Source organism: Lissotriton vulgaris, chromosome 8, assembly GCF_964263255.1.
Source record: "Lissotriton vulgaris chromosome 8, aLisVul1.2, whole genome shotgun sequence".
NCBI classification, from domain to species: Eukaryota; Metazoa; Chordata; class Amphibia; order Caudata; family Salamandridae; genus Lissotriton; species Lissotriton vulgaris.
Genome location: NC_141696.1, coordinates 1,541,245,841 through 1,541,317,929, shown reverse-complemented (window position 1 = coordinate 1,541,317,929; position 72,089 = coordinate 1,541,245,841).

The window sequence follows — 72,089 nt, the reverse complement described above, 5'->3', positions numbered from 1 at the left end:
TCCTCCAGCTTAGGACAGTGGTCAGTGAACACTGCATGTCACTTGGTCCGGTACTCCCACTCGGTGTGGGATTCGGTCACGCAGGTGCTTCCACAGAGCCCAGGGAAATCCCAGGCCATGCTCTCCCATGCAGTTGCCGAAGGGAGAAACGCAGCGAAGTTCACCATAAGATGTGGGCTGGACACCGCCGATTCACTAGGCAGCACGATTTCAACGTCATTAGCATCGAGACGCTAAACCTGGTTGAAGTCCACTGGCTTTTCGGGTGATGTCCAAGCTACACTTTTCGACATGTCCCTTGATGGCTGTCGCTTGTTTGGCGAAAAGGCAGACAACGTGCTCAAGCGCTTTAAGGACTGCCACCTCCCGCCCAGCGCAGTCTGCTTTTCGCCCCTTTCCTGCTAATGGAAGGGGTGCCCGCCATGTTACACCCAGAGCACTGGCCTGCGCAAGCTGTCCAGCCTCTGCGCGGCCGGGGATGTGGATCCCACCATCGTGGGTCTGGGGGCCAGCGAGCGGGCCAGTCCACCAGCGCCCCCTCTGCAGTAGTCTCCAAGCCTTCCTAGTCTGGCCATTCAGGGCCACCAGACGCCAGTGGGTGGCAGGATTCGCCATCACCTCCCCCACTGGCAAAACATCACGTTGGACAGGTGGGTTTTGCAGATAGTCCGAAGGGTCTACTCCCATTTAAGACTACCCCTCTATCCAGAGAGATGGTTTCTTTGACCGTTCTGGTGTGAATTAACTTAGTACGCAGACCCACCTCTGGGGTTGGTATTGCTGGATTATCTATTCTAAGGTAAGGAATCTATAACTAATTGTCTCTTTCAGATGAACAAGTTACTTACTTTGGGTAACGATATATCTGTAAGACACATATATTAGTTATAGATTCCTTACCGCCCCGCCCATCCTCCCAGTTCTGCGAACTGACTTCTAAGTTTAAGGACTTCCTTTCGGGCCCTAGTTTTGTGCACCTGTGGTCAGTAGATATGCTAACGTTATCCCGACCGACGCCACCTATCGACGTGCAGGGGTACTGCTATGAAATAAATTATCCGGATCCAATCTGACGCCTGGGGTAATTCTGAGGTAAGGAATCTATAACTAATATGTCTCTTACTGATATATTGTTACCGAGGGTAAATAACTTGTTCGTCTAGGGTCGACCTAAAAACGGATACTTTCTTTCACATGTCCTACCTTTTACTACACAGCACCATGTCCTAAGGCCTACCTTGGGCCTACCTTAGGGGTGACATGTGTAATAAAAGGGGTGATTAAGGCTTGGCAAAGGGTTTTAAATGCCTAGTCAACGCTGCAGTGAAATTGCAAACACAGGATTAGAACTGGCAAGCCTGAGAGAGGTTTGCCAGACTACTTGTGTGGGAGGCACAATCAGTGCTGCAGGCCTACTAGTGTTTTAAAAAACTATGGTTCTGGTGTGGCCAAAACGGTCTAAAGAAGATAGTATCCCATGTAGGGACACTGTGCTCAAATTCTAAAAGACAACTAATATCTTAGGGAGTGGTAAGTAATATGCACAGGGACATTCAGATGAAAATAACATTGGTTATTTATTTTATGAAAAATACTCAAGTGCTCACATAGGTAAGTGACAACAAGCGTGACGTGAAAAGTGAGTGTGACTTTAAAACGTAGACATCGCATTGACAACATATATTGGAACTCCTCAAAACCCTTTACAGATTGTAAGGAGTTCCTGTTGTAGGGCGTCAATGACATTTCGATCTCAGTTATTCAAGATCATCTTCAGAACATAACAATTGGGAGCAAGTTGAAACTAAAAAAGATATTTAAAAATGTTATAGTAAAGTACCTGGTTACTTATATATACAGAGTATTACTTAATTTCGTGAATATAAAGCTCCCAGTGATCCATTATGCGTGGTGGAATCTATTATAAAAATGCAGACATGAAGTATATAACAGTACTGTAGCAATCAATTAACAAACTCATTATATGAACTAACACAGGGTGGATTTAAACCAAGAGATGCGCGTAGGTATACAAAAGGCAGATAGCGGCGCACCAAAGGATTGGAAAAGAAATTAAAGGTATGGTGAATATCATGAGACACTAATGCGCGAGCAACAAGAGTGGACAGCTAGGAGCTCAACAAGGAGTAATTAGAATTTACAGGGACCGCACAGAGCCGGTGAAAGTGCTGTATGATGGAGCAATTAAGAAGAATGTGCAGATTGAATCTCTGAAGGTAGGAGCATGGAACTCGGGCCTAGTCCGTTTATGTCAGCCCTAGCAGTGCTGTTAATGAAGGAGCAGTGCATAGAGCTGCAAGTAATGTGCGAGAATTGAGACACTTAAGGGGTGCCTAATCGGCCCAGTAATGAGGACGGGCTGCATAATTGATAATCTCAGAGTGAATACTTTGTTGCAGCTTAGTCAAGGCTTCCACGTGAGGAAAGAAGTTCGCTGGCGGTTAACTAAAGAAAAGGATTGAGGCAAATGAATAACTCAAAGTGAGGGCTCTAGAGTTATACAGAGGCATAAAGGGGTGGTGGTACTTGCCCCAGTATTGGACTTTCATAGATTCCCATGCTTTGTATCATTCACCCGTCGTCGGAATGGGAGCCTCTGTAAACAGAAAATACCATAGCAGTAGTTACAAAAGAGAAAGAAAGGCCTAGGCCTCATCTCATCTTGTAGCATATCACCCTCTTTTTGTAAAAGAGACCAAACAACTGCAACAAACAATCAGATCAGCTTCACCCCATAGAACCCTCCTGAGAGAGCCTCAGAGCCTCAGATTTTCTACCGCACGTTGTGCTAAGGAAGTCTCCACTGAGCTCTTCCCAGATTTCTCTACAGATTTGGATTTTTCTCTTCTTTTTTCTACTCTACAATGTCTGATAAGGAAAAGAAGGCTTTGTTTAAAGCCTGTGCTACTTGCTAAGAAAAGGCTGTACATTGAGGACAAGCATAAAGACTGTATATATTGCTTGTACCCTGATCGTAAAGCCACGGATTGTAAGATCTGCAGGACCTTCTCCACCAAGACCTTGAGAGACAGAGAAGGCCGTTTGTTAACCTGGTTACAGAAGATGAAGTCTCGTAAGGAGGTTCTGTCATCTGACAGTGAGGATTCTTCCTCAGCTGCGTCCTCCAGAAGATCCAGGAAAAGGGGTAGGTCTTCCCCATCAACTTCATCTGAACCCCCTGTTAAGGCCTCACAAAAGACCTCTGATAGGTCTGAAAGGCCCAGTCCCAACAAATCTCCTCACCGAGGTGTAAAGGAGAGGCTGGGACAAGTTGCTGAGGTACAACCATCAAAGAAGGTACAGCAAACTCCTTCTATTGCTTCTCCACCAGCTGAAAAGGAGAAGATATTCAAGAAACCAGCTTCTGTCCCTCAGGAAGGAAAATCAGATAAAAAGAACCATCCGTCGACGACGAAAACTTCAGGTACGTCAACGACGACATCGCTTGGACGACATCAAGGCTTGGTGGCTTCGTGACAAAAGAGCGCCTGATAGCTGTCCCGCGGTATCGCAGCGCCTTCCAGCTGAATCCACAGCGCGACCTCTCCCCCGCATTACTGCCGCTGCCTGCATTGCTCGTTTTTGACATATCGTTTTGGAATTTGTGCATTGTGCGCTTTTAACATCTCTGTATTGTGCTGTTAAGGCTGCGCATTGTTGTTAGAAGAGTACTAGAATTTTTAGCCCGATTGTGCCTCTGTTTACCCCCAGGCTCGCCCAGTTTCGTTTTCCCCTACTTGCAGCCATTTTGTTGTTTGTTGTGCTTCCTAGGCTGTAGCTCCGCCCCGCGCCCGCCTCCCAGCTGACCCTGCCTCGTCCCTCCCCCTAACACCTACATATGACAGATGCCTCCGCGTGCAGCGTTCACGCGCAGCGGTCGCGCCCCATGCGCGCCGAAGGTGCGCCAAAGGTAAGCCCGTCTACGCCTGGACCACGCCCAGCGCCAGACCCCCTGGTCCCCACAAACCGTACTCCTCCTGCATAACGTATGACGCCGCCACCCTCCTAGCCCTTAACCCCGGCCGCACACTTCAATGCTACCAAGCTGCCCCGGGACGTACCCACGGTCCCTTCGCCTGCCACTCCTGCAAATTTACCAGCATCAAGACCCATACCACATCCACTAACCCCAAACACAGCTCCGACTCTAATCACCTGAAGTGCATCCTACTGAACACCCGCTCGGTCCACAGACACGCCACCGAACTCTGGGATTTACTCGACACTACATCACCGGACGTCGCCTTCCTTACTGAAACATGGATGAACGCATCATCAACACCCGACATCGCCATCGCCATCCCGGACAATTACAAGATCTTCCGAAAAGACCGCACCGTCCAAACAGGAGGAGGCATCGCCATCGTCCATAAGAACACCATCAAAATCACGACCAGCTCCGACGATAACCTTACAACCGCCGAACACCTCCACTTCCAGATCCACACCGACCCTAGGACCACACTCAGAGGCACCCTCCTCTACAGGCCTCCAGGAACCCGTAAACAATTCAGCGAAGACATCACTGACTTCATCAGTCCACATGCCCTCGCCTCCGAGAACTACATTCTATTAGGAGACCTCAACTTCCACCTGGAAAAGAAAAACGACAGCAACACCACCACCCTTCTTGACAACCTGGCCAATCTCGGCCTCAAACAACTTGTTGACACCCCCACCCATGTAGCCGGACATACGCTCATCCCAATCTTCACCTCCAGCAAACACATCTCCTTCGATCGCACCACAGCTCTCCACTGGACGGACCCCAGTTATGTTCACTTCAGCTAAAAAACCACCTCGACCCACAACCCCCCACAACCTATCCCCCGAAGAAAATGGAACAAAATCACCACCGACCAACTCCTCACATTGCTCAACCAAAACCCACCCGCCCTCTCATCGGACCCAAACCAAGCTGCTATCAAATTCAAACAATGGATCACCTTCAGCGCTGACAAATTAGCACCCTTGAAAAACCATCACACCAAACATGACAACAAAAAGGCCCCCTGGTTCAACGATGACCTTAAGAAATCCAAAAAGCTGTGCCGTACTCTCGAGAAAACATGGAGAAAAAACCCAACCACCGACAACATGTCCACCTTCAAGGCAGCCACCCGCAAACACCACCAGCTGATTCGATCCACCAAGAAATTAGCATTCAAGAATCGACTCGACAACAACGCCCATAACAGCAAGGAACTATTCAACATTGTCAAAGAATTCACCAACCCCACCGCAGCCTCAAACGACATCACTCCCTCCCAAGACCTCTGCGATTCGTTATCCTCCTTCTTCTACAACAAAATTGCCGACATACACAACAGCTTCAAAAACAGTTCCAACGAACAATCCTCTCCACTCCCCTCAGAACCTAAACCGTCCTCTAACAACCTTAGCGCCTGGAACCCAATCACCACTGAAGACACCATTCGCCTAATGAATTCCATTTACTCTGGCTCGCCAACCGAACCGTGTCCCCACCACATCTTTAACAAAGCAGACTCCATCATCGCACCCCATCTCCGTGATGTCATCAACTGCTCCTTCGTCTCTTCTTCCTTCCCAGAAAGCTGGAAACATGCCGAAGTCAGCGCCCTCCTGAAGAAACCCACAGCAGACCCCTCTGAACTTAAAAACTACCGCCCCATATCCCTCCTCCCATTCCCGGCCAAAGTCATTGAAAAAGCCGTCAATAGCCAACTCGCCGCCTTCCTCGAATCCAACAACTCCCTCGATCCCTCACAGTCCGGCTTTCGAGCCAAACACAGCACCGAAACCGCCCTCATCGCAGCAACAGACGACATCCAAAGACTACTGGACAATGGAGAAACAGTGGCCCTCATTCTACTCGACCTCTACGCCGCCTTCGACACTGTCTGTCACAGCACACTCATACAACGCCTCAGCAACATCGGCATAAAAGGAAAAGCCTTGGACTGGATCATCTCGTTCCTTGCCGGGAGAACTCAGAGAGTCCGACTTCCCCCATTCAAATCAGAGGCCACCGAAGTCATTTGCGGTGTACCACAAGGATCATCACTAAGTCCCACCCTCTTCAACGTTTACATGAGTCCACTCGCTTCCATCGCGCGTCAACACAACCTCACCATCATCTCATATGCTGACGACACCCAGCTGATCCTCTCCCTCACCAAAGACCCTACCACCGCCAAAACCAATCTTCACGAAGGCATGAAAGAAGTAGCCGTATGGATGAAAAACAGCCGCCTTAAACTTAACTCAGACAAAACGGAAGTGCTCATCCTAGGTTCATCCCCCTCTGCCTGGGACGACTCATGGTGGCCTTCGGATCTGGGCCCAGCACCCATACCCACAGACCACGCACGTAACCTTGGCTTCATCCTAGACTCCTCACTCTCGATGACCAAACAAGTCAACGCAGTCTCCTCCTCCTGCTTCAACGTACTTCGCATGCTCAAAAAAATCTTCCATTGGATCCCCGCCGAGACAAGAAAGACTGTCACCCACGCACTGGTTACGAGTCGACTAGACTACGGAAACACCCTCTACGCTGGAATTACAGCCAAATTACAGAAAAAACTCCAACGCATCCAAAACGCATCAGCAAGACTCATTTTGGACATCCCTCGCCAAGATCACATTACCGGCCACCTGAAAGACCTCCACTGGCTTCCCGTCAACAAGAGAATAGCATTCCGTCTCCTCACCCACGCACACAAGGCCCTCTACAAACTAGGGCCCGAATGCCTCAACACTCGACTATCCTTCTACACACCCACCCGCCAACTAAGATCCTCCAATCAAGGCCTCGCTGCAGTTCCGCGTATCCAAAGATCCACCATGGGAGGTAGATCCTTCTCCTACTTGGCGGCCAAGACCTGGAACTCACTCCCCACTCACCTCCGCCTTACACAGAACCACATCTCCTTCAGAAAAGAACTTAAAACCTGGCTATTCGATAAATAATGAACCCCTTCCCCAAGCGCCTTGAGACCCTCTGGGTGAGTAGTGCGCTATATAAATTCTTGAACTTGAACTTGAACTTGAACCTGGTTTCAGTTACAGCTCCGTCGACGGGAGCTTCGTCGACGGCGGCTGCGATGTTATCTTCATCGACGTTTCAGGTACCTGTCCCGTTGTCGTCGACGATGATGATGACATCTTCAATGTCGTCGACGATGACGCTGACGATAGTGTCGACGGCTACGACGTCGACGACGACGACGGTAATAGTCACAACGAGCTCGTCAACGATACCATCGATGACCAGTCCATCGTCGATGACAGCCCTTTTCCGTCGACGGTCTCGTCGACGACGAGCTCATCGACGACGTCGTTGACGATTCAAAGAGTCCAGATATCGATAAGAAGGCAGCAGATCACTCCTGAGATGACATCTCCATGCAGAGTGACACCCTTGCCTCCAACTTTACTCTTTGAGGAAGAACTTTCAGAGGAGGAGGATAGTCCTTATGTGGATGCTTATAGCCCATCCCAACTTCAGGTGAAATATCAGGATTCAGATTCTGACGATTACTATACTGAAGTTCGCCATTATGATCAACAAGAGACACCTCGACATCAGTCTCATCAGGATATGGTGGCAATGCCTTCCTCTCTTATAACGGACTTACAAATGATGCTACAAGACTACAAGAAAAGGTTTCAGTCTCAAACTCCTGAGCAGCAAACGCAGCCACCTCCTCCATCAATTCCTGCCACTTCTTCAATTACAGTGACTCCTCAGGTGTCTCGACCTTCAGAGCAGGAGCCAAGAGAGAGCCACTAGGAAATTATAGCTATTCATGATGATGATGACTCATCTGATGAGGAGCATGATGTACATCAGGTCCCGGACTCGGATAGGGAATAGGACGATTATGTCATTCCAGATCCGGCCTCGCCATCGCCGGATCCCGTTGACTCTCCTCCAGCAGACATTGGAGGCTTCCATAACCTTATGGACAGGGCGTCCAAGAGGTGTGGCCTCCGTATCACGACCGTACAGTCAGATTGCTTCCTTTATGATTTTAAGGAACCTTACAGGAAGTACATCCTTTCAATCCCAATTGTTGAGCATGTGTGGTCTGAAGGGATTAAGGTGATGCAAAATCCGGCTACAGTCATCCCTGTTCTTCCGCGGCTGGAGAAAAAATATAAAGCTCCAGAAAACAGTCCTGCTTGTCTGACTGGTCAACCGAAGCCTGACTCAGTCATCACCACCCCCTTTTCTGAATCAGTTATTTCCCAGGCAGCTCAAAGAAAGACAAAAAATCCATCAGCACCCCTTACAACACCACCAGATAAGGAGGGTAGACACCTGGACAATGTGGGTAAACGATTCTCCTCAATGTCTAGTCTTCTAGTTCGAGCTGCAAATGCTCTTGCAATCCTGGGTAGATATGATCGCCAAATGTGGAACGATTTGTCCCTGTTTGTTGATCAACTTCCGGATGGTGCCAAAGTAGACGCCAAGAAGATCCTTGAGGAAGGAGAACGGTCTTCTTCAGAAGTTATAGATTGTGCTATGGATATAGCTACCACCGCTTTTCGAGCTTTGGCAGGATCAGCAGTTTTAAGACGTCAGGGCTGGCTTCGAGCTACCTGGTTTTGCCAGGAAGTTCAAAATAAGATCCTGGACTTACCCTATGATGGAGAAATGCCATTTGGGAAGCATATAGACGATGCCCTTCAAGACATCAATAAGGACACAGACACTGCAATGTCCTTGGGGACATTGCAATACCGCAAAGTGCCTTTCAGGGGTGCGAAAGGAAGAGGTTTTTCGTCGTATAGAGGTGGTAACCAACAACGTTACTCCTCTTATTTGCAATCTTCTCAGTCGTACAAGCCCCAATACTCGCAACGCCAAGGTCAATCGGCGTCTTTCTCTCGTCAACCATCAAGAGGACGACAGGGTCGTCAGGGGAGAGATGCTTCTAAACTACAGTAGTGGTTTCCTGGCTCTGTCTACTGTTCCTCCCCCTCCAGCTACATCGGTAGGGGGGCAGGATATCAGAATACCTCCACAACAGGCAGATTATTACATCGGATCGGTGGGTCCTCAACATCATACAATTTGGCCACACTCTAGAGTTTCAAGATTTTCCACCATCCAGAGCCCCTCGCGCCACAGAATCAAAACATCTGAATCTTCTGCATCTCGAAGCTCAGCAGCTGCTCATTGAGGGAGAGATAGAATCGGTTCCCCAGTCCCAACGAGGGAAAGGGTTCTATTCCAGGTTTTTCCTGGTTCGCAAAACAGAAGGAAAGTGGCGCCCAATTCTAGACCTGAGGGAGTTCAACACCTATCTCATAAGGCTCTCTTTTAGGATGGTTTCTCTCCAGGATATATTGCGTCTCCTAAATCCTGGCTATTATATGGCATCTCTAGATCTCGAGGATGCGTACTTTCATGTTCTCATTCATCCGGCCCACAGGAGGTATCTTCGCTTCACAGTAGCCAAGAGCCACTTTCAGTTCAGGGTCCTACCTTTCGGACTAAGATCTGCGCCGCGGATATTTACAAAGGTATTGGCCCCAGTAGCAGCATTTCTCAGAAGGCAGTCGCTGCAAGTGTTTCCCTACCTGGACGACTGGCTGATAAAGGCTCCATCCTCTCAAACAGCCACAAGGGCATTCGAAGATTGCATTCAACTTTTCAGTCTCTTGGGTCTAGGTCTGAACAGAAGCAAGTCTGTCCTTCTTCCATCCAGGTCGGCAAGGTTTCTGGGTGCCATTCTGGATACAACTCATTGCAAAGCTTTCCCTTCAGAGGAGAGACAGAACAGACTGATTCTTTCTGCCAACCGATTACAAAGGAAACAAACTCTTTCAGTCTGTCAATACAAATCCCTTCTAGGATCGATGTCATCTTGCATTGCCTTAATTCCGCACTGCAGGCTTTGCATGCACCCCCTGCAAGAGCAACTAGACTTGCAATGGCATCAGGCGGAGGGATCATTTGACGATAGGATAAAGATCACTCCTATCAAGAAGAAGGCACTCATGTGTTGGATTTCAAAAGGCAATATCGCGAAAGGTCTGTCTTTCAAGGTTCCTCCTTCATCATTAGTTCTGACCACAGACACCTCTCTATAGGGCTGGGGGGCGGTATTACAGGATCTTCATGTAAGCGACCACTGGTCTCCAGAGATTCGCACCTCCCATATCAACCTTCTGGAGCTACGAGCGATTCGTTTAGCTTTACAAGCCTTCCTTCCAAAAATTTGGAATTCCACAGTCCTGGTCCGTACGGACAACACCACGGCCATGCATTATGTAAACAAGCAGGGCGGAACAAGATCCAAACTACTTTCAATGGAGGCACAGGAGATCTGGTAATGGGCGATTCGTCATCAGATATCTCCCTCAGCGGAACATCTGCCAGGTTCCCTCAATACGGAGGCGGATTCATTGAGCCGTCTAAGGTCGGTCTCTCATGAATGGGAATTGGATCGGAGAACTCTCGAAAAAATATTGTCTCGTTGGGGCACTCCTCTTATAGACCTGTTCGCGACTCCAGAAAACAAGAAATGCCAATTTTACGCAAGCAGTTATCACCATCAAGGATCGTTGGGGAATGCTCTTTCGATAGCCTTGTCAGGAGCATTTGTTTATGCCTTTTCACCAATTCCCCTGATTCCGAAAATACTAAGGAAACTCAAGCCGGAACCCTGCACAATGATTTTAATAGCTCTAGCTTTGCCCCGCCAATTTTGGTTCACAGAGCTCCTCCTTCTGTCTCAGGATCAACAAATTCACCTGCGTTCCATTCCAACCCTGTTGACGATGTCCCAGGGCCAAGTAATGCATCCGGACCCGAGTTCTCTGCAATTGACAGCTTTGCTCCTGAGCCCCAGGAGTTCAGAACTTTAGATATCCCTCAAGATTGCAAAGAAATTTTAGCTCAAGCTCGGGCCCCAAGTACAAACAGAACTCATCGAGCAAAATGTAAGTGTTTTTGTGCATGGTGCCACAAGGAAAATCTTCATCCATTCACTTCAGCTCCTCATAAGATCTTACCGTACATTTTGTCTTTGGCCAGATCAGGTCTTCAACACTCTTCCATCAAGGTGCATCTGGCAGCGATCTCTAGGTTCAGACGAACAGCCTCTGGCCCTTCTCTCTGGTCCGCAAGAGTGATCAAACAATTCCTGAAAGGTCTATTCAGGGCTTTCCCTCCAGTTAGACCTCCTCCTCCAATATGGCAACTCAACCTGGTCCTTGCCCATCTCATGAGGGCTCCTTTTGAACCTATACATAAAGCGGACATAACATTTTTTTCATGGAAGATTGCTTTTCTTCTGGCTATAACATCAACCAGGAGGGTTGGAGAACTTCAAGCTCTCACAATTGTTGAGCCTTTCTTACAGTTCAAGAATGACTCTTTGATTTTGAGGACAAATCCGAAATTTATTCCAAAAGTTCCTTCGGATTTTCACCTGAATGAACCTATAGTACTAAGGTCTTTCTTTCCTCGGCCTTCAACTCTGGCTGAAAGATCTCTCCACACTTTGGATGTCCAAAGATGCCTAAAGTTTTATCTCCAACGCACAAAAGATTTCAGAAATACTTCACAACTTTTTGTTGCTTTTAGCGCTCCAAGGAAAGGCATGCCCCTATCAAAGCAGGGGATATCACGTTGGATTGCCAGCACAATCCACTTCTGTCATCAAGCGGCAGGTAAGCCGCTCAAAGGACGAATCAAAGCTCATTCTACGAGATCAGTTTCATCTTCTTCGGCTCTGTTCTCTGGTGTTCCTATCAAGGACATTTGTAAGGCGGCTACATGGAGTAGTGCCTATTCATTCACGAAGCACTACTGTTTGGGCTCTTACACAAGAAGTGAGGCAGCAGGTGGACAGGCAGTCCTGAGGAACCTCTTCCATTAAGCGGTGAGCTTTCCCTTCTATCCCTCCTTCCTATATTTCACATTTTGTATCTCACAATGTTTTCTATATATTGTTGCAATGAGTATCTGCTATCTATGGTAATTCGTATACTATATTATGCTAATATACATGTAACAAAATGTGCATTTATTGCTTACTGCTAGCTACTCTGATACACAGCATGGGAATCTATGAAAGTCCATTACTGGGGCAAGAAAACAAGTTACTTACCTGTAACTTTGGTTTCACAGTATTGGTAACGTTCATAGATTCCCATGCGCCCACCCTCCTCCCCTGGGAAAGCTCATCCTTCAGCAGAAGTGGTTACTGTTACACAACGGCTAGGGAAATCTGAGGCTCTGAGGCTCTCTCAGGAGGGTTCTATGGGGTGAGCTGATCTGATTGGTTGTTGCAGTTCTTTGGTCTCTTTTACAAAAAGAGGGTGATATGCTACAAAATGAGATGAGGCCTAAACCTTTCTTTCTCTTTTGTAACTACTGCTATGGTATTTTTTGTTTACCAAGGCTCCCATTCCGACGAAGGGGTAATGATACAAAGCATGGGAATCTATGAAAGTTACCAATACTGGGTAACCAAAGTTACAGATAAGTAACTTGTTTTCTTACTCACTAATCAGGACTATGTAACTTGACCTGAAGACGAAGAGCTGAGCTGCGTGGTCTGCTCCCACGACTGCGCGATGTGCCGATTATCTATTTAATTAAAGGAGAAGAGGAATTGACATTCATGAAGACAGGGCACACTCAATCAAAAGGAGGAGCGGGTGTCGCTGACACTTACTTAATTTATCCAAGACTGCAGCAAGGAAAGGCTGTGGCACGTCGCAGCCCGGCAGAGTTAATCCTATCTGTGCTAGATCGGGGACAATGCTAGGTAGGTCTGAATTAAAAAGCCTGCTGCTGCTAAAAAAGTATTGCAGTTTGAGAAAAACTAGTTAGCACGTCCATGATACATTTCAAAAGGATCGCAGCCCGGCTGAGTTAAACCTATCTGTGCAAGAGAAAGGACAGTGCAAGCCAGGTCTGAATTAATGAGCATGCAGCAGCTAAGGTTGCCTCGCAGTGTGTGAAGAACTAAATGGTTGGCAACTTAGTGATACATATCAGAAAAGATCAGGGGAAAAGATATTAAGCACAGCGGAGCATAGAAAAGATACATAATTGCCCAACCCAAATTATTCTATTTTAGAAAATATCTGAATGTTAAAACGACATTTGTTGTAAAACTGGCCCAATGAGTGAACAAAAATGTATAATTAAATGTATTGGGGCCTGTGCAAAACCTCATTGGAACACATTGCAGAATATGTGCCGGTAGGAGTAAGAATAACCAGTATTTGTATAAAGGCATTCCATTCGTCCATTGAATGTAGTCCATGTTCAATAGAACGGCACTTGCATTCCAGTCTGTTGAGAATCAGTTGTTGGTTACCGCCTCTGTAACTAGGATGTAGGCTTTTAATCACCTGCCATGTAAACTCTGTTTCAAATGTTCTTTTTGAAGAAAATGTTCCACCAATGGAGCTGTTGTAATCTTACTCGTGTGTTGTGAGATTCTGGCCTTGATCTTTCGGGCGGGTTGACCGATGTACAACAGTTTACATGGACGTCAATACAATAAATCAAATTTTGTGAATTACAGTTAGAGAAGGATTTTACAGTTTGTTTAGCTTCTCCATGTTCAAACACTTTGATGTTTACAGTTGATCACATGCCATGAAGTTATTACATTTGTAGTGACCATGTAGAGGCGGGAGTTTGAGATAGGAATGGAGGGAGTGGTCCTTATGTGTGGGTTTGTGAACCCTGACTAAGTGATCTTTAATGTTGCGGCCTCTTTTGAAAGAGAACAGTGGGGCTCCTGTCGCTAAATCTAAGGGTGCTAGTACTGACCAATGTTTTTTGATCTTTTTGGTGAGTTTGTTACTCACAGGCTGGTATGTAGTAACCCAAGTGATTTTAGAAAGTGGTGTTTTTCTTTAGGTTGTAGCAGGTATTCACAGTGTGAATACAAAGCCCGTTTCATTGATCGTTTTACTAGACGTCTGGGGTATCCTCTGTCAGTTAGTTTTTTACAGAGTATCTCTGCTTCTTGGACAAAGTCTTCTTTAAATTTACAATTCCTCCGAATTCTGAGGAATTGTCCTTATAGTAAGCCATCTCTAAGGGCCCTTGGGTGCGAGCTGTTGTACTGGAGAAGGGTGTTGTGTTCAGTGGCTTTCCTGAATAGTGTGGTTTATATTTCTCCATTAGGTCTGGCTGAGCATTGTTTAGCCATGAACAAAAATCTTGCAGTTCATAACAAGTGCCCACCCAAATCAAGAAGACATCTTTTATATATCTCTGCAAAACACAAATTTTTGGGATATATGGGTTGATCATGTTGAGAATGAGGTTAATCTCAATGTTCTGTAGTAGGGGATCTCTGTGTGTAGTCATAATCATGGGAATAGTCCCGCCCATGTGCGTGGACCCCGGAGCACTTCAATAGATATATGGGCCAGATGTAGGTAAATCGATTTTACCGATTCTAACATACCAAATTTTACCGAATCGGTATTTTAGAATCGGAAAATGGTATGTAGGTAAAAAATCGGTAAAAAATACCGATTCTGTAAAATTCTGTATCGGACAATCGGAACTTACCGAATCTGTATTTTACTGATTCTGTATTTACTGAATCGGTATTTACTGAATCGGTATTCCCCATTAATTCCTATGGGCCTTGTGGCCTATAGGAATGAATGGGAAATACCGAATCGGTAAATACCGATTCGGTAAATACAAAATCGGAAAGCAAACAAAAGTGAAACTCAAGTAGGCAGCCAATCAGGAGCTACCACCCTCCCCCTCCCTAGCAGGAAGTGGCTACACAAGCAGCTGCAACTAATTAGAAGCTTCTGGAAAGGCAGTTGGAGCTGAGCCGAGTGCAGGAGCAGCAGAAAGGGTTTTGACCACTTTTAAAAGTGAAAAATGTCAAGCAGCCAAGAAAAAGAGCAGCCTGAGAGGAGGAGAAAACTGAAATTCAGCAGCATGGAGCTGCAGGTCCTTGTGGAGGAGGTGGTGAAGGTGCACCACAAATTGTTTGGCAGGCAGTCCCTGACTGTGGCTGAATCAGCCAAAAGAAAAATCTGGCTGGACATTATGGAGAAAGTCAATGCAGTTGGGGTGACCACCAGGGACACAGAGGACCTTAAAAAACGATTTTATGACCTGAGGAGCCAAACCAAAAAGAAAATGGCAGAACATCACAAGCAGGCATCACAAACTGGTAGAGGCAAGAAACTAGCACCCTCCTAACTGACCTGGAGGAGATGGTGGCCTCAACCATTGAACCAGACAGCGTCTGCGGACTGGGAGAAGTAGACAGCTCAGCCAGAGCTGCAAGGAAAAAAGGTAAGACAAATGCACTGCATTTCCCCCAATACCAACACCCTTACCTGTACCCTTAGTGGGCAAGTGAACCCAAGTCCAGTACTGCTAGCACTATACAGGGCCAATGCATGATGCGATATGTAGACAGGAAATGTAAGGACATGTCATACAGCACACCAACCAAGTAGAAAATGAAATTACTGCATACAGAACATGGCCAATGTGATAACTATTTAATTGTAGTGACTGTGAGACAGTAGCGCTTAGCTAATGTACGCTCATATGTCCACAGGTGAAACGTCTCGAAGGCGTTCGCAGGAGGCTGAAGGCACACCACCAGAGAGGGAGGAGAGTCAGGATGCAGGACAAAATACCTCCAACGTACCACAGGACAAAGCTGCAGCAAGTAGCCATCCACCAGCCCAAGACACAGGAATGGCCCAAGAGTTGCTGGCGTCCCCTAGCAGATCTCAGTCCCCTCTCCTGCTGTCATCACCAGAAATGCCATCATCACAGCATGATGTGATACCTCCATCACAACCAGGCAGGAGGCATGACGTGGCTCCACTCCCCAAATTGGAGTCCGTAGCAGCTGACACGGAGGGTGACGGACCACACAACTTGCCAGAAGAAGTTGGCTCTGGTCCAACACACTCCAGTGCAGGGATGGGCCATAGTGCTGCAAGACGCCGCAGAGTTCAGGAAAGGCCAGCAGATGCACCAGCTGAGGGTCCAAGTGTGTTCCTTGGTCTGAAGGGCAGCATAGTGAGGATACAAAGGATGCAGAGAAAAGCCATCCAGGCATGCCACCGACAGATGAGGTCCCTGAATAATAACATTGGAGAAATTGGAAAGGGCATCAGTGAGCTGGTACAGGTCAACAATGAGATGGCAGCAGGGATGCGCGGAATTAACAACTCGGTGCAGCTTCTATGCACCAAACTAGACAATGATTTTGCTGCAAGGCACAAGGATAGGCAGCGTGCACATGTCCAGAGTAAAGCCATCAACCGCCTGGCCACCGCCACATCCCTGTCATGCAGGAGGAGCATCAACATGCAGGAGGCCATGACCCAAAATACCAATGAGGTCACTAGGGGCATGGGCAGGATGACCAGTGCTCTTGAGGCGCTGTTGAATGCACAAACTGCAGACAGAGCTGCACTAGATGTGCCTGTAAGTGAGGAGAGCACAAGCAGGAGCAGCATAGGAAGCACCCTTGTCCCTGAAATTAGGAGGAGCAGGCGCCATGCTGAGGCCACAGGCCAGCAGGACAGTGAGCAAGTTGAGCAACCTACCAGTGTTACTGGGAAGCGAGCAAGGAAATAACTTGCACAGTTCATGGGGTAGTTAACCAGGACTGACATCATTGCAGTTAAATACTATTTTGTTGCACATTTGTGCTTTAAAAAACCTACGTCATTACAAAATTAAACTGGTTTTGTTGCATTCTACGCCTGTCTCTGTTTCCTTACTTACTTAAAAGTAGTTGCGTGTGACCTCTTCCCGTCTGTGTCTGCCATCATTGGATGTTGCAACTCCTGAAGTGTGTGGTTCAGGCACTGCTTCATCGTCGTCATGGTCCTCATAATCTGAGATTTCCACTTCTGTCCCCTTCTTGACTGCCAGGTTGCTTAGCATTGCACAGGCTGCAATCATTTTGCAGCAGGTGATTGGTGTGTACTGGCGGGCACCTCCACTTTTATGGAGGCAGTGAAACCTGCTCTTCCACATGCCAAAGGTGCGCTCCACAATGTTTCTAGTTGTTTTGTGTGCCCTGTTGTATCTCCTCTGAGTTGCTGTAGTTGGGTTGAGGTAGGGTGTGAGGATGAAGGACCGGAGGGCATATGCACTGTCCCCTAATAGTGTGAAGAAATAAACATTTATCACATGCACACACACACACATACACCTGCAATACATATCATGTGAATTTCACACAGTGTGTCACTTAGCAAGTATCCTTCGCCGAATTCCCCCGCAGTCAGGCGTGCATAGATCCCACTGTTTTGGAAGATGTAGGAGACGTGGGTACTCCCTGGGAATTTGGCTACTATGTCAGTGATCACGTACTTTGCATCACAGATCACCTGTACATTTATGGTGTGGGTGGATTTACGGTTCCGATAAATGTACTCTGTGGCAGCAGGTGGGCATATTGGTATGTGGGTACCATCAATACAGCCAATGATGTTAGGGAACTGCGCCATCTGATAGAAGTCTGTCTTTGTCCTTAGCAGTTCTGCATGTGTTGCAGGGAAGCTAATGTAGTGATGCATTCTCTGCAACATGGCATCAAGGAATGTTTTGAAGAAACGCGACAGACAGCTCTGGGACACAACACCTACAGCAGCAACCACACTCTGGTAGCTACCAGAAGCAAGCAGGTGTAGGCTGCACAGCACCTGCACATGGGGTGGGATGGCGTGCGCCCTTGGGGTAGGATGGTCCAAAAGTGGGTGGAGGTCCCTGATGAGGTCCAGGATTGTTTGTGGGGCAAGCCTGTACCTCTGTAAGATCTCAGGATCAGTTAGCTGGAATAGTGTGATCCTCTGCCTATACACCTGCTCTTCCCTCCTCCAGACCCTCTCTCCTTTTGCCTGGAGCCATAGCCGCCTCGCAATGACATAGAATGCCGCCATTCTAGTGAAAGTGGTGCATTTTGGGGCCTTTTTTATGGCCTGCACCTGGTTACCACCTGATATCAATCCATGGTAAATACCGACTCTTAAATACCGATTTTCATGCAAATTCAGTATTTTTAAGGAGACCTACATCTCGAAAATCATTTTTACCATTTCTTCGGTAAATTTACCGATTCGGTAAATATACTGAATCAGTGAAGTTTCCGATTCGGTAACTTTACCGATTCAGTAAATTTACCGATTCAGTAAATTTACCAATTAGGAAACTTTACCGATTCGGAAACTTTACCCATTCAGTATATTTACAGAATCGTCTACATTTTGGTCCCCTACATCCCGAATGACCAATTCCGGTCGGTAATGGCCGAAATTACCGAATTTCGGCCGTTACCGACCGGTATTGGGCCACCTACATCTGGCCCCAGGTCTCTTAAGTTGTCCTTTTCTGCAATCCTGCATAGACACTTAAGAGATAATAAGAGACAATAATGCAGCCTGAAACCAACTCGGCTACACTGGCCAGCACTTCATCCTGAAGTGAAAAGAATAGCCAGATAACAATTACATTTAATAATTTTACTAAGTTTCACACATATAGAAACCCCCTTCACAAAGACCCTTTTTTCATGATAGAGATGAAGGGTTGTGTCTGTAAATGGATACCGTGCCTTTAAGAATCCTTCCAGACTATATCTATTGAAGTGCTCCATGGTCCACGCACATGGGCGGGACTATTCACATGATTATGACTATCACATATATACCCCTACTACAGAACTGGAGTTACATGTAAGAAACTACTCCTTATCAACGAACAGAATCACAAAATTAGGGGGAAAACAGCCCCCATAGATATGCCTTTGCACTGTCAATAACATTTGTCTTGGAATAAGAAATAGTTTCTAGTTAAGTCTTTCTCAAGTAGTGAGATGATAAAGTCAGTGGAGACTTGGTGTGGAGCCTGTCGGAGGTTCAGGTGATTTTTGCTAACCTTTACACCCTTGTCTTGGGGAATGTTCATGTATAATGACTCAAAGTCTAGAGTGACGAGGAGTTCAGTTTGGGGATTGAAATGTTGTGATTCAATCAAATTAATCAGATGGGTGGTATCCTTTACATATGTGATGGTATCCTGTACCAGGTCCTTGATAAAGAAATCAATATATCTACCCAAAGGCTCTAGGATTGAGCAACATCTGGATAAGATCGATCTGCCTGGTGGTATTTCCAATTTTTTATGTATTTTGGGTGGTGTATACAGGACGGGGTGCGCAGGGTTTTGTTGTTAGGATATAGGAATTCATTCTACTGATGAAACCCTTTTCTAGGCCCTTTTTGGTGACAGTAAGGATGAGGTCACTAATTTCTTGTAGAGGACTGCTCATTAAGTGCTCGTAGTGTGAGGTATTACTGAGCTGGAGGAAGATCTCATTGTCATTGGCGGTCTTATCCTGTATGGCTATACCTTCCCCCTTATCACAGGGTGTTATGACAATTTCATTAGAGTCTTTAAGTCTATTGAGACTGTGTTTCACCTCCAAACTTACATTGTAGGGAGTAAATGTATATTCTCGTTGTATTTTATCCAAGTCTTTGAGGACTAGGTGCTCAAATGTGAGAATTTCCGGCGGCAAAGCAACCACTCGGAGGTTTGAATGTGGACTTGGGACGTAGTCCGGTAACGTCTGTCCTAGCAAGTAGGTCCTTATTTTGAAAAAAAACATTCAGTCTCACTTTTCTAAAAAACTAGAAAATTTCAGTTTGTACAGTGAACCAGTTGGGTTTCTCTGTTATTACATAGGAAAGTCCTCTGCTCAGTAGAGAAATATCTGTGGAGGCCAATTGGTGCTTCGACAGATTGAATATAGGTATTTGGTCCATGTTTTGTGTGGGTGTATGCGGTACAATGTCTAGTATTGGTACCCCCACTGGTGAAACTTGCCTATCGTCTGGAATTCCCTGGAGGGAAGTTGTACCTGGTTTTCCGTCTGCTCCTGGGTCTCTCCCCTCCAAAGGGTTGGCCTCACCCTAAAAAATTGGGTTTGTACTAGGGCCTGTGCCAGGATCAGAGTTATCAGAGTTTGCTGAGGAGTCTGAGAAAGTCACTGGTTGTCTATTTCTAAATCTCCCCTTGGTCCCTGCAGGGTAACTCTGTTGTTCTTGAGTGGTTGTAGTGAAAAAATCTTCCTAGAGGTAGGGTACGTTCTCTCCTTGTTATAGGGCCATATGTATCAAGCAAAATTGTAATTTTGCTTAGTGGTATGTATTAAGGCAAAACTGCGTGCAAAATAGGGAATCGAAAAATGAGCGATTCCTTATTTTGCAAATCCATTTAAGGAATCGCAAATTTTGCGATTCCTTAAATGTAATGTAAGAAGCACCAAAAAAGGGCAATTTGGCCTTAAGGAATCGCTAATTACCACCAACTTCAAGTTGGTGGAAAAGTGCAATTTCTTTGAAAAAATTACTTTTTTGCATTTTTCAAAGTGCAATGTGAAGCACATACAAGCTCTCAGGGCATGTATGTGTGCCACATGTGCACCCATGCTTATTTCAGGCGTGCAACAGGGTGTCCTGTTAACACCCTTGCACCCTTGAAATTGCATTCTCAATTTGCGATTCTCTAATTGCTAATCGCAAATTGAGAATGTCTTCCTATTCATTCTAGAAGTGAGTACCAAACTGGTATGGTTTCAACTTCTTTAGTGCCCAGGCCATAGCACAAGCTTTTCTTTCTGTAACACTCCACCTTTGTTCACTGTGGAGTAACCTCTTGGCAATAAAGGCTACAGGTTGGTCTAGGCCTTATTCATTAATTTGTGTACTACCCCTATGCCATGTTCTGAGGAATCTGTTTAAACAATAAACTCCTAGGAGACGTCAGGGGCCTTGAGCACAGACCTTGAGCACAGCTGTGGAAAATGCAGTTGGCATACCTCTGACCAAATCACATGTCTGTGTTGCTACTTAGAAGTCAGCTCTGTCTGATAGACATATAGCTGCAGATTCCTTATCATTAAATTCCCCCAGCCGTCCGACTGGATCTGAAAGATTTCAGCGTTATTAGTACCCCTGTGCGCCAGAAGGTGGCATCGGTCGGCTCTGCGCGGTAGCGTCATCTACACCAGAAAATTACATCTGTCACCTATATAGGTGCCACCTCAGTGCGCTGATGTCAGTTCTTTTCTTTCCTTGACAGTTAGCACTGATCCAAAGAAAGAGCTACCCCTTTATCGGTTTTTGACAGAATTTATTTGATGTTTTGTTGAGTTTGTTTTTGAAGAATTTTTTCTCCTTGTATGTCGAGGTGACGTCTTTGAGGAAAACATAACCGTGTGCCACCTGTCATTGAGCCTTGATGGTTACAGATCCACACCTTGTCTTTCTGTGGTGTTTTGAGCGCGACAACGACTTCAAGTTGTGCTCGGACTGCGAGGCCATGGCGCTGAAGGCTTTGAGGGAGTGGCTCCCGAAGCTGCTAACTGCCCAGCAGGCAACACTGCATCACGTAACTCCTAGGAGGTCTTGATCCTGATCGAGAGGAAGGTGGCAGGACCACTCCATGAGCCCCAAGTCTTCTTCCTCCCGCTCCAAGTCATCAGGGCACTCAGAGAAGAAGCATAAGAACCAAAGGTATTCGAAGCATTCTTTGACTTCTCCTCATCTGTTGTCTGACGGCGAAGGAACATCAGCTCTCCAGACACGGTTCTGTGTAGTCATTGCCAGGGCCGACTCAGAGCCTCCCACCCTATACGGGAGCGACACCTGCTCAGGTAAGAGAGTTCTACAAGGCCATGCACCGTGGATTTGAGGGACCGACCCCTTTGGCACACCTTCAGGCCCAGCAGGGTTGGAGGGGGGACCCTTAGAGTTCTGCGCTAATGACTCTACCCTCGGCTTTGACGGGCACTGTGGATCCGGTCATGGCTCTGGACTGGAGGTGTGGGTAGGGTAGCCAGAGGTCTGCCATAACCACCAACCCCCTGCAACCGCAGCCTCCAAACCCCCCTAATCTTGCTCTAAAAGATCATGGGCATCCAGTTGTTGGCAGAATAAGCCATCATCTCCACCTCGGGCAGTCCATAACATTGGACAGATGGGTTCTGAAAATCGTCCTAAGGGACTACTCCCTCCCCTCCGAGACTACCCTTCCCTCCATGCCTCCATCTTACGACTTTCTAAGGGAGGATCATCTGTCTCTGCTCCAGGAGACGTGGCTCTCTTGGCCAAGGGATTCATAGAGAGGGGTCTGGTACCAGAAGTAGGCTGAGGTTGCTATTGCCGCTGCTTTCTAATTCCGACAAGAAAAAAGGTAAACCTGCATTCGCTGGTGTTGACTATTTTTTTTATTTAGTGTATCTTATATAGCGCACAGCTACCCCAACAGGGTGTCCCGGCGCTTGCATTGGGAACCCGTCCTGGCTTTTCCCTGTGAGATACCCCGTACTGGGCATCCCCAAGGTGAAAGCCAGGCATCCCGCCGCGCGGGGCCGTAGTGGAGATTAAGCAAGCTGATGCCCAGAGCTGCAGAGTGTGAACCCGTGATTCGAGTAGGCACCGAAGTGAGAATTATCGAGTCCGTGGACACTTGGGCTCAGACCCTGCCGCGTCGGGACTTGAACCCTGGTCCCGGGTCTGACCTCAGCTTCCGGGTATGCCTCCTCGAACCACACTTCTCCACTATTAACGTGCTAAAGTCACACCTGACTCCCTCTCAGGTGTTCCCTTTCATCTGAGCTGTTCTGGACACTGTACAGTTTCTGGCATATCCTCCAGAATGGCAAGTCCTGGATATTCAGGCTATGATACCGATGTTTCTGTCTCTCTCCTGGATTTTGATGAGACTGACTCTGAGGCTGCTGGGGCTCCTGGTTTCCTGCATCCTACTAGTGACATACGCCAGATGGCATATGTGGGCTATACACTGGGAACTGAGGTTGCAGTGGGTGCAGCATCAGGGTAATCTGACATGCTCCAGATCTGCAGTGGTGGTTAACATCCGCAATTGGGTCAGAGGCAGACCTCTCTCCCTTCCCCAACCATATCTAAAAGTAGTGACAGACACGTCCCTACTGGGACGGGGCGGCCATAGGGGAGAGGTGGAGATCAGAAGATTTTGATCTCCGGCCGAAACCAAACTTCATATCAACTTCTTGGAGCTCTGAGCAATTCGATTGGCATTGAAAGGCTTTCTACCATCCATCGAAGGAAGACTGGTACAAGTGTTCACAGACAACACCCCCACCATGTGGTACTGCAACAAACAGAGCTGGGTGGGGTCATGGACCCTTTGTCAAGTGGCCCTGTTTCACTGAACATGGCTGGAACAGCAGGTCATTTCCCTGGTGGTTCAACACCTAACAGTTTCCTTGAACTCCTGGGCAAAAAAAACTCAGCAGCCGATGCCTAGCGGATCACAAATGACGTCTCCATCCTAAGGTTATGCAAGTTCTCTTTCAACAAGGAGTAGAGCCTTGGTTAGATCTGTTCAGCTCTGTCGAGAACGAGCAATGTTATCAGATTTGCACCCTGGAGTTTCCAAGGCGGCTTTCGCTTGGAGACTCTTTTCATCTTGAGTGGAGCTCAGGCCTTCTGAACACCTTTCCACCCATATCACTCCTTCCCAGAGTTCTCAAGGAGATCAGGATCAACCAGGTACAAGTCATTTTTGTGACTCCAGACTGGGTTTGGAAAGTCTGGTATTCCAAGCTTCTCAAAATGAGCATTGATCCTCCGATCAGGCTGCCCATTCGGAAGAATCTTCTGTCGCAGCAGCAGGGGAGGGTTCTCCCCCGAATCTGTCAACTCTCTGTCTTCTTGCGTGGATATTGAGTAGCGGCAGTTGATAGCTTTCGACCTTCCTCCAGAAGTCGGTAATGTTATTCTGGCAGCCAGGTATCCTCCACCAAGACAGTATACACCTGATGATGGAAAAAGTGTGTAACATATTGTACAGAAAAGTCTATTGACTCTCTTTCTGCCTCCCTTTCTGCCATTTTACATTTTATTTTGACCCTTGCCCAGCAGGGCTTTGCTCGGGGCACTCTGAAAGGGTATCTGTCTGCCTTCTTGTGGCTTCCTGACCAACACTTCTTATTGAAATCACCCATTAAAAATAGATTCCTAAATGGTCTTGTACATATATTCCCACCTGCCTCCTTCAATATGCCGCAGTGGGACCTTAATCTGGTTCTCACATTCCTCATGTCCTTTCAAGCTTGTTCATAAATATACCCTCTGGCTGCTTACCATCAAAACAGCCCCTTTATTGTGGAAATTACACCTGCGCAGAAGGTGAGTGAGCTGCAGGCTTTATCATCCTGGCCTCCTTTCCTATCTGTTTTCCCAGATAAACTGGTGCTTCGCACTTGGGCCTCTTTCTTACCGAAAGTGGTAACACCATTCCATGTGGGCCAATCAGTCACCTTGCCCACTTTCTAAGCTCCTGCACATCCATCTAAGAGGAGCAACTCCACGTCTGGACCCAAAAAGAGCATTGTAGTTCTACCTTGAACATACACAAGAGTTTCAGGTGGATGACCAAGCCTTCATGGGGTATGTTGGAACGAAGAAGGGTCAGGCAGTGCAGAAGCGAACCATTTCGCGATGGGCTGTTCACTACATCAGAATCTAAGCAGTGTCCAAGAAGCAGACCCCTGAGGGCTTAAGGGCTCATTCCACCAGGGCTAAAGCTGTGACCACTGGGTTGGCACGTGGAGTCCCAGTCTTGGACATCTGCCAGGCAGAAATGTCGGTGTCTCTGCACACGTTCACCAAACACTACTGCCTGGAGAGTCAGGACTTTCTAGTTTAGAATTTTTCCGTAGCCCACCAACGGGGATGGTATTGCTTGTGTAACTATTCAGAGGTAAGGAACCTGCGGCTAGATGTCTCTATCAGATGAACAAGTTAATTACCTTCAGTAATGCATTATTTGGTCGAGGCAATATCTAGCCGCAGATTCCTTACCGACGCACCCATCCTACCCACTAACCGGAAAGATTTAGCATGTTAGGGATAATCCCTCTGAGGGCCATAGTTTGGACACATCAGTGCACTTAATGGATCTGAGTTTCTGGCGTGGAAAGTTGTGAAAAGTAACTGACGTCTCCGCGCCGAAGTGGCACCTATATAGGTGACGCGGACGTCACTTCCGGCACAGCCGACGCCACACAGAGCCAACCGACGCCACCTACTGATGCACAGGGGTACTGCTCAAGCAAAAGACTCTCGGATACTGTCTTTGCCTGAGGAAATTCAAAGGTAAGGAATATGCAGCTAGATATTGTCTTTACTAGATAATGTGTTACTGAAGATAAGTAACTCGTTTGTCAAGAGGGCAACAATGGTGCCATACCCCTTGACTGTTTCAGAAGAGTAAAACAAAATGTCATTCAATTATTGACTGTGTCTAGCCACTGTATTTTTTGTCTTTGTTTGGAGAGTTTTCATATCGTTTCAGCATCATGTGCATAGCTGAGACTATTAGGTATTTATGAATTTAGTCAATATACCCATGATAAAAAACTAGTGCTACAGATATGTAACTTTTCCTTCTTAAAATGTGCGTATATATGACATATAATTAGGGCTTCCTGTTTTCCATTTTTACTGATTTATTTTTGTGTCTGTATTTATCTTTGACTTCGGATACAAACGGAAAATGGGTTGTTTTTCTGTCTGCAATGGCTGCCAATCCAATAGATGTGTGGATTGATAGGAAAGAGGGTTAAAAAAGAAAGGGATTTTAGTGAAGAGGCATCTGAAAGAGACAATTAGTTATAGATTCCATACCTTAGACTTACCCCCAGGCGTCAGACTGAATCTGGAGAGATTTTTTCTTAGCAGTACGCCTGTGCGTCGGGAGCTGGTGTCGGTCGACTTCGCATTCAAGGTCGCTGGGATGACATAGCTGTATCTACGTAGACGCCGCTCCTTCGCTCTGACGTCAGTTCTTTCTTTTCCCGCCCCAGCCAGCGCAAATCCGGAGAGAAGTTTGCCCCTTTTCTCACTTTTTGACAAAACTTTTTCGACTTTTGTCTACCTCTTGTCGAGTCTTTTATCGACTCCTGGTGCACGAGGGATGTCCCATTGTGTGACCTTCAAGCTTTGTGACTCCTGACACAAGTTGATGTCTGTTAGCGATCCGCACCCCGTGTGCCTCTGGTGCCTGGAGTGCGACCATGACCCGAAGTCGTGCTCTGACTGCTGGGCCATGGCCCCGAAGTCTTTGCGGGAGCGATCCGAAAGCTTCTGGAGGCTTGGCAGTCTGCTCCGTGCCGCTCGAAGTCCCAGTTAGGAGGAAGGTTGCGGGACCGGCCAAGGAGCCACCACCACTTGTCATCAATGTCTTCGCACTCCTCTGGTAAGTCAAAGCACAAGAAGAAGGAGAAGAAGCACTGTCGCTCTTCTCCTTCTCACCACCCGTCAGCCGATGCATCTCGGGATGCGGAGGGTCATCGCTCTCCGGTTCCGGCTGCGGAGCCTGCTGCGTCAACTCCGCGATTCCCTCTCCCTTTTCGGGAGCCTGAGCGACCCCTGCCCAGCTTCGTCAGGTTTACGAATTGATGCATGCCATCTCTGGGCAACCGGACTCTGCCGGCGCGCCTTAGAGCTCCCTGGACTCGGTTGGGGGGCTTAGGACTTTGACGCTGGCGGCTTCGGCCCGACGCCGCAGGTTACCCTTGGATGCAGGCCTGGATTCAGATCAGCACTGGTTGATCTCACTGGTCCTTACCAGATGCCAATTCGACAGTTGATGCCGGTTGTGTCCCCAGCTGGCGTCGACCCCGACCTCCCTCTCAACTCGAATGCCGGTGCCGGAGGATACTTTTGTGCCCACGTTCTTCCCTGGCGTTCCCTTTCATCCTGACTGGCAGCCAGTAGATGATAATGAGGAGGACTGGGAAGGGTCTTGCGGCCTTCTAACAGACCAGCTGGAGGAGACGGACTGGAGAGAGTAACTGGGTGATGCCAGTGGTCTGGATACCTCCCCAGACCTTGGCATGCTTTCTCCCCTTACCATGGCTACGGAATAGGGAGCGTCATACACAGTGGTGTTGTGCAGGGCGGCTGAGACCTTGGGCCTTGAGCTTCCTACGGTGGCAGTCAGGACTAACCTCCTGACTGATGTGCTTTAGCCAGCGGCATCCTCTTTGTAGCTCTTGCTGCCATTCAGCAAAGCCCTCACTGATGTCCTTTTGGGTTCCTGGTCCAAGCCCAACACAGGGGCTCCTGTGGACAGGAATATCGCCCGACGCCACCGCCTGCTCCGGGTGACCCACTTTTCCTCTCTCAACACCTAGCCCCGAGAGTTTGGGAGTTCAAGCCTCGTCTTCCAAAGGTAACGCGTTCCCTACTGCTCCACAAGATAGGGAACCCAAGAAGCTGGACCATCTTGGAAAGAAAATGTTTCCTTCCTCCAGCTTAGGACTGCGGTCGTTGAACACCATGTCTCTTGGGCTGGTACCAGCACTCTGTGTGGGACATGGTTGCGCATGTGCTGTCACAATGCCCGTGCCGTTGCAGAGGGTCAAGATGCAGCTAAATTTACCATCAGGCGTGGACTGAACACTCCCGACTCACTAGGCAGGACAGTTTCAACATCAGTAGCACTCAGACGCAGACACTCACTTGAGCATTTTAAGGACTCACAGGCTACGGCCAAGTATTTAGGCCTTGCAGTGTCCTCTCATCCTTAACAGTCTGCTTTTCGTCCCTTTCGTGGCTATGGAAGGGGTGCCCCACCACGTTCTAACCTGAGCCACAGGCCGGCGCAAACTAACCAGCCTCTGCGTGGCCAGGTTCGTGGGGCCGAGCGACGTGGGTCGGAGGCCATTGGGTATGCCAGTCCAACTCTGCCCCCTCTGCCGCAGCTTCCAAACCTTCCTAACCCGACCCTTTGGGGCCACCGAAGACCAAAGGACGGCAGGTTTTGCCATCACTTCACTTTTGCAAATAGTCCGAAGGGGCTACTCCCTCCCCTTCGAGCCTTCCCCTCCATCCATGCCACCAACATTGAGACGCATGTCGGAGGATAAATTGGCCCTTCTCCATCAGGAAGTTACATCTCTTTTAGCCAAAGGAGCCATCAAACGACTCCCTCTGCGAAAAGTAGGTTGTGGCTGTTACTCCCACTACTTTCTGGTGTCGAAGAAGGACCTCAGGGATGTCAATCGCTTCCTCCGGAAGGAGAAGTTCAAGATGTTGACTCTGGTTCAGGTCCTGTCTGCTCTCAACCCTGGAGACTGGAAGGTAGCATTGGATTTGCAGGACGCCTATTTCCACATCCCCATTCTGTCTGCCCACCGTCACTGAGCATTTACAGTTTACTTTGCTCCCCTTTGGCCTTATCAGTGCCCCTCCCTTGGGTGTTCATGAAAGTGATGGTGGTGGTCACAGCTCATCTGCGCATATCAGGGGTTTCAGTTTTCCTCTATCTGGACGACTGGCTGTTGAAGGCAAGTTCGCCCCAGGCTATCGTCGCCCACCTTCAGACTACGGTAGACCACCTGCTTTTGCTGGAGTTCACTATCAACGTGCCAAAGTCACACTTAATTCCCTCTCAGAAGCTCCTTTTCATCGGAGTGGTACTGGTCACAGTGCAGTTTCAGGCCTATCCTCCCGAGCAGCGAGTCCTGAATGTTCGGGCTATGATACCGATGTTTCACCTGTTGTCCTAGGTTTCGGTGAGACTAACTCTGAGGCTGCTGGGCTTCATGGCCTCCTGCATCCTGCTGGTGGATCATGCCAGGTGGCATATGCAGGCTCTGCAGTGAGACCTTAAGTTCCAGTGGGTGCAGCATCAGGGCAATCTTTCTAATTGCGTCCAGATCTTGGAGAGCACTGCACGCCAACAGCGGTGTTGGCTTTCGAACCAGGATTGGGTCGCCGGCAGATCACTCTCCCTCCCACAACCAGTGTTCATAGTAGTTACAGATACGTCAGTTCTGGGATGGGGCGGCCACATGGGATAGGTGGCGATCCGAGGCCTCGGGTCTCCGGCGTACTCCCAGCTCCATATCAACTTATGGAGCTATGGGTGATCTGTCTCACACTGAAGGCATTCCTTCCTTCTGTCCGAAGAAGAGTAGTGCAGGTTTTCACGAACAACACCACTGCCATGTGGTACTGCAACAAACAGGGTGAGGTGGGGTCGTGGACCCTATGTCAAGGGGCTCTCCGCCTCTGGACATGGCTGGAACATCAGGGCATGACCCTGGTGGTTCAATAACTGGCAATTTCTCTGAATGCCAGGGCAGACAAACTCAGTCGCAGATGCGTGATGAATCATGAATGGCGTATTCACTCGGAGGTGGTGTAAGGTCTCTTTCGTAAGTATTTTTGCACATCTGTAACCTGCAAATCAATTATCATTCACTGTTTGTAATAAAGTACTGTGTAAGTCATATCTAAAAAGAGCTGCTCGTGAAGCAGCAAATTGAGAGAGACTAGCTGCCTGACTATGTGTAAGTAGAGTCTATCTCCCTGTCGCAACAGTAAACAGCTATCTTTTCATTACCAAGTGGAGTCTGTGCCTTTTTTCATTTTGATGGTTTAAAGTCACCCTGCACAGTTGGCAAGCCAGCCAAAGAGATCTTTTTTTGCCCCCACCTGACTGCTGGCACCAGAAGACGGCCTACCCCTGCTGCATAGATCATTGCACACGTTTTGGTAAGGTAAGCAGACACCATGTTCCATTAACATTTTGCTTGTGCTCAGGGGTTGGGGAGAACTTGAGGACTGCTGTCTTTTAAAGGTGAGGGCAGAGTAGATTATAATCCTTGTTTGTATATTGACATGTTTTTTCTTGACTATTCTAAATGCAGATGTATAGATAATGTAAATAGAAGGTTGTAAGAAACATAAGGGTACCACATGCAACATTGTGTATTGTGTACGTGTTGCACAACATATCTGATAGAGACATCTAGCCGCAGAGGAGTTGGCCTAACGGCTATGGCGGTTGACCTCGAATCTGAGGAACCAGGTTCGAGTCTCTGCAATGACGCTGAACATCCTGTGATTCTGGGCAAATAACCTAATTTCCCCATGCTTAACAAAAATGTATGTGTCCTCATGTAACGTAACTGGTGCTATGTAAAGCGCTCTGATATCTGATACCGGGTCAAGTTTACGCTATATAAAAACTCTGTCAAATAAAAAAAAAAAATTAAATGTGAATATCCGCAGGCGTCCGGCTGAATCTGGAGAGTTTTCAGCTGTACCTCTGCATGTCGGGGGGTGGGGGGCAGCATCACATGGCTACGTCCTGACATCGTCCATGGATATGACGTCAATGGTGCCTTGGTTACATCTATTCACCATCGAAGATAACACGCAATGTCAGCAGCTCTGCGCGTTGGAATTTCTAAGGCGGCACTCGTTCGCGACGCTTTTCGTCACATGTGGAGTTGCGGTCTTCTGTATGCTTTTCCGCCTATACCACTTCTACCCAGAGTGCTGAAGAAGATCAAGCGCGACCGGGCCCAAGTCATTAGTTTCTGTGGCGCCGGACTGGGCACGGAGAGTCTTGGATCCCAAGCTCTTACACATGGCCATCGATCGTCCGATCAGACTGCCTCTTTGGGGAGGATCTTCTGTTTCAGCAGCAGGGGAGGGTCCTTCACCAGAACATGTCCAGCCTCTTCCTCCTTGCTTGGAGATTGAGCGGCGGCAGTTGACAGCTTTTGACCTTCCTCCAGAAGTCTGTAATGTAATCTTGGCAGCCAGGTGTCCCTCCACTAAAATGGTATACGCCAGTAGGTGGAACAAATTTGTGGCATGGTGTGCAACAAAGGCTGTAGATCCCCTTTCTGAGGTTCTCCTCTTCCTTCTTTCTTTGGCCCAGCAGGGCTCTGCACTGGACACTATTAAAGGCTATCATTCAGCCTTTCTTCGGCTGCCTGATCAGCCTTCCCTTTTCAAGTCCCCTATTGTAAATCGTTTTCTTAAGGGCATCACTCACCTCTTTCCTCCTGTTCCTTAAGTGATGCCCCAGTGGGATTTGAATTTGGTCATTGTGAATATTTGGCCTGATATATAGTGCTCACTATTCCAGTGATCACTGTGTATCATACCAAACGACCCTTATTGATGATTGGTTGTAAGTCAACCTTATAGACCAGCTATCCTAGTAGCGTGGACAAAAGCAGTCTTTAGGCTAAACTCTAGAGGGCGTGTTAAGCCAGCTGTTTTACCATCACATATACCCCTTGAACACCAAGTGAAAGGACACCACACAAGTTGTTATGAAAATAAAGGATATTTATTTATAACTAGTCTACCCTGAACTCTTTATGAGTCAGGGAGCTAAGCACAATACAAAACTCTTAAGAAAATACTTCAAGTTGCACAATTTACACAAATGCCCGAGGGGCACGAAAAACCATATACTCTAAAAGTGGAATGCGAAATACTAGCAGGTAAGTAACAAGATCCAGAGGCTTAAGGATCGCTAGGACTACACTACTGAACCCTAAGGTTAGGAGCAGGAGGCCTAGGGAGATCGGGTGCAGAGTGTGCACTCTCACGCGGGATGCGGGACAAAGTCTATGGAGGCTAGTATTTCTAAAGTTACTGTTTCCGGACGAATCCGTCTAGGTAGACTTAAAACGAAAAAGGATCTGGACACTTGGATAGTGAACCTGACTTGGAGCACCGTAATGCTCGGGTTACCTAGCCCAGGGGCTGCGGCTGCATAGGGTTCAAAAGACGTCGGGAATCCTCGTTGTAGTCTATGGAGCCTGAAAGAAGAAGTTGCTGGCAGGCGACCAGTGAAGATGTTCGATGTGATCCAAGTCTGGATCGGTGATGGAGACGACCTGAAAGCAGAGGGGACTAAGTTCTTAATCACTAGCCAGTGATTGTGTGGGCACCAGGATGGCACCGGATGAGGTCACCGCGATCAGGTGAGTGGGCGACGCTGGACTCTGCAGTCACACGGCAAGGAGGCGTTGTCGGCGACCAGGCTGGAGGTGCGAGCTATCCCACCATGGTGTCTGCTGTCGGCGATGCTGGAACCAGGATTGGAGCAACAAGCCTTGGCAAAGGCAAGCCCACGTGGTGGAGTCAAGATGGCGTCTGGAGGGGACCAGGAGGGTCCGGGGTGCTCCTCTTTTGGAAGGGAGCAAGGGCCAGTCTGGAGCAACCAGACCAGCGGTGAAATCGTCGTGGTACGTCGTCAGGAGGGCCACTAGCCAATGGGCAAGTGACCGGACAACGTGGCAAGCAGCAAAGAGCAGAAGGGCCCCACGCAGATCTCGTGGATGCTGGGGGGCTGGACTTCGGTGTTGGAGCTGCTCTGGATTGGGGCTTCTCAAACCCCAGTGCACTTACTCGAGGATCCCTCGGCGGTCGTGCTGGATAAGCGTCGTGCAGGTTTTGAAGATGGCCGGTCCCTCAGGTCTCGTCACACCCACGAATCTCAGCTGGGCTGATGATGAAGGTAGAGGTCAGAGATGCCAGGGGACCCACCCTTTTCAGAGGATTTTTGGGGCCCTGTGGTTTGATCAGAAGATTTATTCCCACCCTTCTCTTGAGGCTTGGTTGATTCCTTCTTTTGATCACCACCCTGGTTCTTAGGCCTAATCCCGGTTCTGACCCATTTGTCTGCCCTCTTACCCAATTCTTGTGGAGAGGTCAGATCAGAGTCTACCAGGTGCTGGTGTAATAACTGGTTCTGACAATTATTTAAGACTTGCTCTCTCATAATAAGATTAAACAATCCTGTGAAGTCAGAAACTTTACTACCCAATAGCCAGCCTTCCAGAGCCTTAGTGGCACAATCAACAAAGTCAGTCCAATCCTGAGACTGAGTTTTTTCTGGGTGTCTCTGAACATCAACCTGTACTGTTCAGTTGTTAAGCCAAACCCATCAACCAGTGTATTCTTCAGGACTTGGTAATTGTTAGCATCCTCAGCTCTAGTAGTGAGGAGCTTATCTCTACCTTTACCTTCAAAGGAGAGCCACAGTATAGCTGCCCACTGACTTTGGGGGATGAACTGGACAGTGTAGGCCCTCTCCAAAGCAGTCATCCATTTGTGGATGTCATCCCCTTGTTTAAAGGGGGGCACTATTTTACTCAGGTGTCTAGTATCAAAACTCCTGTCCTTTTCTCTAGGGATAATGCTGCCACCAGTGGGGTCTGCCCCACTCAATTTCTGCTCTCCGGCAAAGGCAAGTATCTCTTTGGCAAGGGCAAGTTCTTCCCTCTCAATCCTCAGATTAACTTCCCTCATCTTAGCTTCATGCTCTCTTCTCTGAGTGGATGTCATCCCTCTGTGAGAAGATGCCTGAGAGCCATTGGTACGAATAGATCTGTTAGAGCCTCTGGAATGAGACCTAACTCGTCTACTCCCAATGTTAAGCCTGCCTGAGAGTGGGCCTGGGGGTCCCCCAGTTCCATTCTCATGCATGCTTAAGTTGGTCTTGGTGAGCCTACTGACTACTACCTGACCTTTGTCTGCCTCATCCCCTGACAACTCCTGTTCCTCTTCCTCCTCTTCACTTTCTGTTCCATTGAGGTTGAGGTCAGGGTCCCCAAGGGTTCCCTCTAAGGGGGGCATGCTCCCATCTGGATTAGGGGGGCCTGTGTTAGAAGCCCTCCTGGCATCATAAGCCTCTAAGAGACCTATCAGAAAAGGAGTGGTAGGGTTAGAACCCTGTTTTAGTTTCCTGGAGGTACACAGTTGTCTCATCTCCTGGAAACTAAGAGCTGCATATCTTGACATGACCTGTGGAGGGTCAACTGGCACAAGGGGAGCCACTGAGTTCTCTCCTGTGTCAGACATGTTTTTCTAGTGAGGTGTAAGTGGTGCACTTACCTACACTATTTGTTTGCCTACTGATCCCTTGCTAAGAGTTGTAGTCAGGGTGTGCTAAGCCCTGTTACACTACAACAGCTGGTTCAGTAGAACTCAGAGTATTCTAAGCTAAGTTATATGTACCTTGATACTTATGTGATCTTTCAAATGATATTCTTAGGATACGTGTGGTAAAACAACAGCAAGCTCAAATCCCAACCGCTGCACACCAATGTGAGAAGTTGGCCTGATATATAGTGCTCACTATTCTAGTGATCACTGTGTATCATACCAAACGACCCTTATTGATGATTGGTTGTAAGTCAACCTTACAGACCAGCTATCCCAGTAGCGTGGACAAAAGCAGTCTTTAGGCTAAACTCTAGAGGGCGTGTTAAGCAAGCTGTTTTACCATCACATATACCCCTTGAACACCAAGTGAAAGGACACCACACAAGTTGTTATGAAAATAAAGGATATTTATTTATAACTAGTCTACCCTGAACTCTTTATGAGTCAGGGAGCTAAGCACAATACAAAACTCTTAAGAAAATGTTTCAAGTTGCACAATTTACACAAATGCCCGAGGGGCACGAAAAACCATATACACTAAAAGTGGAATGCGAAATACTAGCAGGTAAGTAACAAGATCCAGAGGCTTAAGGATCGCTAGTACTACACTACTGAACCCTAAGGTTAGGAGCAGGAGGCCTAGGGAGATCGGGTGCAGAGTGTGCACTCTCACGCGGGATGCGGGACAAAGTCTATGGAGGCTAGTATTTCTAAAGTTACTGTTTCCGGACGAATCCGACTAGGTAGACTTAAAACGAAAAAGGATCTCGACACTTGGATAGTGAACCTGCGTTGGAGCACCGTAATGCTCGGGTTACCTAGGCCAGGGGCTGCGGCTGCATAGGGTTCAAAAGACGTCGGGAATCTTCGTTGTAGTCTATGGAGCCTGAAAGAAGAAGTTGCTGGCAGGCGACCAGTGAAGATGTTCGATGTGATCCAAGCCTGGATCGGTGATGGAGACGACCTGAAAGCAGAGGGGACTCAGGTCTTAATCACTAGCCAGTGATTGTGTGGGCACCAGGATGGCACCGGATGAGGTCACCGCGATCAGGTGAGTGGGCGACGCTGGACTCTGCAGTCACACGGGCAAGGAAGCGTTGTCGGCGACCAGGCTGGAGGTGCGAGCTGTCCCACGATGGTGTCTGCTGTCGGCGATGCTGGAACCAGGATTGGGGCAACAAGCCTTGGCAAAGGCAAGCCCACGCGGTGGAGTCAAGATGGCGTCTGGAGGGGACCAGGAGGGTCCGGGGTGCTCCTCTTTTGGAAGGGAGCAAGGGCCAGTCTGGAGCAACCAGACCAGCGGTGAAATCGTCGTGGTACGTCGTCAGGAGAGCCACTAGCCAACGGGCAAGTGACCGGACAACGTGGCAAGCAGCAAAGAGCAGAAGGGCCCCACGCAGATCTCGTGGATGCTGGGGGGCTGGACTTCGGTGCTGGAGCTGCTCTGGATTGGGGCTTCTCAAACCCCAGTGCACTCACTCGAGGATCCCTCGGCGGTCCTGCTGGATAAGCGTCGTGCAGGTTTTGAAGATGGCCGGTCCCTCAGGTCACACCCACGAATCTCAGCTGGGCTGATGATGCATGTAGAGGTCAGAGATGCCAGGGAATCCGGGTCTTGTCGAGCTGGTCAGTCTTGATCCGGAGGATGGACGTGCAGCAAACCGCGATGCTTAGGTGGTGCCTGCGGGTGCAGGGTGGCTACTCCTTAGCCACAAGGGAGAGTCTTCAAAGAAAGTCAAGAGTTCCTTTCGTGGAAAGTCCTTCAAGATTCAAGATTATCTCATTTGGGAAGGGGGCCCGCTCCTACCTTTATTCTAAGAAAAGGGGCTGCCACGCGACTAGGTCCTGCCCATGGGTGGGACCAGGAGGGGGGTGGTTACACCCCTCTCCCTTTTCCGGACTTTCCCCAGCTCAGGGGCTGGTGTGCCCCTGGAACTGGTTTGAGCCGGCATATGCACAGTGAGCACCGGGGTGCCACTTGCAGTCACCTTCCTCTCAGGCCTGCCTACCTGGGATACACAAAACCCAGTCTGGGATGGTGCTAGCACCGCCCCTGACAGGAAACCCTTTGTCCAAGCTCTCTTCGCTGGAAGGACTCCCAGCAGCAGGAGGTCAGACTTGTGTCTGTGGTGGCAGCATCCATTTTGTGATTCTGAGGCTCGAGTTAACTTTAACCGGGCCTCACAGTTGCATACATGTCGTGTCCCTCTAGAAGGGTGGAATGCTAACCCCGTCGCCAGAATTGGCGAGGGGTTAGTATTCCAATTCGTATGACACCTTACTCGACATGTTTTGATAAAGCGATACCAAAGATAGCAAATAACCGCGAGGATTATAATGCACTTAAGAGTATATGGTATAGCGTTATCATGGAACAGCTATTAGGACTTGGTTCCGCAAGCTGCAAATGGGCTCAGCTCCTGCCAGAGCACCATCTCACATAATTCCAAGCACTCTGCCTTCAGGATTGATAAGACCTGCCATAGGAGTGACTGATAGGAATATATGTGTCCATTTTAGGGTTAGATATAGGAATACTATATCTAAAGCAAAGGGTGTTTACACCACCTTGCCCCAGCTGTCGTGCAGCCAGTTGTGTCAGATTTGGGTGGCCAGCCAGGGGTGGCATAACACATGCTGCAGCCCCTGGTAGGCCCTGGGTACACCTATGCCCTGGGTACCTAAGGTACACTGTACAGGGACTGATAAGGTGACTCAGTATCCAATTAGATATGTACCTAAGGTACATGGAATCCATTTTACAGAGAGAGCAGTGGGCCTGGGGCCCTGAATAGCAGGGTCCCAGGTCAACTAAGTCGAAAAACCAGCAAAACACCAGGCAAAAAGTTGGGGGCAACCATAGTCAGATATCCACCTTCCTACAGTCGTAAGCTACCTTATGTGCGCTCCCTGCGAGCCGCTACATAATTGCCCTCTCAGGCTCTTAGCTCTTAAAACTGCCTTTATGGTTGGCCTCACCTCTGCTCGCAGGGTGAGTGAGCTCCAAGCTCTTTCATCTAAGCCTCCTTTCCTTGTAGTCCATCCAGACAAGATTGTGCTCCGCACAAGGCCTTCATTCCTTCCCAAAGTGGTTACCTCTTCGACATAGGTCAGACCTTCACTTTGCCCACCTTCTTTCCACCCCGCATCCATCCAAAGAGGAGGAGGGACTCAAACCGTCTGGATTGAAAACGCACGTTATTGTTTTATCTTGATCGCTCACGACAATTCCAGGTGGACGGTCAACTCTTCATGGGCTATGCGGGGGCGAAGAAAGGTCGGGCCATGTAAAAACGAACCATGTCCCGCTGGGTCATTCTTTGCATCAAAACTTGCTATTCCTTGGCAAAAAATGAGCCTCCGGTAGGCCTGCTCACCCACTCTACCAGGGCGACAGCAGCCACTACTGCTTTGGGACGTGGAACCCTCCTCAGTGACATCTGCCAGGCAGCCACATGGGCATCACTGTACACGTTCGCCAAGCATTACTGCCTCGATAGTCAAGTCAGGAGGGACGCCTTTTTTGGCCATTCTGTCCTCCAGGACTTTCTGGTGTGAACTTGGTTTGCAGACCCACCTTACGGGTTGAAATTGCTAGGGTATCTATTCTAAGGTAAGGAATCTGTAACTAATTTTCTCTTTCAGATGAACAAGTTACTTACCTTCCGTAACAATATTTCTGTTAGAGACATATATTAGGTATAGATTCCTTACTGCTCCACCCATCCTCCCCGCTCTGCGAACAGACATCTAAAGTAAGGGACTCCCCTTCAGTGCCCTAGGTTTGTGCACCAGTTATCAGTGTCTTGCATGGCTCTGCGCTTCAGGTATGAAAAGTTGTGTACAAAGAGCTGAAGTCAGCACGCTGGGGCAGCATCTAAGTATATACCGCAACATCATCCCAGAAACCACAACGCTGACGACAGATGCGAAGTCGACCAACGCCATCTACCGTCGCGCAGGGGTACTGCTAAGAAAAAAAATTCTCCGGATCCAGTTTGATGCCTGGGGGTAATTCTAAGGTAAGGAATCTATAACTATTATATGACTCTTACAGATATATTGTTACCAGAGGTAAGTAACTTGTTCTTTAACAGCAGAAAACATACACAAGTTTGATACTGAAATTAGCATGTTTTCATATAAGTGCATTGATTTAACTTCAGCAGGTGGTCACAGCACTGAAACCTAGCAGCCATTCAAGCATGAGTGCATATTTATCGGTTAAATGTGGAAATATACTGATTTTACATTCATTTTTTCACAAAGACCAAAATAAATATTGTTAAATGCAGATAAAATTAGCAAAAAATAAATATGGATAAATAAAACGGAAAGGTAAAAAAAAAAGAAATACCATAAAACTTGTAGTCCTACGAATAATATAACACTCCCCATATGTTTTTAACTGCATTTTTAACAAAACCCATGCTGGAAATGGTAGTAAAAAGAACATGGTAAAAAATGCCTAACGTTGAACAGGAGACATTTATATCATAATTACGTGTCTATGTTTTATGTTACAGGAAAGTCTTTATATGTGACTAACACTTTTACAAAAGCCAAGGAATGTCTCAACAGCGTGACTTTAAAAACCATCAGAATGACTGAACCAGATGTAGATTTCAGATTTATTATTGAAGAACTCACCAAGTTTGAAGATAGTCCAGCTCAACAGAAGCCTGTAATCTTCCATTTTGATGTAACACCAGTGGTATGTATTCTTTCTTTTTTGAAGATCATGGTATAGTAGAGGAACATGGGGGCCTTTTGAGGCAAACATCAAAATATCATGCATTTGTTTTAGCTATAGGATTAACTCATGCAATATGTGTGGCTGATTTCATTCATTAGAGTTGTTCCTTGGATATGTTTTATAAATATCATTGATTTGTTTTTTAAGCACTCTGCTTGTGTGTAGTGCTCATTTACCATTTGTGAGGACCCATTGTGGCTTCCAGATATTACCATCCTTTCTATATGGTTTTGGGATTCTTATTGACTGGACTAAAACTAATTGGCTAAATCTACTCAAGAAAACTCGGACCAACCATATTGCATTGACTACAAAAAACAATATTCTTCATCCCAAAACACCATCAGTTATCAAAAAATCCCATCACAGGAACATAATCTTTCTTAATCCTTGAGATAGCCCTGGCCCAGCTGCCGAAAGAGGATTAAACACAATGGGCCCGATTCACAGAACTAACTTAAGACAAAATCCTAAACTTACTACCATTTTGGTATTCACAGAAGGCACTTACTCATTTTGGTATTCACAGAAGTTAGGAGTCCAAAATTTAGGACTCCTAAATGCCTTCTGTGAATACCGAAAGTCTTAAAGTTAGGATTTTTCTCAGTTTAGGAGTAGTAAAGTTAGGACTTCTAACTTTAGGACTCCTAAACTGAGAAAAATCCCAACCTTAAGATTTTCGGTATTCACAGAAGGCATTTAGGAGTCCTAAATTTTGGACTCCTAACTTCTGTGAATACCGAAATGAGTAAGTGCCTTCTATGAATACCAACATGGTTGTTAGTGTAGGATTTTGTCTTAAGTTATTGAATCGGGCCCCTGATGATTGTATGGTGACAAACAAAATAACTGTTATTAAAGGCTGAGAACTTGTAAGCGAGAATATTGAGATCAATTAGCCCAAACAATGAGGCTCACCTAGAAGCAAATGTATGACTTATAACACATACATATACCATGTATGCCTTTTCCTCAAAGCCTTTACCACACAGATTACTTTACCACACATACATGGTAAAGGTACTAAACTTACCTGCATGATAAATGCTTTGTGTGGTAAACACGGTTTTCCTTTAGAAGCCAGCATTTGGGGCCTTTTTGAAATAATTACAACACGATAGCTCATGTGCTCAGAACTACTATTGATTGTTTTTGATAGAGACTTCTAGCCGCTGATTCCTTACGTTAGAATTATTACCGCCTGTCAGACTGGAGCCGGATTTTTTTTCTGAAGCAGTACCCCTGAGCGCAGGTATGTGGTATTGTTCAACTCCGTGTATTGTTGCAAATGTAAAATATTTTTGCACAATAGTAAATGTAAAAAAAGAACACATTGCGCAGCAGCAGACACTCGCAGAATGCACACAGCTGTACATGGCGAAAAAGAACAGTTTAGGCCAAAATAGAGAAAAATGAAACATTCGTTTGAGGACTCAATGGAATAAGTAACTTGAAAGGGTTTTAGTTAAAAGACAACTCGTATTTGACAAGCATGAAAATATTTATGGTTTTAGCACACAAGATCACCTGCATGCACTTCATGCTTCCAAATAGGTTGTAACCTGATTAGACAATGGTTGGAGGAAATCCAATTAGCCTAGAGCACACGGAGGTCTTAGGCGCACAATGATACCAGTAGACACTCCACTAAAATTACGTTTACCACAAATATACATGCATTCACGAGTAGAAGAATGCTTCATTTTCGAACATTGTTTAAAATTCAATAAAGACTATGTAGAGGATTAGGTCAGAGATTGGGGTTTGGGGGTCACATGCCTTTAAGTATTTTTTTGTTTTTTGTGTTTTGTTTTTTAAAAGACCTTTATTTTACATTTCTGAGCTTATACAGCTTTAGGCCTACAACCCAGGGGCCGGCCGCTTTATACTCAATTTCTGTTCAATACTTTTAGGTTAACACCGCCCTTCAGCCGACATCCCTGGGGTCCGGCGGCGTCTTAGAGTAACGTGTATACAACTCAATCATTTTGTGATCCGGATAAGTTATAGGTCTAGGGTTTTTTACTTTTTTTAAACTTAAAACAACTTACAGTAACTGTATCGAATGATGAACATACACAGTGTCCTCCTTCACGACATTTGCAGTGATAAAATAGACATATACAGACCTCCCTATTCCCCATTGTTGTAGTCATCAGCATTCGCGCCATTGCCTTCCCCATGTTTGAAAGTCAGTTGCCTCTGAAGTTTGACTTATGATTCACCCTTGTCCTAACTCTCGTCGTCCGAGCTGGAGACATCATCCTCCGGTAATGGTTCGCATATGTTACCCCTATATACATTCCAAGACGTCCACACTTTATGCCAGTTATGCGGGCTGGCTCTGGTGACATATACTGTACGCTCCGTAACCATAAGCATGTCCATGTGTCTGGACTACATCGTCAGGGTCGGTACTTCTGCTACGCCCCATTTTTGCACTATGTCCCTCTTTGCCACCATGATGCCCAACGTGCCCCACAGTTGACCATATCTGGATAAGTCATTAGGCTCCCATATGTTTAAAATGCATTTACGTGGCTCTGGTATCAGTGAGACTTCGAGCGCCCGTGAAATAGTTTGCATTACCTGTCTCCAGTATTCAGTTATTAAGGAGCATTCCCAAAGGGTATGTAGCAGTGTCCCGCCTCCCCTTAGCCCCGAAGACAATAGGGATGTGGTGCCCTGTTTAGCTTGTGCAGCATGGTTCGATTGTAGTATATCCTATGTAGGATCTTGAGTTGAACTAATCTGAACTTTGCTGAGATTTCTACCTCTCTAGGGGATGCCAGCACTTCATTCCAATCATTTTCGTCCATGTCTCCCACTTCCTTTGTCCACTTCTCTCTTAATTTCAATGTGGGGGTTGGTAGGTCATTAATTAATTTACGATAAGTGAGGGAAGTAGCCCTATGTTACATAAAGTCTGTAAGCAGTCTGTCTTCTAGCGGGGAAGATACCGGGATTTCAGTGTCTGGTGGTATGACCTGTAGTAGTGCATGCCTGATCTGCACATATTGCTAGATTTCATTCGGCCCTAAGTCGTATTGTTGCTGGAGTAGCGGGAATGAGAGTACCGTCCCCTTGTCCCACAGGTCCCCTACTGTGGATATACCGATACTGTCCCATCGTGCAAACCCTTTGCTATGTCTCAGTCGTCCCAATGCTTTAGTGTCCCAGAGCGGGGTGAGCTTAGTGATCGTATCTTTCCAACCCAGTTTCGCCTGCGCTATATGCCACAGGGTGGCTGTATGCTTTGTGGGTCCAATCAACTTAGTCGCTTTGTTTCTGTCATAGAGGGCCGTGAGTATGCCATCTGTGCCCAATTGTGCTCTGTCAGCCCAATAGGCTGGGTCGTCTTGGGGCGCGTGAAGCCACTGATTAATAGTTTTGAGATGTGCCGCCCAATAATACATCTGCAGGTTGGGTAGTGCAATCCCGCCCTCATACCAGCTCTGGTTGAGCTTGACGTTCGCAATGCGTGCTGGGCGGTTGTCTCACAATAAATTAGAGACCAGTGCAGTGACTTGTTGAAAGTATCTTTGTGATACCGGGTAGGGCGTGTTTTCAAGTGCGTACAAAAATCGCGGGAGCGCCGTCATTTTGTAGAGTGCTGCCCTGCCAAGGAGTGTCAGTGGCAGAGACGCCCAATACTTCACATCCCTGCGTAGACGTTCCAGGGAGCGTTGCAAGTTTTTTTCAAAAACTTTTGACGGATTGTCTGTATTTATCAAAGAAAAAGGAAGCTGTTCCTCTGTGTTGCAGAATCGCCTACCAACTAATTAGTGGTGGTGAGTCAGGAAAGAGAGAAGGGAGGTAGAGGGATCGGGGATCCTGCTTTTGCGGAACTAGGGTCCTCACACACCCAGCAAGCTAGGTGTCATGCTTCATCATATGGACCTGCTCCTCGATGAGCCGGCGCTGCAATGCTCAACGGGCACCCGCGAAGGGGCTCTTTATCGGAGATCTTTTGTTCCTTTGCCGTATGATGAAGTGGGGGTGTGTGGCCCGTGTGGGTGTAGATAGTGTGTTGTGCTATGGGGGTGAGTTAAAAAAGGTTGGATATTCCAAAGCGATACGTTTTATTCTGGTTGGTAATCCACCTTACTAAAAAGAAATATATACAGAAGAGAGGCACCAGCCCTGTCGGGGAAAGTTCATTCACTGAAAGTGCTCTTCTCTTTGGGTCGACATGTTTCTTGCCCTATTGGTCAGATGGTACCGTGGCAATTCCTCAGGACCTATATATGTGTAATCTGTGAAAAAAGGGGGTTGGTGTTGGATATCTACACTAAACAGTGCTGTTAACTAAAGAGCTACCATTCAGAGGGGACTACCTATATAAGTTAGTGTAGTCTGGAAGAAGAGGAGCTCCCTCGTGGATGCAAGGAGCTTCAACGTGGGTGGGAGGGTCGTAGGGCGCCTCAATAGTAGGAGCCTTGACTCATCTGGAGTCCGCCTCAGTTACCTAGCCTCTGTCACTGGTCCACGGATTGTCTGTGACATATATGCCCAAGTATTTAAAGAAACCCGAGGCGCATATCAGAGGACAGTCCTCTGCGAGGGAGGGCTCCGGGCCTTTCACGCGAGGGAGGGCTCTGGGCCTTTCAGGGTGTAAAGCACTGATTTCGACCAGTTTAAGGTGTAGCCCGATGTTCTCCCATAGTCATCACAAATCGCAAGGAGCGCTGGGATGCTTCTATCTAGGTCTGACAGGTAAACTAACATGTCGTCCGCATAGAGCGATATCCGGTCTTCCCTCCCCTCCGGCCAATCAATGCCCTTCAACAATGGAGTCATTCTAATTAGCGTCGCTAATGGTTCCAGAACCAGGGCAAACAGTAGGGGCGACAAGGGGCAACCCTGATGGGTACCTCTCGCTAATCGGAATGTGTGGGATAAGTGGCCGTTGGCCGTTGGCCGTGACCTGCACCACTGGGTTGATGTACAGAAGGCGTACCCATGCGATAAATTTAGGGCCAAATCCCATATGGGACAGAACGGCGAAGAGGTGTCCCCATTCCACCATATCGAACGCCATCCTGGCGTCGAGGGAAAGGATCACCGTCTGTTGCAATAGTAGCGGAGCTCGCGCCAGAATTCCGTGTACTCGTCTGAGGTTAAGCGCTGTGCTTCTATTGGGCAGGAAGCCGGATTGATCCGGATCTATCAGTTGTGGAAGATGGGCCATCAGTCTTGTAGCCAGCACTTTTGCAAGGATTTTCGCTTCAGCATTAAGAAGGGAGATTGGGCGGTACAATGCACAGTCTCCCGGCGGTTTGCCAGGCTTCGGGATCGCCACTATTGTTGCAGTTCTTTGGTCCCTCTGTAGTATTCCACTTGATAGACTCTCCTCGTACATTGCTAGCAGTGGGGGGCTCAGTGTGTCTGACACGGTTTTGAACCATTCTATGGGGATACCGTTCGGGCCCAGGGCTTTACCGGAGGGTAGGGCATGTATCGCTAATTGTACTTCCTCCGTCGTGAGGTCGGAGTCTAATTCTAGGGCCGCGTCTGGTGAAAGTGTCTGGGTCACTATGTGGTTAAGGGCGTTCAGCGCTGTTTCTTCTGAGACTTCTCGGTCTGGGGTGTAGACTTTTTCAAAGTGCTCCGCCAATGTTTGCCTCCTCGGGGTGTGTCTGAATTGTTCCATCTATGGTGTGTATTAGTTGGATGCCCCTAGTGCCACCCTCTCTCCTGTCCAACCATGCCAACAGTGTCCCGGCTTTGTCACCTATGTCGTAAATTTTATGCGCCGTGGCCGAGATATTTGTGATCACTTGTAGTCTAAGATGGTCATTGTATTGCTGCTGGCACAGCTGTAGTATATGTGCATTGTGCGTTGTGGGATCGGCCATATGAGCCGTGTTTGCTGAGTGCAAAGATAATTCCAATTCAGCAAGTTGTTGCTGTCGCGATTTTTTGTGGCCCGTAATGGACGCTATCGCTTGGCCCCACAGGACCGTCTTATAAGCCTCCAAGAGAATTGAGGTCGAGTCTACGGATTCTGTATTTTCCTCAAAGTAATATTTAGTCAGTGTCTTGAGTGCCTTCTTAATTTGGGGGATTTGTAAATAATTGGGGTAAATGGGGTACACCCTCTTACGGGTTTTCTCCCCGCTAGAGAGAGTCATCACTATTGGAGAGTGGTCAGAGATTCCTCTGGGCAATATATCCATGGTTTCTACAGTGTGAGTACCGTCCCCGAGCAACAGGAAATAGTAAATGCGGGACCAACTGTTGTGAACGGTCGAATGATAGGTATATTGTTGTGCAGTGGGGTGTTTATCTCTCCATATATCTGTCAGGCCTATCGCCTCAAAGAAGCCCCCGAGTTTGGAGGGACCGGTCGTGTGTGCCCGTGTCGGGAATTTATCTAATGTTGCATCAACTACCACATTGAAGTCACCCCCGATGATGGTGTCTCCTTCAGGGAGACTTAGGAGGAATTCACCCAGTGCTGGCAGTGCTGCTGTGTGTAGTGCTGGAGGGATGTAAACTGACACTATGTTTAGGGATCTGCCCTCCCACTGGCCATGTACTGTCCCTGTTCATCCACTCTGGTTTGTGAAAGAATGAACGGGGATTACTTTTTCAGTAGGATACCTGTCCCTCTGGAGCTGGAGGTGAATTTGGAGTGTGCTGCCATCCGATAGCCCCTTCTATCTAGTGCCTGGTGTGCCCGACCAGTGAGATGTGTCTCCTGCAGCAGGACCAGAGCTGGGTTTTGTCGCTTGATCGCAGTTATTACCAGTCCTCGTTTAGTTTTGTCTCCCAGCCCCCTCACGTTCCAGGTTAGGAGGCGTAAAGGTTGAACTGAGGTCTGTAGTGGTGTACCGCTACGTGCAGTGGTAGGTAGGTGGTTTGCCATTGTGAGGTGTGGTGCGCGCTTCCTGTCCGTCTCCCCACCGCTGTGCCATATATTTGTCGCTCTGTGGAGTAATGTATGTGTATTCTTCATCGTAGCCTGTCATCATGCGTGGTTCTATAACAATAACAAACAATAACTCCCCTCCCATACCCTCCCCCCTCCCTGCATCCCCGCTCCACGGACATAGAACCGCCCGCCTCCCCAACTTCGCAGAGTGCTTGTCCCGTCCCCAAACTATCTTGCTTGCTGGGGTTAGGATTCTCCCCGAGGCGGCGGCCCTCCCTGTCCACTGTGGGCATTCCCCATCCAGGAACCAAGGGCAACACGCCCGGTCTTTTCAAAGTCCATTAGTATGAGCCAGGACTAGTTAATCAGGATGCAGGTCACTGTTCCTCGTCCGCCGATCTCGTCCCCGACGCGTGTTCCAAGGTATGCCGCTCTGATATTTGTGTATCTGTGAGATCCGCGCTCTGATGGTTCCGTTGAGTGTTATTGGGTCGGCGCGGAGTGCCCACCGGGCGCCAGCCCTCCAGCCAATCTTGAGCAGCCTCAGGTGTGTCAAAAAACCAGGTTTTGTTATCAGCTACCACACGTAAGCGTGCCGGGAATAACATTGAGTATGGTAATTCTTATGTTCTCAGTGCCTTCTTCACATCCATGAAAGTTCTCCGGCGGCGGGATACCTCGGCTGTATAGTCCGGGAAAAATCCTATTGTCGAATTCTGTATCTTTATTGGTGGGGACATTCTGGCCGCTTGAAGTATAGCATCCCTGTCTCTGAAATTAAACAGCCGAGCCAGCACCGGTCTCGGTGCCGCTCCTTGCTTTGGTGCTCCGCCTGGGACTCTGTGCGCTCTCTCCACCTAGAAGAAGTGTGAGAGACCCTTGGGTTGGAATCATTTTTTTGATTAGTTCTTCAATGTAGAGGTCCATCGCTCGCTTGCCTTCTGTCTCCGGCACCCCAATATTGCGAACGGTATTGCGTCTTGAGCGCCCTTCTTGATCGTCCAGTCTCTCCCTTAGGTGTTTATTCGTGGCCTCCATGCGCTCCACCGCTTGCTGCAGTTCTGAGGTATCCTCCACTAAGGACTTTGTGACCACCTCAACTTGTTTCACACGCTACGTCATTTTATGGAAGTCTGCACGCAGAAGGTTAACATCTGTAGAAATGGAACCCACTGTTGTCTGTACCTTGGTGAGGGTTTGCATTATGTCTTCTAATGTTACTTGCCCCCTGCTCCTTCTGAGTGTTTGCCTGTAGAGGGGCGGCCCCCTGTTTGCGTCGAGGTGGTTTTATCATAGGCAAATTTGTCAAGTCTCGCCTGAGCTGTGGTGTGTCTAGGCCCTCTGCCTGCCATGGCGGTCGTGTTCTGGGTTTTCAGAAGGGCGATAGTCCTGCACTGGCCTGAGCTCTGCTTTCAGTGTGTGTGATCGGCGCTGCGAGTGTTCATGTGACAGGGCCCTCTCTTGATAGGTGCTGCTTAGGCCTGTCTTAGTGTGTTACTCATGCAATCTAGTTTCAGGGTCACTTTTATGCTGGCGCCAACAGGGGAGGCTGTTACTGGGCTGTCGTAAGGGAGTAGAGCTCCTCCAAAGAGTCCTTCCGTGGCGGCACTGGTCGATTTGACTGTCGCTGTCAGATACAGGCCGAGGTATTTGGGGGCCCCCGTGTTGTAGTCAGCCTCCTTTGTTGCCCAAGAACGTGGCCAATATTCACTAGCCCCTTTTGCAGTCTCTGTGGGTCATTGCCCCAAAATGTCTCCTTACCGGGTGATTTGTTGCGGACCTGCCGCTATTGTGTGGGGCTCAGGCGCTCGACAGCCTGTGCCGGCAGCCAATCGCTCCCTCCACCGCGTCCCGCACTCCTGATACCTGACGTTTCGCCCGGTGGTGGAAGGCCGCCTTCCGTGGTCCAGCGGCGGTCAGCGAAGGATGGGAAGTATGTGGGCGCTGTACTAGATCCCGATGGGGGCTCCCTTTCCCCTAGTGCTCCGCCATCTGCTCGGTGCGCCCCAGGTCCGTCAGTGGCTCATGAGCGCCGCTTTCCCACTCCCGCACGTCTCAGTGGTGCCCAGCAGTCCTCGCCGTTCGTGTCCGGATCTATGTCGTTGTGATTACTGTGTGCCCATAGCCGTCCGGGCTAGGTCGCGGCAAGTGCGATGTTTATCGCCGACAGCTGGGTCAGGTTCCGGCAAACTCTCCCGTCCAGCCCCCACTTCCGGTCGGGTAGACGGGCACTTCAGTGCGGTGTTTCAGACCGGTGGGCAGGGTGCGGCAGCTGAGGAAGCATTACTCCTGTTGTCTGGCATCGGATTTCGATCGGTGTTTCACCGGACGGTGCCTCCCGATCCCGGACCGTGGATCATGCCCCCAGGGGTAAAAATTGTTCGGATGAGTGTTTGGATTTACGTGGCAGGGCCGCCTACCCCACGGAGCTCCTCTGTTACACCGCCGCCATGGATGGCTGCTAGCCACGCCCCCGTCTTTAAGTATTTTTGCACATCTGTAACCTGCAAATCAATTATCATTCACTGTTTGTAATAAAGTACTGTGTAAGTTGCATCTAAAAAGAGCAGCGCATTAAGCAGCAAATTGAGAGAGACTAGATGCCTGCCTATGGGTAAGGAGGGTCTGTCTCCCTGTCGCAACAGTAAACAGCTATCTTTTCATTACCAAATGGAGTCTGTGTCTTTTTTATTTTGATGGTTTAAAGTCACCCTGCACAGTTGGCGAGCAGACAAAGAGATCTTTTTTTGCCCCAACCTGACTGCTGGCACCAGAAGACGGCCTACCCCTGCTGCATAGATCATTGCACACTTTTTGGTAAGGTAAGCAGACACCACGTTCCTTTAAAGTTTTGCTTGTGCTCAGGGGTTGGGGAGAACTTGAGGACTGCTGTCTTTTAAAGGTGAGGGCAGAGTAGATTATGATCCTTTTTTGTATATTGACATGTTTTTTCTTGACTATTCTAAAAGCAGATGTATAGATAATGTAAATAGAAGGTTATAAGAAACATAAGGGTAACGCATGCAACATTGTGTATTGTGTACGTGTTGCACAACATATCGGATAGAGACATCTAGCCGCAGAGGAGTTGGCCTAACAGCTAGGGCGGTCGACCTTGAATCTGGGGAACTGGGTTCGAGTCTCTGCAATGACACTAAACATCCTGTGATTCTGGGCAAATAACTTAATCTCTCCATGCCTAACAAAAATAAATGTGTCCTCATGTAACGTAACTGGTGCTATGTAAAGCGCTCTGATACCCGATACCGGGTCAAGTTTGCGCTTTATAAAACTCAGTCAAACAAAATACAAAATAAAAAAAATTGAATATCCGCTGGCTGAATCTGGAGAATTTTCAGCTGTACCTCTGCGTGCTGGGGGGGTGGCATCACATGGCTCCGTCCTGACGTCATCCATGGATATGATGTCAATGAAGCCATATAAGTCCCTCCAGGCGCTCTGACGTCAGTTTACTTATTTTCCTTGTCCCAACACCGATCCTGGAAAAGCGGTTCCTCTGGTCCTTTTTGTTTTCAGGCCTTCTCTATGCCTATTCATGTCCGGGAACAGGGCTTCAAGTCGTGTGCGACCTGTACGCGGCAGATGTCGGCGACGGATCCACACGAGATCTGTATGTGGTGCTTTGGAGAGCACCACGACTCCACAGAGTGCAACGCCTGCTGGCAGCTGAAGCCGAAGTCCCTGCAGGAATTTCGGATGAAGTTGGTGTTCGCCCGGATGACCCGTTCAGAGTCCTCTTGTCGCCGGTCTCCATCTCCAGCGGAGGTGTCCAAGCGGCGCCGGTCTCTATCTCGTGCTGGGGCTCCTGTTTTGGAGTTGTTCCCGCAGACGTCACTCGTCTGATGCAGGTGAGCACATGAGGAAGTCACAGAGGTCGTCGCCCTCGCGGAAACGTGACGTCCGGGCCCGCGGATCCCGATCTTCAACGGACACGGGACCTTAGGAGTCGGCCCCCACCTACTCACCAATTCCTGGTGCTGGAGCGACTCAAACCTTGATGGAAGGCTATTCTAGGGCTTTGCAGGCCATTTTTGGGTCACCCCCTCGCCCTGGCGCACCTTTGCGCCCCTTAGAGGGGGTGGGGACTCAGGTCGGGGTTTTGCCGGCGGGTTCGCCTTCGGCACCGATCGAGTACCCTGACTCCGGTCTAGGAGTCGCTGCGACGTCGGGACAAGGCCCGGCGGGGCATCCCAGTCAGACGTCAGGCCCTCCTGTAGCTTCTCCACAAATCCCTGTGGGGCTCCCTGCACCGACGCTGGAGGCGGCTGTAGCATGGAGCTCGACTCCGAGTCGACTCCGTTACAGCGGTTTCCCACCTCAGCGGAGGTTGAGTTGACACCAGCCCGACGCCGATGGACGAGTCTCCTTCAGCAGTCGTTGATTTCGAGCTGACACCGTCTCGACGTCGGTCGACGCGGTGCCATCCCCGGCTTTTCCTCTATTGGAAGAAGATGAGGTCCTGGGGTTTCACCGCCCCAGGGTTGTTTTGCTGCTCCTTGGAGCAGGTGCCCATGGGACACTGGCCGGCTCCTCATTCCGCAAAGCCCCTGTCATTTGGTGGACGGATTAGCCTGCAACCGTTTGCGAGGGCTGTCCGCAGGGCTGCGGATATCTTGCAGATGCACACTCCCTCAGTCTCTCTGGCTTCTGATCCCTTGTTGGATCTACTCCACCAGGGCGCCATGAAGGTGGAGCTCTTGCTGCCTTTTGGCGGGTAATTACATGACATCCTTCTTGGAACTTGGGCGAGACCCTCATAGGGGGACTCTGTGGATCGTGCTATTGCACATCACCATCGCCCGGCTCCAGATGACCCTGCCTGTTTGTCATTTCATCCTAGGGCTCAAGGTCTGGTAGTCCAGGCAGCGCTACCTTCCTCTCCTCCTCCGATGCTTTCTCCCGCTAGGGAGTCTAGATGGTTGGAGTCGTGTGGCCACCATGTCTTTGCGTCCACCAGCTCGGGACTTCAGTCCCTGAATATGTCTTGTGTGTTTGCTTGGGCTACTTTTGCTCTTTTGATCTCAGTCATGCGCCTTCTTCCATCCTTGCTGGAGGGCCTTTGTCCTGACCTGGACTCGCTGCTTCGTGATGGTGTGAAATTGCCCAATTTTCCATCTGGTTGTCCATGGACACCACTGACTCCGTGGGTCGGGCTATGGCCAGGAACGTTGCTCTGCATCACCATGCCTGGCTGCGCAACGGCAGTTTCCCTAAAAATGTACAGGAGCATCTTAGCGATCTGCTCTTTGATTTTGGTCAATCTATTTGACAGTCATGCTGACTCAGCGGTCTAGTGCCTTATGTCTGGGTTCCCATGAAATCCATGGTTTATAGTCCTCATTGCAGATGTTTAGTTTCATTTGCGGTATTGTCACAGATCTCTATGCCATAGAGGTCTTCAAACTTTTTGATGCTGGGACCCCCTTGTCATACCTTTTTAGGCGTAAGGAGCCACTTCTGACAAAAGTTTCTAGAAACTGGTACTCCTCATCAACAACTATCAACAACCATAAATGCACCTGTTAAACCCGGCATCTTTTGGCATGTTTCCCCCGTTTTTTCCCTTTCTGACATCCAAGTTTTGACTCTTTTTTTTCTGGTTTAGTGTCTCTGCGCTCTTACTCACTGCTGTTCAGTGTTAAAGTGCAAGTGCTCCTATTGTAAATTGTATTATGGAATGGTGTTTCCATGATTGGCATGTTTGACTTACTAGTAAGTCCCTAGTAAAGTGCACTGAGGGTGCCAGGGTCTGTGAATCAAATGCTGCTGGTGGGCCTGTAGCACTGATTGTGCAATTCATTAAAGAAGCCCTGATAAGGGTTTCCAGACCTGCTACTGCAGTGTGTGCATGCAGTTTGTAACTGCAATGTTGATCTTGCAAGTGCACCCACTTGCCAGGCCCTATTCTTCACTTTTCTTACATGTAAGTCACCCCTAAGGTAGGCCCAAGGTACCCCTGTGGGAAGGGTGCCATGTATATTAAAGGTAGGACATGTACTGGTGCATGTGACCTATCCTGCAGTGAATTACAGTGTGTTTCATGTTTCACTATGGAAAGACTGTTTGTCCCATAGGATAGAATGGGAGTTTACTTATAACATCTTACAAGCATATCTTCCCATTGGGACAAGATAGAGAAATGTGTTTAGTATGCCTGAACTCAGAATATAAAAATACATCTTGTAGTAAAGATGATTTTTATGTTCTGTGTTTGGAAATACCACTTTTAGAAAGTAGGTATTTTGTTGCTTAGCCATCCTGTGTCTCTCTGCTAGGTTTCTGGATTGACTGTCTGGCTTTGGAGTGACAGGGGCTGGGGATATGCATTTTCTTCAGACAGCCACTGGGGGGTCAAGGTGTATCCAGCCTTTCCTGGATGAGTCAGGGCTGTGCTAAATAGACCTGGGCTGTATTTATAGTAGGAGGAGGATATTTCCTGGCACCTGAATGGGCCTGGTCCGCCTTGGACAATACTGTCACCACCTCCTGCCAGGAAGCTGGGCCAGAGAGGATGGAACTGATTTGGGTTTGGCACAGACATTCTTTGCTCAAAAGCACAAAGAGAAACTGAGTATAAATATTGGGGCCCATACCCCAGAACTTTAGAACTCGCTGGAATCAAGGAACCTGCCAAGAAGAAGAGGTGGAAGAACTGCCAAGAGGAGTACTGCCCCTTTGCTGTGTTGTTGCTTTGTTGGGTTGGCCTGCAGTTGCTGCTTCTGCCTTGGGCAGTGAAACGACTAAACTTTCTTTACTTCTTGCTGAGTATCTCCAAGGGCTTGAAGTAGAGCCTGCCTCCTGTTCTGAAGTCAAAGGGACTGCAAAGACTTCACCTACCTCTGGGTACCGCCTCTGGAACCGTGGATTCAGTTGTCACAGAGGGGTGAAAGCAACCAACTCCGTCACCGACTCTGAGGTTGGCTCTGTCGCTGGCTCCGTGTCCTGAAGGCACCGCAGAGGGCACTGCTGCATCTCACACAGCAACCCTGGCTTGGGGACACAGCTCGCAATCTTCAACACTCCGTCCCGTCCCACACCACAGTCTGGACTGACCAACACCAGCTCCTCGCAACTGGCACTATCACCTGCACCGTGATCTGTCAGCACATCAAAGAGCACCGTCTGCACCTCAGCTCGGGTCTCACTGATGTAGCTGGATGACCATCACTGAGCCGAACAAATCTTTGTCATCACAAAGAGCCAGACTGCTCCCAAGCATCCTTAACACTTGCAGATTACCTGATAAGGCACATTTGCCTTTTTCATTCAGGCAGACAAAGCAGCTGATAATGATCTAAATTAGCCTTCCCAGGGTAGGAGGGCTGTCTTTTTGCAGGGACAAGTGAAGCTGGGGAATCTGCGACCCCCTTCCCACGATTCCACGACCCCCCTGCGGGTCACACCCCACAGATTGAAGACCTCTGCCTTATGGTAATGCAAGTTACAAGCTATAGCAAATGGTTTATCAACCTCCTGCACCAAAAGTAGAAGTAACCTACCCTACTATCAAAACGTGTGGGGTTAGAATAGTAATTACACACTTCATTGCGTTCAATGGGGGAAGAGCAAGAGACAGAGAATCTGCTTACACGTTTTATGCAATGGGATGTTAATCATGTGTGCTGGTTTTACCAAAACTTTCCAGGGCTTTAAGTGGGATGAAAAAACTGAAGGGGGGTCTCTCAAAGGGGTGTGGCCAATGTAATCAAGGGTGTGGCTTAAAACACAAGCTAAAAATCTGTGCTTAGCATAGTGTGCCACCCAACTTGTATTTTGCTGTTTCTGTCCTTGCATCCAGATATATAATACAACAAGTAACATCATACCTACAACAAGTTAGGACTATTGGCTTTGTCAATGGTTGTTAGTTGCATAAGATAAATCAATCAATCAATCAATCAATCAGTGACATTTATAAAGCACACTACCTACCCGTAGGGTCGCAAGGCGCTGGGGGTGGGGGGGGGGTGGTGCCGCTACTGCTCGAACAGCCAGGTCTTCAGCTTCTTCCTGAAGGAGAGGTGGTCTTGGGTCAGGCGCAGGTCGGTCGGGAGGGAGTTCCAGGTCTTGGCGGCCAGGTAGGAGAAGGACCTTCCTCCTGTAGTCGCTCTTCGGATGCGGGGGACGGCGGCGAGGGCGTGGTTGGCTGATCGGAGGTGGCGTTTGGGAGCGTAGAAGTTGATTCGGCTGTTGAGGTAGCTCGGTCCTTGGTCGTGTAGGGCTTTGTGTGCGTGGGTGAGGAGGCGGAAGGTGATTCTTTTGTTGTAAATAAGCAGCAACTCTGGCTTGTTATATTTAATATTGAAAAAGCTTCCACTTAAAGCCCTGTTAACACCACAACAATGTTGCTGCTCCTGAGTCTCGGAAAGAGAAGGGAAATCCAGAGAGAACATGACTCTCTTTAAAGGATTTCCCTTCCCCTACAACGCTCACCTGGCATGACGTCATGCCGTAAGTTCTCCACTAGTGACAAGTGAGCAGTGTGAGCAGCGCACATCCATGTGCTCATCTGGCATGACGTCATGCCTTAACTTCTCCACTAGTGAGAAGTGAGTAGTGTGAGCAGCGCACATCGATGTGCTCACCTGGCATGACGTCATGCGGTAACTTCTCCAATAGTGAGAAGGGAGCAGTGTGAGCAGCGCACAACGGTGCACTAGTGAGAAGTGAGCAGAGCACATCATGTGCCTACTGTCACTGCAGTCTGAAAAAAACCGAACCGCCTCTGCCAGGGCGCAAAACAGAGCCCGATAGAGACCCGTTTCGAGGCCCCCTTTAAAAAACTGCCGGTCCTCAGACCCGGTGAGAACTGGCCCACTTAAAGCTCTGCTTATCTTACCAAAACCAGGATGCAAGGGGTACATTTCTGACGTAGGTAAAAGAAAACTAAAGAGATGTATTGACTATAGGAGCGTTGTTTCCCTGTGCAAAGTAAATGTTACAAGCAATCTGTGACGCGGTATGGAATGCTTTTATCATGAAGGTTTTACCATAAACTTAATTTTGGCCTCTGCACTGTAGTAATATACTTGTGAATACGCATTTATTAGTACAGTTCTTCTAAATAACCTGTTATTGGGCTGCATTTATTTTCACAACTATGACAGAAACAAATACATTCTACATTTTATAGATAAGATTGCCGTTTATATTTAATTGTAATCCAGAAATGAGAAAACTGGATTATAACAACGACAATAATGTTCATGCGTCTATTGAGCAAACTGCTGCTCTTTTCTGTTTAAGGCACTGAATTTTTTTGTAGCCCATTGAGAGGTGCATCAAAAGAAAAGGTGCTTGCAGTTGCACCCTGCTGTGAAATAACTTGGCTTGGTGTGGAGTCAATGTATTACAAACTCCACCTTACATCAGATATTAAGTTTAATCTTCTAGCACCACTGGTAACTGAAACTAATCTAAAAATACCATAGAAATCTCATTCAAATCACTAAACTTGAAATGTTTCTTTAAACATCAATGAACGTAAAGTATATAGGTAAACGTGTTTTCAAAATTAATTAATTTCCTTTTTTATGAAAAATTACAAGGATCAACATACACTCGATATATATAATGCATTTTAAATTACAGCTTGAAAATGAGGGGAATACATTTGTATACTCAAAGAGCTCAACCCATCTCCTTCCTTGATTTCTGTAAACTCTCAAATGTATTCCCCTCATTTTAACGCTGTACAAAAACAGAACATTCAGCTTTTCATTTCAGGAATCCTAAATTTAAAATGTATTATATATATCGAACTCAAAGGGTTTCGGCCTCCCTCCCCCTCCCCCTCCCCAAGCCTCGTGTGTGTCAGCCCGAGCAGAGACAGCTTCCCGGGGACACACACAACCGCACCAGAGTACTTCACAGGTCTTTAAAAGACCTTCTGCGTGTTATTGAGGCCTTGATGTTTTTCACCCCTCAGTGAACTTATGGGTTAAGGCAAGCCACGCTCTGACAGATTCTGCGACCCCCTTCCCAGGACCCAAAGGTCGGGCCCCAAAGATTGAAGACCTCCTTCAAGACATTATTTCCCGGACAGTTTGTAAGGCTAATCAGCCGTTTTTCCCGTAGTTTGGTACAGCTAGGTCAGCTGTTTCTTCATTTCTTTTTGAGTCCTCTGTCTACAAGCTAGTCTCAAGAGGTGTCCCTTGCCTTTTATAGGGATATGACATGCCCTATGTGGGATATTCTTAGGCTATTATATAGCTGCTCCTCCTTTCCCGGGAAGCTCCCGCAGCGTCTTTCTTCGTATATTTTCTGTCCCTCTGGGGACTTGTCCTATGGATTATACTGTGGGCTTCTTACTTCAATGCGCTCTTACTACTGTTGTAGGACACCTCCTCTGGTGAGGTACAGGGAATTGGCATGGCTCTTTCCTGGAGCTTCTGCGTTATAGTCTACAGATCGTGCGTAGCACTCTCCTGCCTCTGTGGATGCAGCCTTCTCCAGAGTATTGTTGGGTTTCTGCCATGCCTGGCTGAGGCCAGCGTGTTCACAGCCTCCTTACTTGCCTTTGGCTCTTGCTGAGCACTTTTGCCACATTGGCTGTCTTAGGCATACTCACGGGTGTAGGAGAGTAGGGTCTGCTTCCTATGGTCACCCCCATTTTTGGCTCTGATACTCTGATTTTTCGACTCTAGTGTGGCTGTGGGCCTGCTAATCAGACCCACAGCCCAGCTGTTCTCTCTTTAAATTGATACCATATACTTTAGGTACATGCCTGATTGGATATTAGGTCACCTTGTAAGTCCCTGTACAGTGTACCTTAGATACCCAGGGCATAGGTGCATCCAAGGCCTACCAGGGGCTGCAGCATGTATTATGCCACCACTGGCTGGCCATTCACATTGACACAACTGGCTGATCACTCAATCAATCAAATACTTTATTCGGTTTTTGAAAATAAAAAAACATAAAAGTTTACAGTAAATACAAATTACAATCCAAATATTAAAATACATTGTAAGAGACCAAAGTACAATAAAATAGGGTCCCAGACATAAAAATTCTTTCCCAGTCCCGGGTTAAGGCAGTATCAGAAGAGTTCATAATTAATCGTTTGAATTCATAGTTGGTCATAGTTACATATCCAGATATTCAGGGAGGGAAACATGGGTTTATGGGGTAGAAATCATGTAGATCCCATAATGATATTGGGCCGTCTCTTACTTGGGGCGGCCAGGTTTTCAAGTAAGGGACAATATTTCGATCTCTAAATCGCACAAGTACCAGGTCCCCAGCAACATCTTTGGGAAGAGAGCCCAGCCAACCCACCCTTCTAACGCTCCTAATTGCTCCATATAAATTACGGGACAGTGGCCTATTTTTTGACAGCCAGAATTTGGTTTTATTAAGTAGGTCATATTGTCTCTCAATTTTGCCAGAGGGAAGGGCGGGTACACCCGCAAGAATGCACACGTATGGGGCCGCTTCCGTGGGTAAATGGATAGATTTAACTTTATTTAGGCCTACTCTAGGTGCGGTCGGATGGGAAAGAGAAACTTTTGCAGGGTATTTAACTGTTTTTTGCCCTGGAGCGCCAGGGCCAGCAAGTTGTATTTGACGGATTTTTTCCTGCACAGGTGGTTTTAAACCTAAGTGGGTAGGAGGTGTCTTAGGGCGATTAGATGAATCACTGCATTTATCAACCAGCGAGTTTAACTTAATGGCTTTCTCTATCCCAGAAAGCCTATCCCCTAAAATGGTAATTTTTTCTAACAGTGGGGCTATCATAGCGCTAACCATTTGTTCAATGAGGGGTAGTAAGTGCAAAAGGGGAGGGGGTGTTTTAGCTTCAGGAAACTCAGCAATCGGTGGGATCGTTGGGGAATTAGCAAAGGATGGGGTACGGCACCGTTTTTGGATTAGGGGGTTATTTCCACCTTGGTTAACATCGTTATGTTTCCTTTTCGCGGTTGAAACCTGAGGAGTACAGTACTTTGCATATTCGGGCTGCGGGATATGTTAGATAATATGAGGGGATCTAAAGGAGTAGCCATGTCTGAAGGTGTACTAGCACTTTTGGTCATGGGTGGAGTTTCCAGTGTGGCATATTTGGTTTTGCATAGAAGGTTTAACTCATCTAGCAAAGAATACGTTTGCCCAGTGCCAGCTACACCGGTTGTATGGTCCCCCTTGGAGGTCATGGTGGGAATGGGCTATAGGGCCGTGGAGTATGCAGAAATTCACAAATGTAGAAACGGAACGAATAGGGGAGGTCTTTAGCTTATGGCAAACATACCTTTATTGTGTCAGCCAAAAGGGAGGTGGCCCGTCCCGTCCTTATCCGGCCTTTGAGGGCCGTAGAGGGCCCGCCCTTTGCCCGGGCTTTGCCCCAGGCTATGTCCCGCGCGCGTCCCGCGTCGCGGAATTAAGAGCGAGATTTATACACTACAGGCGGGGGGGGGCGTGAACGCCGAGAGAAGAGGCAGCAGCTGTGGAGCAGAGAGACTGCTGGTCCTCGGAGTCCCTCGGCGTGTGGTGCAGACTCAGTCCTTTCCCCTCACGAAGCCCCACACATAATCAGAAGCGCTAGCAAAGCGCATAAATCCCACGTCATCCTCCCGGTCAGCAACACGCCGCGAAAGGTTGATGTAATGTCCAGGCGGGGGGGCGGGAATGCCGAGGGACAAGGCAGCAGCTGTGGAGCAGAGAGACTGCTGGTCCTCGCAGTCCCTCGGCGTGTGGTGCAGACTCTGTCCTTTCCCCTCACGAAGCCCCACTCATAATCAGAAGCGCTAGCAAAGTGCATAAATCCCACGTCGTCCTCCCGGTCAGCAACACGCTGTGAGCGGCTCCCGCGGAGCGGGGGCCGCGAAAGGTTGATGTAATGTCCAGGCGGGGGGCGGGAACGCCGAGGGAAGAGGCAGCAGCTGTGGAGCAGAGAGACTGCTGGTCCTCGCAGTCCCTCGGCGTGTGGTGCAGACTCAGTCCTTTCCCCTCACGAAGCCCCACACATAATCAGAAGCGCTAGCAAAGTGCATAAATCCCACATCGTCCTCCCGGTCAGCAACACGCTGTGAGCGGCACCCCTGGGGCAAGGTTGTGTAATCACCCCTTGCTTAGATATAGTATCACTATACCTACCATTACATATAGACACATATATACCTATAAGTCACTCCTATGGCAGGCCTTGACAATCCTGGAGGCAGAGTGCTTGGTATTATGTGAGATGGCGCTCTAGCATGAGCTGAGCCTGTCTGCAGCTTTCGGAACCATGTCCTTATAGCTGTTCTATGATATAGCCATACCATATACTCTGAAGTACATTATAATCCTCTCGGTGATTGCTAACTTTGGTTTGGCTTTATCGAAACATGTCATGTAAGGTGTCATACGCTTTGGAATACTACCCCCTCGGCAGTTCTGGCGACTGGGGTAGCATTCCACCCTTCTAGAGGGAGAAGACATGTACTTTTAGCTTTACCCGGTTAAAGTTAAACAGAGCCTCAGCATCACAAAATGGATGCCGCTGCCACAGACACAAGTTTGACCTCCTGCAGCTGGGAGCCCTTCCAGCAAGGGAGGCCTGGACAATAGGTTTCCTGCCTTGGGAGGTGCTAGCACCTCCCCAGACAGGCCTTAGTGTATTGGGGCAGGGTGGGTTGAAAGAAACGAGACACTGCCTGGGGCACACAAGGTGTCCCATGCATAGTCCGGTTCAAACCAGTTGCTGGGGCACTCCTGCCCCAGCTCTGGTGCGAAACTGGACAAAGGGAAAGGGTTGTAACCACCCCCTTCCCTGGTCCCACCCATAGGAGGGACCTAGTAGGTAATCCAGCCCCCTAGATCATTATATAGGTAGGAGCTGAGTCTAGAGACTTTAGATTACCCTTGAAGAAACTTTGTTGCTGTACTCTTGGACCTTCGATGTTCTACACGATAGAAGCCTGAAGACTTGTGGTCAAGGAGTGACCACCCTGTGCAAACAGGCACCAACTAGTGAACTGCCGGTTTGCTTTGCCACCGCTCCTGAAAGATCCCAACGACTCTGCTTCACAGGAACTGGACTCCCAGACTTCTCCGACCTCGACCCACATCCACAGCAAAGCTGAGACCTGTGGTGGCCTCGAGAGACGTGGGACCGGAGATCCTGGCCAACTGGCTACTTGCTAAAAGTGCCACTCCTGAGGCCTCCTGGAAGTTGTGCATTGGGGACTGAGAAACCCCAGACCCGAGCAGCATCTGCACTGAAGATCTGCCCTCCACACTCCACGAGTTCTGCGTGGGGCCTTTCTGCAATTATCTGCTCGCCGCGTCTTCCCGGTTGCTAGCCCGCTGGCTAGTGAGCCCTCTGAAGACGCCATCTTGAAACTCCTGTGCTTGCCTGGTTGCTCCATCCTTGCTCCAACTTCCCTGAAAAGGAGAGGCACCCCAGACCTTGCTGGTCTGGCCTGAAGCGACATCTTCACTTCCTGCTTGGGTTGCGTTTGCCAAGGTTTGTTGGGTCCAATCCGGATTCCGACTCCGCAGACAGCCAGATCCTTTGTGGGACAGCTCGAATCCAGCTCCTGGTCGTAGTCGACACCTCCTGGACCACGTGGCTGCAGAGACAAGCTTCACGACATCACCTGATTGCTTCACGACATCGCCTGGTTTCTTCCTGGTCACTGGCTAGTGACCCAGACTCTGTCCCCTCTGCTTTCAGGTACTCTTCATCTTCGATCCACCCTTGGATCCACCCGGGCATCTTCTTCCTGGTCGCCTGCAGCATCTTTTTACAGGTCTCCATAGGATCCAGCGACGAAACACAACACAACTTGACACCTATGCACCCGGCTCCTGTGGGTGAGGTAACACGAGTACTCCAGTGCTCCTGTGGGTATTGACTATCCAAGTGTCCTAGTTTCCAGTAGCTTCCTCCTGGGCTGCCATATTAGGCACTTTGATTCCAACATACCAGATCTTCTAAGACTGTCGGTTAGGGGCCCTAGGAGAGGACGGTCCTTGGATATTTTTAACATCTATGCTAGAGGCACTAAAGGCGGTTCCCAATCTCCAACAATCTCTATGCTCGAAGGAGAACTCAGTAAGTGCAATGGGAACCCGTATATCTTGGTCGCGGGGGACTTTAATTGCACCTTCGAGCCCCTTTCGGCCTAGGACATACTGGGTATCTCCGAAGAGGACGTAAGAAGGGGTATTCCTGCCCTGTCCATCCCGCCTATTAAGAAATGGTCCCAGAGGTCTATACAATTGAACTCCCTAACCTTGGAATATGGCTTAAAGGCAGTCAACGGCAGAACGCCATCGGACCCTTTAGGAGCCCATACATTCAACAGGGTTGACCACTCATCAAGAATAGATAATATCTTGCTTGATTTTAGGCTATGGAGCCACCTACGTGATATGGAAGTCTTGCCTATGGCAGATAGCGACCATAATCCGCTATCATTAAGTTTAGACTCCTTATGGCCGCCCCTAGACGACCTTCCTGAAATACCATTAAATATAACTTCAGAAGTGTGTTTAGCTAATGGAGGGAGGTGCCTTAATTGGCGTGTGGTTGTTCTAGTTGAGGGAAAGTTACAGGATATAGGAGCCACGCTGGTAGCAGCTGTGACTAAGCTAGATACCCTAATCTTGGAGCCCCCCGAGGTTCTGGACCATTTTTGTAATATGACCAAAGCCTTGGGAAACCTATTTATAAAAACATGTGGCGCTACCAAAGAAAGGGCGCCCCTCAAATCGAAGGGCACGTTAGGCTGGTTCACCAAAAAGTGCCGCAAGATGAAAACAGCCCTGGTGAAGGCAGTTAAATTGAAAGACCAAGATCTAATCCGGGTAGCCAGGAGGGACTACAGGCTTTCCATCCATGAGGCCAAGAGGGTCAGGGACGACAAATTCTGGTGTGATCTAATGAAATCTAGTGTGGGGAGGGACTCCAGTGGCTTTTGGAGTTTAATAAGGACCAGTAACAGGCCTGACAGCAGCCTCATTGCGTGTAACATCACAGGCCAAGCATGGTTTGACCACTTCTCCCTCCTCTATTCCACTAGTACACCCGAGGGGCCAGATCTGTTTAAGCCACCTTATGTGGGCACCTCTGGGGAAAGACTGGAACATTACTTTACTTCCAGGGAGGAGGAGGATGTGATTAAATCTCTAGTGCCCAACAAGGCAGCGGGCCCCGACGGGATACCTGGGGATCTGTTTCGCCTCAATCCCAAAGAATGGTGGAGGCTTATCTCATCCTTGCTCAACGCCAACCTTTAAGGAACTGCGATCCCAGACTCCTGGAAGGGGGCTGAGGTCGTCCCGATTTTAAAAAAGGGCTGTCGGGACCACCCAGCAAACTATCGCCCCATCAGTCTCATAGACTCATCACAGAAGGTTGCCGGTAAGGTGATTCTAAGGAGAGTGCTTGAATGGGAAGCCGACAATAATATCCTCTCCGAGTTCCAAGCAGGCTTTAGGTCTGGTACAGGCACCATTGAGCAGGTCTTTAGACTAATGCTCATTTATTGGAAGGTGGTACATTTAGGCAAGGGCAGTCTTTATCTCGCCTTATCGATTTAAAGACTGCCTTTGACCTGGTGCCGCGAGACCGCTTATGGGGGGTTCTCACTGACTTAGGGACTCCGGACTACATCTTGTCCCTTTTGATGAAGTTGCATATGGGGAATTTTGCCCAGGTGAGGTGGGGTATTCAGGGCCAAAAGACCGCCAAAATCACGGTGAACAGGGGTATCCGCCAGGGATGTGTTCTTGCCCCCACTCTGTTCTCCTTGTATGTGAACAGAGTGGTGGAGCATCTTTTGAGCAAACCATCTGATGCTCCGTCCTTGGCGGGCAAGAAAATACCAACCCTCCTGTTCGCCGACGATACCCTCCTCATCTCAAAGTCACCTATGGGCCTGCAAACCCTCCTCGATAACTTCCAGACCTTTTGTTCCAGCAGGGGGCTAAAAATCAATACCGACAAAACTAAGTACTTGGTATTAAACCCGCCGAGGAAGCTTGGCCGTCACCCAGTATTGAATTGCGTGCCCCTGGAAAGGGTAAAGGAATTTAACTATCTGGGAATTCGCCTGTCTGACTCTATGCAGTGGAGCTCTCATCTACAAAAACTGTTATTGGGCCATAAAAGGGTCGCTGGGACACTTCTTAAGGAGCAGCGCTCTTCTTCATTTAAACCTATTTCCCCTGTACTGGATATTTACAAAGCGAGAGGAGTAAGTGCAGCTTTATATGGGGCAGAACTCTGGGGTGCAAACAAGATCGATCTCCTTTCCAGATCAGAGAATACATTTCTGAAGGATCTGATGTCTCTCCCTCAGAGTACAGCAACGTTACCCCTTTAGTTGGACATGGGCTGCCGCCCAATTGGAGACCAGGCCCGCCTTCGCCCGTTACTTTTATGGGCACGCCTTTGGAGGGTTCCCGAACTCGCTAGTTATGCAGAGGGGCTCTCAGAGGTGCTGTCGATGCCGGGCTGGTCTAAAATTGGGTGGCTTAGTAATGTCAACTCCCTGCTTGAAGACACAGGTTTAGGGGACACATGGTCTTCTAAAAGTGCCCCTCCGAAAGCTGAAATAAAGACCATTTATTGGCAGTGGGTAGACAATAATCTAAATTCCAACCCTAAGGAATGTAGAACAACTATGGAGTTCCTTAAGATTAAGGATTTGCCCCAATACGATCCTTATCTGGATTTGATTTCAAAGCCCTTCGATAAAGCCCTGTATTTTAGATTTAGGGTGGGCCTGCTCCACCTGAGAGAATTGATGGCCCGTTGGAAAATCCCGGGGCAGACTGTTCCTTTTTGTATATTTTGTGCATCTAGAGTGGAGACTGTTGCCCACTTTTTATTTGAATGCCCGGCCTACAAACCCCCAAGATCTAGGTGGCTAAAACCACTATGTAGGGGGCTGGCGACAAGACACCATATAGTCGCTCTGCGAATTTTAATGACAGATACCTGTCCATTGATTGTATGTGGCATGGCTAAATATCTAGGCTGGGCGTGGTCAATTAGACTTAAACAGCTAAAATATATCGTTTAATTGTGGTCTTGTATCAGGGCCTTTTTTATCCTATTTATTGGAAAAACATTTTATCTCAACTGTATGGCCAATGGTTCTTAATGTATCTGTTTTGTTTACTGTTTTGTAATGCTTTTAAGATACCTCTTTTTATCGAAATAAAGCTAATTGACTAACTGACAGTAGCTTCCTCCTAGTCCAATCGGAAGTGTCCTAAATCTAACACTTTGTACTTCTTACGTTCCCATTGTAAGTCAATGAGAACCTGCATGTGTGTTTAGACACTGCACACGCCTCCCGTGGGCCTCCTACTTCCTAACTCGTGGTTGTCTAGTGTAGCCCCAGCGATTCCCTAGGCCCTAGGCTTTGTCTGTATTTCTGTTGTGGTACTTACACCACTTTCTTAGTATATGGTTTGCGTGGACCCTAGGCCATAACTGTATATGTGCAACTTAACGTATGCTATTTAAGTAACTTGTATTGTGCTTAGACCTCTGACCTCATAAAGAGTTCAGAGGGTATGTGTTTAGAATAAATACATCTATATTTGATATATACCTTGTGTTGTGTCCTTTCATTTGGTATTCAAGGGGTTGTATTAGTAAAACAGCTGGCTTCACATGCCCTCTTGAGTTTTAGCCTAAGACTGATTTGTCCATGCTACCACTAGGATAGCTGGTGTTGGAACTGGGGTCACCAGTCCCCTAGGGTAGCATGGCACGAGCGGGTAGGCATCCGAAAGCTTATGTGTAAAGCGACTATACAGCACACGCAACCACTGAGTCAGAAACATGAGCACGCAATTAGGGACGCCACTCCAGTGAGCTTGTGTAAAAACTCAAGTCAACTTTATTAAGATAGAGCAGGATCAGGGTATTAGGAATTCATCATAAAATTAGCTTCTTAGCTCTCTTTTCAGATACCTGTGTGTCAACACTTGGCATTAGACTTCCGTTGAATAAATATTAGATATTCCATAAATATTAAATATTGGATAAGTACATTTTTAGCAAAACACAGGCCTGACCTATGCCTTGCCCCCGGTCAGCACCTGCATCAATTACATTAAGAAGACAATCAAAATGATAGGTCATCTTATTAGCCCTGTGGGCTTTTTACCCACCTCTCACCAAGCAAGGGTGAGTGTTTTACCACAGAAACATGTAACTAAATCACTGTAGGCTTCTAATAAATAAGGCACTACGTGGAAGTAAACATTTCATTAGGAATAAACAACCTCGTGGGTAGGTATAACCATTTTAGGAATCACTCCTAGTAGGATTGAGCATTACGCTGGTAAACAGTTGAAGGAAAACTTTTCACTAGTTATGCATCAACCTTTTCAATCAATATGCATTTCACAATATTATGCATCAACACATTTCATTAGCGGCCAAGCATTTTCTTAGCAGTAACCTCTTTACCCTACAGATTAATTTATCATCTAAGAGGGCATCAGCAGACCCCTAATTAGGGTAGATTAACCATCCTACTAGGTACGAACTAACATCTCACCACCCCCCTGACTAAACAGGCCATTAACACTCAGGCCGGAAGTACCATCCCCTAAGCGTAGGTAAAACATTTCCTTAGTCAGGAATAAACATTTCAGGGAATAGAAGTAACCCTTCTTCTGGAACAAAAATTGAGCTTTCGTTGACATTCAACAACTTCCCTATTTCATTAGGTATACTCTTATTTGCAGGTGAGAATCAACATTCCATAGAGCCCACCTCTGCAAGAAATTCATGAGAATCATTTAGGCATGTTTCATGTAGAACTACACCTAACCACCTATGGGCATTCAGGGGGTGTAACATTGAACAGGAGCCACCCTATTTCACTAAAGGTAGAATATTCAATTTCCTGTTGTGAACATTTCATAAGTGTATTATGCACATTTCTGTTAAATACAAAGCATTTCATTAAGCTATAAATACACTATGCGAAAAGGGTATACATTTCAATCATCCCAAACAAGCCATGCATAAGACTTCAGTAATTGGCATTTAACAGTACCCCAGGCAGGGGTTAATTCTCACCAAATAATGCCCTCACGGTGTTTAGGGGTCCTGGCCCAGGTCAGGAGACTCTCCTGGGCTAATTAGGGCCAACATGGACCAGTCACCAGTTTTCCCCAGGGAGAGGCGAACTCGGGGCCTCCCGGGGCCTTCCGCCCTCCTCCCTGGGGGTTTGCTGACTCTTCGCCGTTAATCTGGGCCAACGGGGCCCAACAACAATCTTCCCCAGGGGAGGGGTGAACTCGAGGTCTCATGCGACCTTCCGCCCTCCTCCCCGGGGGTTACCTGCCTTCTTCGGCCCTTCCCGGGCCCTTGCGTAGACTTCTGGTGGGTTTGAGGGCTCCGGCTCCTCTTGGAGCCCTGGTGGCGCTGTCCTGGAAAGCGGGGTAGGGGGGAGGGGGGCTCTCACTCCTCCGTGAGCCCCTCCGATATGCCCCGCGCTTCAATGGAACCGGTCCCGGCTCCTCAGGCCTCGGGACCGATCAGGGACACCGCAATCAACAGCGGAAGCAGGATGGCCCCAGAACGCACCACTGGAGGCGGGGCGCGGCCTCTGATGCGGCGCTCCCCCCTCGTCACGTGAGTAGGGTGGGCGGTGGCTTCAGGGCCTATGCGGCCTTCGGATGGGATGCGGCGGTGAGAGCGACTCCAGGGTGAGCCGAGGAAAGGCATCTTCTCCGCCCACTCCTCCGGACGTGGCACGGCCCACATCACATGGCGGCGGCCCTCTCCTCACACCGGGGGCCGCCGAGGGGGTCAGATGACAGCACAAAGGCTCCCGCGATGTAGCGGTAGGTCAAGCAGCGCTTCTGGTCCCAGCGCTGAGGGGAGCAAGTACAGCACTCGGGGGCACAGCGCGCAGAGGCTTCGGCGCTTGGCAATCACGGCGCTAGGAAGGCCACATCAATTCTTAGCACCTGAGGGATGTAGCGCTCCTCAGGGCTCAGCCATTCTGGTAGTTCACAGCGCTGGGCAGTTTCAGCAATAGCGCTTAGGGCAGTGAGCTGGATACAGCGCTTCACAGCAGGTTCCACAGCAGGCATTCACCACAGCGCTGAGCAGGCACAAAAGTCTCCAGGACCACAGCGCTTCGCAAGGAGGCTAATCACAGCAGTCCAGGCACAGGTCACAGTGCTTTATAGGCACAGGCAGTCTGTAGCGCTTTGTAAGGGTTCTGGCTAGGAATGCAGCAGGACAGCAGTCCCAATAATAATTCAGTTCAGCGCCTGGCAGTGCAGGTAGTTTAGTCAGGAAGAGCTAAACACAGCTCAGGCAGAACATGTAGTTCAGTAGAACCAACAGGACAGACCACACGTCCGTGGCAAACCAGACAGAGGAATCCCAGATGGCGTCAGGGGGCACAGGGAGCAACACCGCGCCAATACCTGGGTGGTTCTTCAAATGTCCTGTGGTGATTCAGTCTTCTCTTGGCGCTTTATGTTCCTTGCGCCTGGTTTCTTCTTAGCGCTTTATGTTTCTTGCGCCCTTGTAAGTTTCAGTTGGTTTCCTGTTTCTTTGAAGGGGGTTAAGTTGGTGGCTGGTGTTAGATCTCCTCAGCCAGTTCCCTTCAAGCAGACTGGGGGTTCCCCTTCCGCCGGGCCAGGTCAGAGGGGCAAATCCAGGATACCTCAACACTTGATAGGCAGCACCTAGGCCCTGTCTCTACCAGTGTCATAGGCCCCTGTCTAGGCCCCACTGCCTAAACTCCTGCGTAGGTTCTCCCCCAGGTCTGCGCTCCCAAAGTCTCCTCCGAAAGGTTCCCTCCCTTTCCTTTTATAGTGCCAGTTGACAGTTGGTAATGGCAGTTGGTGTCACCTCACCTGTTCCAGAAGATTCCAGGAGGTTCTAGGTGGTTCCACCATTCTACCTATGGGCAGGCTGGCAGGCTAAGATGGATACATTGCCTGAGGGTTCCAGCCAGCCCCTGGCTACTAGAATGCGCCAACGTAGACCACGCTGCAGCAGCAGGGGTCAGTGGCGGCCATGTTAGGGGTAGGAAGTACCTGTACTTTAACACTAGTTTTACACTACACAGGCCCTTCTCCACTACACAAGGCCTACACACTGTTGTTTCAATAGGGGCATTCTAAATTAACAGGGGATAAAAAGCGAAAAATTTCTGGGGAAAGGGCCAAGTCTCACAGCTGGTCTATAAGGTTGACTTACAACCATCACCATAAGGGTTGTTTGGACTGATACAGGGTGCCCACTAGAATAGTGGACATCACATATCAGGCCAACTTCTCACAACGGGTCCCTTGTGGGCATGTTGTTCTGTTCCACTCCGAATGGTTTCTTTCCGTGTTCTGTGCGGACATGACATATGAGTAAACACTGAGTGTGTGCTCTGTCACAGGGTGGCCATGGTATTCCTTGCTCCACTGTCTTGGATGCGTTTTATTGTGGTGGTATTGTCTGCCTTCAATCCCTGGTGTTGGGAAGGGCTTAGGTCTTCTCTCATGGCTCAGACCCTCTCTGCGTTTTGCCTATGGGCAATGGAATCTCCACCTGCCATGTCAATGCTGCCTGTTGCCTTGTGCCCTTATTTTCCTCTGCCCTTCCCAGGCCGGGGCTCAAGTTCTTCTGTTCATTACCGCACAGGGCTCAGGAACTTCTGCTCCTGGCCTTTGCTGCTGTTTTCATTGGATGTATTCTGCCTCCGGATAATCTCCGACATCGTGCAGAATCTCTATATGGCTATGTATAAATTTTTCTGACTGTGTATTGCTGTGTATTGCTGAATCATTCTTCATTTCTGTGATGGTCAGTTCCCCCGCCTGTCACGCGGGAGACCAGGTTTCCTTCCCCGATGGGGTGGATGGTGTCTCCTTGTAAGTCTCATCACATTGTTATGTTCTGCAATGCTTCATGTCGGTGCCAATGGTATCTTTTGTGCGGCTCCCTCTTATCTAGGGCTGCTCTTCAAGTTTCCCTTTGTCTTTCATTTTTCATGACCTTTTCATATATATATATATATATATATACTAGCAGCCCGTCCCGACGTTGTCCGGGTATGAATTCTTGCGGCCAGTAGTATATTGTTTTGTAGGATTTCGTTTTGATAGCATTTCTTATCTGTGACAGGCCTGTGAAACTCTCCGATTCACAGTGCACTGCTGATGCACTTAAGAGTGCGAGTTCAGTAGTGTGTGAACTCGAGTTTCCCTACTTTATTTTTCCTTGCAATATTATATAGCGCGAACTCGACAACATGGCATGAGCACAATTTACATTACAGAAGAACACATTCATTTGTGATAGGCACGGGGAGACAAAGCGATTTGCCTGGAATCACAGGATGTTGAGCTGATGCCGAGATTCGAACGTAGCTCCCCAGCTCTAAAGTTCGCAATTCTAGAACTTGTGGCGGGAGGTGTGTCTAAAAGTGTATGTCGGTGCTGGCCATCAATGAGAGAGACCTGTGCATTTTTCAAATGGGTGGTGAAAAAATATGAGTATGTTGCTGGAGATGTGGGCCGCCGTGCCACCAATGTACTTACCGGAGGAGGGTAAACACCCATTATTCCGCAACTTTCTTTCCGCATACCATCACTCCGCATACTTTCATTACGAAAGTACCATGACTCCGCAAAGCCATTCTAACGCATGGCATTACATTTTATATGCTTTTACCACGCATACATTTACAACGAAATTCATTGTAAATGCATGAATGGTAAAAGCATGTTTTAAAAAAAATGTTTGGATAAGGTAAGTATGGGTATAGGGGTATATGTTTTGGGGTACTGAGGTATATGTTTTTGGGGTGTTTGGGTATTTTAAGGGTTCAGATATAGTTTTGGGTTATAGGGTAAAGGGGTAGTTTTAGGGTTTAGGGATAGGTATGGGTTTTGGGGTACAGGGGTATTTTTAGGGTTCAGGGCTAGGTTTGGGTTTTGGGGTACAGGGGTATTTTAAGGGTTCAAGGCTAGGTTTGGGTTTTGGGGTACAGGGATATTTTTAGGGTTCAGGGCTAGGTTTGGGTTTTGGGGTGCAGGGGTATTTTAGGGTTCAGGGGTAGGTTTGGGTTTCGGGGTACAGGGATATATTTAGGGTTCAGGGCTAGGTTTGGGTTTTGGGGTATAGGGTTTTTTTAGGGTTCAGGGGTAGGTTTGGGTTTTGGGGTACAGGGTTATTTTTAGGGTTCAGGGCTAGGTTTGGGGTACAGGGGTATTTTTAGGGTTCAGGGGTACAGGGGTATTTTAAGGGTTCAGGGCTAGGTTTGGGTTTTGGGGTACAGGGGTATTTTTAGGGTTCAGGGCTAGGTTTGGGTTTTGGGGTACAGGGGTATTTTAAGGGTTCAGGGCTAGGTTTGAGTTTTGGGGTACAGGGATATTTTTAGGGTTCAGGGCTAGGTTTGGGTTTTGGGGTGCAGGGGTATTTTAGGGTTCAGGGGTAGGTTTGGGTTTCGGGGTACAGGGATATATTTAGGGTTCAGGGGTAGGTTTGGGTTTTGGGGTACAGGGTTATTTTTAGGGTTCAGGGCTAGGTTTGGGGTACAGGGATATTTTTAGGGTTCAGGGGTACAGGGGTATTTTAAGGGTTCAGGGCTAGGTTTGGGTTTTGGGGTACAGGGGTATTTTAGGGTTCAGGGGTAGGTTTGGGTTTTGGGGTACAGTGGTATTTTTAGGGTTCAGGGCTAGGTTTGGGTTTTGGGGTACAGGGGTATTTTGTAGGGTACAGGGGTAGGTTTGGGTTTTGGGGTACAGTGGTATTTTTAGAGTTCAGGGCTAGGTTTGGGTTTTGCGGTACAGGGGTATTTTTAGGGTTCAGGGGTAGGTTTGGGTTTTGAGGTACAGGGGTATTTATAGGCTTCAGGGCTAGGTTCATAAAGAACACATTCATTTGTGATAGGCACGGGGAGACAAAGCGATTTGCCTGGAATCACAGGATGTTGAGCTGATGCCGAGATTCGAACGTAGCTCCCCAGCTCTAAAGTTCGCAATTCTAGAACTTGTGGCGGGAGGTGTGTCTAAAAGTGTATGTCGGTGCTGGCCATCAATGAGAGAGACCTGTGCATTTTTCAAATGGGTGGTGAAAAAATATGAGTATGTTGCTGGAGATGTGGGCCGCCGTGCCACCAATGTACTTACCGGAGGAGGGTAAACACCCATTATTCCGCAACTTTCTTTCCGCATACCATCACTCCGCATACTTTCATTACGAAAGTACCATGACTCCGCAAAGCCATTCTAACGCATGGCATTACATTTTATATGCTTTTACCACGCATACATTTACAACGAAATTCATTGTAAATGCATGAATGGTAAAAGCATGTTTTTAAAAAAATGTTTGGATAAGGTAAGTATGGGTATAGGGGTATATGTTTTGGGGTACTGAGGTATATGTTTTTGGGGTGTTTGGGTATTTTAAGGGTTCAGATATAGTTTTGGGTTATGGGGTAAAGGGGTAGTTTTAGGGTTTAGGGATAGGTATGGGTTTTGGGGTACAGGGGTATTTTTAGGGTTCAGGGCTAGGTTTGGGTTTTGGGGTACAGGGGTATTTTAAGGGTTCAGGGCTAGGTTTGGGTTTTGGGGTACAGTAGTATTTTTAGAGTTCAGGGCTAGGTTTGCGTTTTGGGGTACAGGGGTATTTTTAGGGTTCAGGGGTAGGTTTGGGTTTTGAGGTACAGGGGTATTTATAGGCTTCAGGGCTAGGTTTGGGTTTTGGGGTACAGGGGTATTTTTAGGGTTTAGGTTTGGGTTTTGGGGTACAGGGTATATTTATAGGGTTAAGATGGGTTAGTGTTTAAGGGTGTTGGGGTATTTTAAGGAGTAAGGGTGGGTTATGATTATGTTATGGTATGTTATGTTAGACTCATTTATTATGCGCACAGAGGCTCCAGCGAAGGAGCGTCCTGGGGCCCGACAAGGTAGCAACACAACACAACTGGACATAACAGAGCAGAGAGAATTCAAGGAAACAAGAACGTTTTTACAGCTCGGCGGAAAGAAAGCAGATCCCCAAGGGCACGAATCGCAGGGGGAAGGGAGTTCCACAATACTGCGGCGCGAACTTGAAAAGAGCGTCCGCCAGCCCTGCAACGCTTAAAGCGGGGAACAACCGCAAGTTCTAGGTCTGAAGATCTTAAAGGCCAGACCGGAACATAGCGGGACAAAAGATTGGAAAGGATCATAGCAGGGGATCCCTTGAGAATCTTGTAGGCTACACAAAGGACCTTGAACTGATTCCTTTGCGCAATCGGTAGCCAATGCAGCGTACGCAAGGTGTTAGCAGTTGGACAAAATCTAGGTAGTCCCACAACAGCTCTCGCCGCGGCATTCTCTACACGCTGCAGGCGCGTGACTTCCGATTGATTTAATCCCGCTAGAAGGGAGCTGACGTAATCAAGCCGAGAGATCACGGTTGCTTGAATCACAAGTTGCCTGGTGGTGGCATCAAAATGTTTTAGTACAGGCCGTAGTCCACGCAAAATGCCAAAGCAGCAGGCCGCCGTGCACTTGGTATGGCAGACAAAGGTGAGAGTTGGATCGAGCCAGACCCCAAGGTTTTTTAACTCAGCGACCGGGGTTGGCGTAGGACCCAGATCCGATGGCCGCCACCTGTCTCCCCAGAGTTCCGTTTGCTTGCCAAAGATT